At 41.2% G+C, this 60,948-nt stretch overlaps 2 protein-coding genes across 2 annotated transcripts; both read left to right on the top strand.

Annotated features, from left to right (window-relative positions):
• Positions 1–5,264: 5,264 nt before the first annotated feature.
• Positions 5,265–53,578, top strand: CSAD (cysteine sulfinic acid decarboxylase). Its single transcript, XM_089691470.1, has 14 exons — positions 5,265–5,395; positions 7,661–7,787; positions 7,872–7,962; positions 16,772–16,878; positions 17,566–17,681; positions 34,193–34,272; positions 35,434–35,488; positions 35,841–35,957; positions 38,049–38,113; positions 38,979–39,060; positions 42,583–42,782; positions 44,917–44,968; positions 47,506–47,595; positions 50,259–53,578. The coding sequence occupies exons 1-14, from the start codon at positions 5,282–5,284 to the stop codon at positions 50,430–50,432; spliced, it is 1,470 nt and encodes a 489-aa protein (XP_089547596.1). The 5' UTR covers positions 5,265–5,281; the 3' UTR covers positions 50,433–53,578.
• A 2,438-nt stretch (positions 53,579–56,016) lies between these two features.
• Positions 56,017–60,417, top strand: LOC149450828 (uncharacterized). Its single transcript, XM_089691345.1, is given in 4 exon segments — positions 56,017–56,286; positions 56,288–57,603; positions 58,698–58,702; positions 59,231–60,417. Coding segments are annotated over 4 exon segments (2,778 nt in total).
• The last annotated feature ends 531 nt before the right edge of the window (positions 60,418–60,948 follow it).

Here is a 60,948-nt window from a genome sequence, read left to right as displayed (position 1 = left end):
CAACATTTGGCTTTTTGTACTAGCAAAGGTCAGATCTTGGCACTATCGATTCTCATTAATATAAGTGGTCTCATATTAGACCACTTGCTCTCAGTCTTTGGTAAAGACTTTTTTTTATAGGGTATAGCTCTTATAGTTCCATCTGTGCACCCAACTGTGACTCCATGGGATCTCAGCCTGTTTCTGTCAGCTCACTAAAAACTGCCTTTTGAACTCATCAGAGATTTTTCTCTGACAAGGCTTGCCCACAAGGTTGTCTTCCATCACTCCTGTTAGTTTCTGAGTTGGTGACTCAGTCTTGTAGTTAATCTTTTCAAGAGTTTTCCTTTAGCCTAAGGCTTATTTTCTCCCTAAGGTGGTTTCCTATCCTTTTAACAGGACATTGTACTTCCAAATCTCTGTCTAGTTCATCTCAAGGAGATTTGTTTGGAAATAGTACTAGCTGTTCATACCTATCTCTTGGTTTTATATTCTTTCAGGCTGACAGACTTCCTTATTCCTGACGGTCCTTGTAAGAGACAGCTTGCCTCTTGTTCCACCATTTCTATGTGGCTTAGGCAATTAATCATCCAAGTCTATAAGCATAAGGGCAAGGTTCCACCTTTTTCTGTCAAAGTACACCCCATTAAAGTGATAAGTGTCTCTTGGGCTTTTTACAAGCAGGCATCTGTTTTCCAAATTTGCAAGGCTTTGCAAAGTTCACCAGGGTGATGTTCAGGCCTCTGCTGATATCCGCTTTGGACCAAGGTCCCCAACTAGTCCCGTTTTGCTTTGTTGTTTGTGGGCCTATAGTATTTTGTTTGCTGTGTTGCCCACCCCTCAGTTGCCCTGCTTTGGAAGGTACAAGTTGGCTGATAATTCTTTTTGATCCTGTGTCCCTTAAGAAAACAAGATTTTATAGTAAGTGAAAAAAATACTATTTTAAAATCATTAAGGGACATAGGCCTCACCCCTCCGTGTTATGATGACTCCTACTATTTATTTTACACAAACCAAAGCACGATGAGATTTGGAGGGGCTGTATTGGTTGGTTAACAGTTGTTTTGCCAGTATCCAATTCTTCTGAAGATGGCAGTAAAGCCAGGTGTTTGGCTAGAGACAGAAAGTGATTCAGGACCAGGGGCGGACTGACCATTCGATCACTCAGGCACTGCCCGAGGGCCCGGGGTCAGTAAGGGGCCCCCCGTGAAATGCCCCTGGTACCTTTTTTATAGGCTTTTTTTGAGTGTGGACGAGGACATAGGGGCCCCATGCTCCCCTATTGCCCGGGGGCCCTATGAGTTGTCAGTCCGCCCCTGTTCAGGACATGGTGCTGCAGTGCTCTCTGTGCTTCCAGTGGACTTCAACTGAACAGGTTAGCACTACCTCACCTCCATCTACCAGGGGGAGCTGACTAGCAGAAGGAGCTGAAGAAAATGGATAGTTGGCAGCATTGCAACACTGGAGATGAAGTTTGGTAAAGAAACTTCACTATGGCAGTTATTAGATGAACGGATTGCAATTCGTAATGCAAGCCAGGTATAAAGGAGAGAGAGCTGTACTTTTGCAGGCTTAATACCGAAGATTGTCTCATGGCTGCAAGAAGACCAAGGTGTACACGTTGTTGCTTCTGTGCGCACATCATCCTGCTACAAGCCTGCAGCCATGTGGCAGAGCCAAACGGGAGCTGATATCTGCTGTTGTATTGATGGGACTGGTGAGAGGACACTGCTGCTGTTAATATGTTGCTGTTAGCAGAGACTAATCACATAGGGACTGGTCATCTAACTAGCAGCATTATTTTCTGCATGCAGGCTTTAATAGGCCTATACTTATGTGCACCACTGTAAAGACTGGGCCCCGCTGCTAGCTGACTGAAGAACTAGGACTAAAGTCTGCTCACTCAGATAGCTGCTTCACAAGAACTTTGCCTATTATCCATAGTAAGATGTACCTCTGTAGGAAATCTTAAATTTCATTGCTGACCACCATATAGAGTGCACTCTAAAGTACTGTACATATAGCTTACTGTTTACAGAGGATTTATCAAAGTACTGATTATCATTGCTGTTACTGTTTTCTAATGCCATTACTTATTGCTGATTTTCTGGATTACCAGGTTTACTGTATTCTATGCTGCTATAGCCTAGTGAACATATCTAGTGAACTGTAATTGACCTAATCCTTTACTTACTCATTTATGTGCATACTGCTATTTACTGCAACTCATATTGGGTTCCTTTACCACTAACAAGTCTGATGTTTGCTTTTTGATTCTGAACCTTAGCTGTGTGCAGAGTATTTATATTTGTGCTCCCAGTATCAGTGCAGCATCCATTTACTTAACCTGGTGTGTCAGCAGAGGTTGGGTTGTTCTCAGAGTCGGGTCAGAAGAACAGAGAACCTGATCTACCAAATGGCAACTGCAAGGGTAGCGCTAAAGCAGTACAAACCTAGTGATTTCAGACTTCCTTTAATGAAATTCAAGAAAAGGATTTTATGGTAAGTAAAAAATTCCATTTTTTGGCAGTGTAGGGAAGGGTAAGACTTCTTTTGTTGTTTTTGCTGAATGTGTCCTGTCTGGAAGATTTTCCTTCACTTCCTGTCCAGGAGCTGCAACAGGAAGTTGGAGAAAACCATTTCAAAGTGGGGAGAATTCTACTCGTAGTTGTCACCAGAACACACCTTCCTATTTGAAGATTTACCCTTGCCTCTACTTGTCTTTTGTCATCAGGACAAACATGGAGGGTGAATTCACCTAGCAGGGAAACAGCAAGCATAGATATTCTGGAACATCATTATGATATTAGGGCACAGACTGCAGTGTCCACATCTAACAGATCTAACTCTAACAAAGCCCTGAAGAAGGGAGAGCCTCAAGCCCACAAGATGCATTGCCCATGTTTCAAGTCTATATTTACAAACATCGCTCCTCATCTACCTGCACAATCTTCACACACTTAAAGGCACCCAATCTAAGCACCTCAATATTCACAGTATTTGCTATTTCATTTCAATCATCTTTATATAAATAGTTACTATAACCTATATAGAAGGAAATAAATTGTCTTTGGCTATACTCTTGTAACGCTACGCTCGTGAGGGCTGCTGTGTTTCTAGCTCTCCCTAAGCTCTGCACAGCCAGGCAACATGTATTTTCCACACTTGCTTCCACAGTTGGTGAACAGTTCATGAGCTTGTTTTTTTTTTGTTATTTTATTAGGGGAAAAAACTTTGATAGGGTAATAGGGATTATGGGATGCCCAACTTGACTGAATCAATGCATTGGGACAACTTCCTTTCTATTTACAGAAACAGATCCTGGACTGTACTTTTCCTTGAAAGTCGTCAGTCTTTGCTGATCAGTAGCAACAGCCCCCTAGGGGCTAGGCATTCTCATCCCCTGTGAAAATCAGCTTAACTTCTTGCAAACTACATACAGAGATGTCTCCTCTCCTCTGTAGAACTGCTCCCAGCTCCACAGCTTGCAGATACTACCAGCCCTCCTGGCTACTCGGAAGATCTCCCAGGACAAGGATAAAGGATTAAGCACAGCGCTGTCCTTTGCAAGCTTGCTACATGTGGCAGTCTCTCCCCTTCCCTATGTGGTGATGTACTACTTGCTCCCACTGCCCCCAGGCCTTGATCCTGTTCATACCATGCTGCTGAATGGACCCTCCTGCGCCAGCCCCCCTAGACCTAGGGGACCCCTCTCAGGCCACCAACAGTCTCCTCAGTACTCCATCTTCCACCTGACTTCCCTTGCCGGTCTGACTATCCCATATTTTTGGGTTGATCTCACCACTCTACCAGGACCTCCAAACCTGGGATTGGTCACACTCCAATAAACATGCAGATTAGGTCTCCAGCTTTTCTGCTCACTGATATATGGAAGGCTCTATGGTCCTCCAGAGCCAGGTGGAGGCAATAGAGTCCCAACCTGTTAAGCCATCCAGCTTCACCTGCAGTAACCCAACTTTAATCACAGATTCACACAGTTTCCATGAGTCCTGCACAATAAATTTACCTATTCTACACTACACTAGTAGCACACTAGAGGGTGCTACACTGTATACTGGTACAGTTTCTTTTGTGTGCCTTCCACACACACTTAACATGGCATTTTTAAAGTTTAACTTCAGGTAACTTTTTGGATAGATTTGGGAAGATTAAATATTTATGCCAATATTGTATTGCTGTTTGTGATCCCACTCTGGAGATGTTATGTTACAGAAGAACAGGGAATCATAGGAGTCTTTATCCCTGGGACATGAATACACAGTGATAATATCCTGACAGATGCTGTAACCCTTCTGCATTTTACTGATTAAAGCACATATGATTAGTCATCCCCATCAGAATGCTCCCTTACATCTGGTGTCCCCATCAGCGTGCCTCCTTACATCCAGTGTCCCCATCAGATTGCCCCCTTACATCAGGATCCCCCATCAGAGTGCTCTGTTACATTAGGTGTCCCCACCAGAGTGTCCCTTTACATCAGGGTCCCTATCAGAGTGCCCCCTTACATCTGGTGTCCCCATCAGAGTGCCCCCTTACATCTGGTGTCCCCATCAGAGTGCCCCCTTATATCAGGTGTCCTCATCAGAGTGCTCCCTTACATTAACTGTATGCACCAGACTGGCTCATGGATCTGTGAATGCACTCTCAGAGACCTGGGGGGGGGGCACAAGTAAAATTTGGGAGGGTACAGCCCACCCCAGAACCCCCCTAGATCCAGGCCTGCTATGTATATCAAGTGGTTAATGAATTAGAGCAAAACTCCAGTACAACATCTTAATGTACAGTTAAAACATGGACAAGTGATCTGCTTTACCTAGCAAGATATTAGTAATTAGTGTTCTGATTCAATCTTTACCTTAACCCACTGGTTCTAAGTTCCCTTGCTACTTCTATGTACGAGGACATCCAGAACAGACCTTTATGTTGAATTAGTTTTGTTTAGGAGATCTCATTTTCAACTCAGATTTTTAAATGTATATTTTTTTCACTCCAGGGCCAAATTTGAATGGCAGAGGCTACTCCTCTTTGAATTCCTAAATCATGTCATCAAGTTATGTTCTGACTTTAAAAAAGACATTTCAAGCCCCATGTAGCATCTGTGAGGTGCTTGGCTTTGTTTGGAACAATATAGCTCTGACATCAACACTTTTCCTGCGTTCCCATTTTTCTTTTTGAAGGAAAATCTCTTTAACTACTTACTGTTTATCTTTCCTGGGCTGAGGGTTCCATCCCTTAATGTATATTTATGTCTACAATTACAGGTTTTTCTGTACGGGCGTTGATGGCAGGAGAAAGTTCCAGTAAACAAGATAACACTGTGGATGAATTTCTGCAGGAGGCTTTTAAGATCATAATTGAGGAAGGAGTGCAGAATGCCACAAATAGAGATCATAAGGTGAGTGCAGCATTTAACGTGAACCTGCATCTGCCTAAAAACTCTAACTATACTGTGCACCTCCACATCTGCATCTCATAACAGTGTGCAGCACAAATGAAAGTTTGTCTGACATTTCATAAATTTGCTAGATCCTATATCTGCTAAGCCTGGTCCTTTGCTCCTATATCATGGTGGCACTTCACTTAAAGGCTAAGTTCACCTTTTGTAAAAAAGAACAAACGCACAATGTAATGGTCGTGTGTACTGAGCACACGCATAGCTGTGTGTGTAGCAGCCATTTTGTTCACATCATGCATCTCCTATGCCATTTTGTCACAAGAAGACATAGCACGGTGACCTCCCCCCCCCCCCCCCCTTCCTTTAGTTATACAATACACACACTGTTAACTGTTGCCAGGACCTTGTTATCAACCCATTGATTGGACACCCAGATCTCTCCATTACCCAGTCCACAATTTCAGTCTGGAAACCCTAATAAAACTGTCACCCTCACAAGCTTTAGCGATCCGGTGAACTAACAGATATGCAGTCATAAATAACTCCTCCTCCTAAAAATGGGTGGAACATGTAAAACATTCCAAAGGTGAACTTATCCGTTAAGTATATGTGAACTATTTCTTTTAAAAACTCATTAATCAATGTGAAATTGTAATACAAAACACATTTTAGTAAAACAAAAAAAAGTTTGTAAATACCTATATTTTATGTCAGCTGCTGTCGCTCAGTCTGTACAGGGCTGGAGTGGAGCATGTCAGCAGAAGTCTGAGCAGGTAAACTGCACACAGGCACTACATCCTGCAGCTCCGAAGTACAAGGAATATAAACAGACTGACCACACTAGGATGAACTTGCTTCTGTCTTTGGTGTGGTCAGTTTAAAACAGAAAAGATGGGGAACTGGCAGGATCACCAAGTATTTACCAGCTAACAAAGAAATAAAAATGCAACAGGCTATATGTATCAAAAAGTGCATGTAAACACACATACACATCTGAAATACCATATTTTAGGGTAATGTACACTTTAAGACACAGATTAAAATTACGTGAACTTTTATTCCTCCCCACAGCAAGAAGGAGCAACACTTCAAACATGACTGTTTTCAACAAGGCTGACACCTGTGGGCCAGTGCATAGGATAGCAAATATAGAATGGGCAGCACCAAGCCCAAAAATGTACATGCTGTAATCCCTTGTTTTGTTTCCCTCCTCTCCTAAACGCACACTGTTTAATGTGGATGATGACACTGTAATATTTTAATTTAAAAAATCGAATTACCTTTTTCCTAATCAATATACAGCTTTCACATGACCCAGCTTTTTCCCAGCCTGTCTGCAGGGAAACATAAGCAGGAAGAGCTCCGAGTCCTCTGCTGCTGGCCACATGTTCAAAATAAAAAAACAGCCTTTGGAATACAGAGTGAATATAAATAATTAATATAAATTAACTGTTTTAAATTGGCATACAAATATATGTTTGAAATCAAATCTTTATTTTTTTGTGGAAATAACATGGTGTGGGTGGATTTCAGCCAGTCACAGGCTGTGTCACGCCCCTCTAGCATGTGTCTTAGAATAAAAGGGAGGTGATTCCTCCATTAATCAACATGTAATATCCCACCCCCCCATTTTGTTTAGCTGGTTAGTGGGCATGGAGGAGGAGAAAGGGAGTGGGCTGTCATTTACCACTGTGTATATGCCTACATGTGTGAATTTGTGTAGTCATATGGGCTGCTCGGATGTGATAGGGAGGAAATGCTCAGCATAGAAACTCTCTGGAAACAGAGAATGTGCAAAGTTACCACTACGGCTGCAAAATTCCTAGCTGAATTGGGGACATGGGCAGAAGGTGGAGAGAGAGTGCAGCAGGATCAACCAGGTTTTTTTTGCAGAACACAGAAAACGAATCCCATAGTGACTGAGTGAGCATAAGCAGCATGAAATAGAGCATTGGGTTTAGTTACATTTTAAGGGATATGAGGCTGGAGGGAATGTTGAGAGTCAAAAGATCCACCAAGTTCAAGAAACAGGAAACCATCTTGTTTGGTTGCCTGAACTAAGTATCTCCAATAGCACAATACAGCAGTAATCTATATGGAAATGGTCACATAACATAAGGGGAGGAGCTAGAACAAAAGTGTCTAATTATTTAGCTGTGTACAGGGCATCTTATGTTTGATGCACTTCTGTTTGTTGTTTAGTAATGAGCATTATGTTATTATAATCTCAATTTACCACTGTGGCACATTTTTTATGAACTCTAGGTATGTGAATGGATGCAACCAGAGGAGTTACGGAAAGTTTTGGATTTAAATCTGAAGAATAATGGAGAATCCAAGGAAGTGTTGCTAGGATACTGCAGAGACATCATTAAATTGAGTGTTAAAACAGGTCCTCCATTAATCTGTGTTTTAATGTTCTGTAATGTAAGTAAATGAAGCTTTCCACCTATAGTATATATGCTTATATTTTCAGCACATCCCCGCTTCTTCAACCAACTGTTTTCAGGGTTAGATCGCCATGCCTTGACTGGTAGAATCATAACTGAGACTTTGAACACAAGTCAGTAAGTTTAAACTATTGTTTTTTACCAAATATAAGGTGATTATATACAGTGTGTGTGTGTGTGTATAAATAAATATATATATATGCACAGTTGTGTTCAAAATAATAGCAGTGTGTTGAAAAAAGTGAATACAGCTCAAAATCCTTCTAATAGCTTTTATTTCCATACACACAAATGCATTGGGAACACGACACATTCTATTCCAAATCAAACCATGAAGAAAAATAGATCAAATTTGTGTTGTTCCTCTAAAAAAATTGAAGAAACGTGAGTATTAGACTGTTCATAAAATAGCAGTGTTTGTATTCTTCTTTACAAACTCAAACATTCACTATATAAACTGAAAAATGTTTGAAGATTTTGCTTTCCTTTGAATCACTTAATTAATATTTAGTTGTATAAGCACTGTTTCTGAGAACTGCTGTACATCTGTGTTGCATGGAGCCAACCAACTTCTGGCACCTGTGAACAGGTATTCCAGCCCAGGATGATTGGACTACATTCCACAGTTCTTCTCTATTTCTTGGTTTTGCCTCAGAAACTGCATTTTTGATGTCACCCCACAAGTTTTCTATTGGATTAAGATCCGGGGGATTGGGCTGGCCACTCCATAACGTCAATCTTGTTGGTCTGGAACCAAGATGTTGCACATTTACTGGTGTGTTTGGGGTCGTTGTCTTGTTGGAACACCCATTTCAAGGGCATTTCCTCTTCAGCATAAGGCAGTATGACCTCTTCAAGTATTCTGATGTATTCAAACTGATCCATGATCCTTGGTATGCGATAAATAGGCCCAACACGTAGTATGAGAAACATCCCCATATCATGATGCTTGCGCAACGATGCTTCACTGTCTTCACAGTGTACTGTGGCTTGAATTCAGTGTTTGGGGGTCGTCTGACAAACTGTCTCCGGCCACTAGACCCAAAAAGAACAATCTTACTTTCATCAGTCCACAAAATGTTGAGCCATTTCTCTTTAGGCCAGTCAATGTGCTCTTTGGCAAATTGTAACCTCTTCAGCACATGTCTTTTTTGCAACAGTGGGACTTTGCGGGGGGCTTCTTGCAGATAGCTTGGCTTCACATAGGCATCTTCTAATTGTAACAGTACTCACAGGTAACTTTAGACCGTTGATCTTCCTGGAGCTGATTGTTGGCTGAGTCCTTGCCATTTTGGCTATTATTCTATCCATTCGAATGGTAGTTTTTCGCTTTCCTCCATGTCTTTCAGGTTTTGGTTGCCATTTTAAAGCATTTGTGATCATTTTAGCTGAGCAGCCTATCATTTTCTGCACTTCTTTATATGTTTTCCCCTCTCCAATCAACTTTTTAATCAAGGTACGCTGTTCTTCTGAACAATGTCTGGAACGACCCATTTTCCTCAGAATTTCAGAGAGAAATGCACTGTAACCAGCATGTACAACATTTGCTGCCTTCCTTCCTTAAATAAGTTAAATAATTGCCACCTGTTTTTCAAAGAATGAATGACCTCACTAATAGAACTCCACACTATTATTTTGAACATGCCCCTTTCAATTAGTGATTCAATTACACAGAATCAGCAGCATGCATGTCATGACTGTTGGGTCTGTTGGATTTCTATTACTCTACTACACCTGCTAGTAAATTATTTGCCATGTAGAAATATAATTTCTACCAAAACCAGTGATTGATCAGGTTAGTGATGTCTGGCTGCTATTATTTTGAACACAACTGTGTGTGTGTGTGTGTGTGTGTGTGTGTATATATATATATATATGTGTGTGTGTGTGTGTGTGTGTGTGTGTGTGTGTGTGTGTGTGTATATATATATATTTGTGTGTGTGTGTGTGCATCTCAATAAATTAAAATATCATCAAAAAGTTAATTTATTTCAGTAATTCAATTCATAAAATAAAACTCTTATATTATATAGATGAATTACACACAGAGTGATATATTTCAAGCATTTCTTTCTTTTAATTTTGATGGTTATTTCTTACAGCTAGTGAAAACCCCAAATTCAGTATCTCAGAAAATGACAATATTACATAAGCCCAATTAAAAAAGAGGATTTTTAATACAGAAATGTTGGCTTACTGAAAAGTATGTCCATGTACATTACAGTATGCACTCAATACTTGGTCAGGGCTCCTTTTGCATGAATTACTGCATCGGTGCGGTGTGGCATGGATGCAATCAGCCTGTGGCACTGAGGTATTAGGGAAGCCCATGTTGCTTTGATAGCTGACTTCAGCTCATCTGTATTGTTGGGTCTGGTGTCTCCCATCTTCCTCTTGATAATACCCCACAGATTCAATATGGAGTTTAGGTCAGGCAAGTTTGCTGGCCAATCAAGCACAGTGATACCATGATCATTAAACCAGGTATTGGTACTTTTGGCAGTTGTGGGCAGGTGCCAAGTCCTGGAAAATGAAATCAGCATCTCCATAAAGCTGGTCAGCAGAGGGAAGCATGAAGTTCTGTAGAATTTCCTGGTAGAGGGCTGCCCTGCCCCTGACCTTGGACTTTATAAAACAGTGGACCAACACCAGCAGATGACATGGCTCCCCAAATCATCACTGACTGTGGAAACTTAACACTGGACCTCATGGAACTTTGGATTCAGTGCCTCTCTTCTCTTCCTTCAGACTCTGGAACCTTGATTTCCAAATGAAATGCAAAATTTACTTTCATCTGAAAAGAGGACTTTGAACCTGTCAAGTACCTTACCTGTGAGCCTGAAGGCAGAGGAAGGCCTCTCGTACGGCTCCGGCTCAAGCGCCACTGAAGGTGGGACAGCAACCACGAGAGTACGGCGGGGTATGAGTGCCTGGTCAGTCCTGTGCGGGAATTGCTGGCACTTTGCTGGCAGATGGGATGGCTGGACTAGCTGGCAGCAGAGCAGGCTGGTAGCAGGCAGACATCACATCTGGACTGGCTGGTGGCAGAGCAGACTGGTAGCAGAGCAGGCTGTTAGCAGACTGTATGGAGGGTCAGACAAGCTGGGTCAGTAACAGATAAGCAGATAGACATGAACAGCAGGCAGAATAATGTCAAACAGTCAATCACAGGTAATCATTCACAGGAACAGCCACAAGAATACAGGAGGGGGAGCTGCAGATCAGACATAAATTCACTAATGCAGCTGATGCACCTTTTTAGACCAGTGGGCACCAGAATTAGCCAATGCACACTTCTGTGCACGTACGCCCGCATATGCCCATAGCCACGCACAACAGTACAAGCATCTGCAGGCCCGCGCATTCGCGTGCGGCTACAAGCCTCAGCTATGCCATGGCCAACATGTCCCTGACAGAACCGCTGAGCAACAGTCCAGTCCTTTTTCTCCTTCCCAGGTAAGACAAGGAATGGGGCAGTTGTAGCCCATGTCCTGGATATGTCTGTGTGCTTGCTCTTGAAGCACTGACACCAGCCATAGTCCACTCCTTGTGAATCTTTTTCTACCACACTTTTTGGTCTTGTGACTTACCCTCCTTGCGGAGAGTGTCAATGACTGTCTTCTGGACAACTGTCAAGTGAGCAGTCTTCTCCATGATTGTGTAACCTACTGAACCAGACTGAGAGACCGTGTAAAGGTTCAGGAAACCTTTACCGGTGTTTTGAGTTAATTAGCTGAGTCTACAATATTGAACTTTTTCACAATATTCTTACTTTCTGAGATACTGAATTTTGGATTTTTACTAGATATAAGCCATAATCATCAAAATTAAAATAAATAAATGCTTGAAAAATATTACTCTGTGTGTACTAAATCTATATAATATATGAGTTTCACTTTTTTTGTACACAGAACATGGAAATGCAATTATTTTAATAAATATAAACTGCTACTGTAAATACCTTTTCTCATCAACAGTTAGAGCAGTCTGGTGGCTTCAGAAGAGCACTGGTTAAAGCTTGTAGGAGTTTTCGTTCTGCTCTTGGAGGATGTGAAACCTCTGACCTCTGTCTGGACAGTGCTGATTGGCCCTATGCTGATCACATGCACTCTCCTAAGAAAAAAAAAAACCTCTCTAGCAATACACACCAAACTGAGCATGTGCATGTAACCACGGATTCAGTCTGTATCAGGTGGTCATTTCAACAAGAGGAGGGGCAGAGAAGAAAGGATCAAACAGCCTTTTTACACAATGCAGAGGATTAACCCCTTAGGTTCCACAGTGAATATAACAAGCTAATGTTACTGCATATACAGATTGATTTTACTGTTGTGGGTTTAGAGACATTTTAACTTCTTGATGATATTCTAATTTATTGAGATGCACCTGTGTGTGCAGGGGTGGACTGACCATTGGGGTACTCGGGCACTGCCCGAGGGTCCAGGGTCAGTAGGGGGCCCCATGAGATGCCCCTAGTACCTTTTCATAAGCTTTTTTTGGGTGGGGTTTTCATTGTGGGTGAGGACACAGGGGCCCCATGATCCCCTATTGCCCAGGGGCCCCATGAGATGCCCTCAGTACCTTTCATAGGCTTTTTTTGGGTGTGGTTTTAAGTGTGGGTGAGGACACGGGGGCCCCATGATCCCTTATTGCCCAGGGGCCCCATGAGTTTTCAGTCCTCCCCTGTGTGTGTGTATACATTTTCTTTATTATTACTAAAAATAAAACTGTAATTCACTTTTCTATTATTAAATATTCATCTTACATATGAGTATTTGACTTGTATCAATTGCAGGTAGATAGCTCCACACAAAAGCAGCAGCTTTTTGAGGACTGGATCCATTTGTACAGAGTGCAGACTGGAGGGTTGCTTTACTAAAGGATTATAGACTGATCACTTAGCAAAATTAAAGTTCATTGAGCCTAATAAATAGGGTGACTCTGTAACTACTTAAATCAACTAATCAAGTTTTAACAGAAATGCTCTTCATTTTGACTTCCCTTGCAAATGATTGGATATTCAATATGACTGTAGGTGAACAATCATACAGGCAACACTATCCCTTTTATTGTCATGCTTTGTAAACTAAAGCTGGCCATAAATTGATCGAAATTCAGTCGGTTCAGCAGGGAACAGCCAAATTTTGATCTGTGTGTGGCCGTCCCTGCTTGACAGAAGTTGAATGCTGTCGAAAAGATGTGCGGGAAAACCTTTGTTGATCATCGACTGCAGCCAATTTTGCATTTAGCATGAAAAAAAAAACTACCCATCTATTGCCAGCTTAAAGTGATTGTGTCAATAAGAGCACTAAGTGTCATTTCTGTGTGCTACTTTGTTCCTCTGCTATCAGCAGGAATTACTTCTGACAAATTTTCCTGATAACAAGTAAAAATTGGTGACAGGGGAGGGACCTTAAGCAGATTGACAGCCTCAGCTCTTTTTATTTGAGCTGTGTAGAGGAGGGTGTGTCCCTTCCCTCCAATCACCTCTCAGAGCTCACTTAACTGAGCTCTGCAGTGTGTAATTTCAGCTCTCCACTCCTTTTTTCGGAACTCTCAGAAAAGCTTTATAAATTCAGCAGTTTGAACAGATGTAGAGAAGAGAGGGCTGCCGATAAATAGGTACAACTTATGTAGGAGGATTTGTTTTGTCTCTATGTATCCCCTGATACATAAATGCATTTGCCTGCTCTTAGGGTATATATAAGAGATTATGAGACTTGTGCAGGTAATATTAGTTGCCTGCATTCCATTTCTAATACCAGTTTACGCTGTGTAGGATAATGGGAGTTGTACTTTAAAGAAAAGCCAAAGAAACATCCTGCATGTATTGTATTCATGCCTGCACCCTTCCTCTTACTGCTATGTCCAAAAATGAAAATAATTTGCTTTGCTTTCCTTTTAAAAGCACTGGTCTCTTCTCAGTTTCTCTGTGATCGTTCCACCTCCTCCTCCACCACCTGTTTGTTTGTACGTTTATGCACATTCCATGTGTCTGCTCAAATGTGAGAGCTTTCCTATGGGGAGTGTTGTTCTTGTAATGAATATAAATGGTCATTAAATCACATAGGTAAACCTTGACTGCAATCTATGAATATTTTCATTCTGCAGATTTGTACATACTTAGATAAAGTGCCAGTTCAATGGGAGATCCACTTAGATATTTTGTGTGTGTGTAATCAATAAGATTTACTTTTAAAAAATATTCTGCTTTGCTGTGATGGATGGATATTATATAGCTGTGTCCATGAAAGGAAACAAAAGGACAAAATAAATGTAAGACTGATCTCTAGGCAGAAAAAAAGACAACAATTATTTCAGTTTTCTACGCAATAATATATCAATATTTTTTTTGCAAGTACTATATGTACCTAAATTTCACATGGTATCTGCCACTTGTAATGAACTGTACAGCAGAGCACATACTGGGAGTGAAAGGAGCAGCACCAGGACCCAGTCAGTGTGTTGCAATGCTCATAAGCTAACAAGGGACAGATAAACAAATCAGGTCTCCTGTCCTGCCAGATGAGGCTTTGTTAAACTCAGGACTGGATGGGAAAATTAGCATATCCTTAGGCAAATTAACTGCTTCCCCGCCGCCCTATAGCAGAACTATTGCTACAGGGTGGCAGAGCTGCACAAAATCACGTGTGTATATATAGGTGATTTTGCATTTCCAGGTAGAGGGCACGCGTGTGCCCCGTCCTATGGCAGCTACAGCTGTCGATCTTCGGGTCCCAGCCAGAGATTCCCCGCCAGCACCCGCCAATCATCGAGGAACACTGACAGGGGAGAGGTATGTAAACAATACAGATCTCTCCCCTGTCAGCACCAGCATGTTGCTTTGTATTTCTCTGCATATTATTATTATTATTATTATACAGTATTTATATAGTGCTAACAGTTTGCTCAGTGCTGCATAGCACAGCAATAGAAAGCAGCAAGCTTACACAGCAAAACATACACAGCACAGTTAGTAAAACACACACAACACACAGTTAACCCTTTGATATCCCAGATGTTAACCCCTTTTTGACCAGTGCCATTAGTATAGTGTCAGTGCTTTTTATTAGCACTGATCACTGTATTAGTGTCATTGGGGATGTCAGTGGCAGTTCGTTCCCCCCAGTGTCAAAATGCCCTCCGCAGTCTCGCCTCCATTACTAGTATAAAAAAGAAAATTCCAGTATATATACCGCCATTTGTAGGCGCTATAACTTTCACGTAAACCAATTAATTTACACTAATTGGAATTTTTTTTTTTTAGCAAAAACATATAGAAGAATACACTTTGGCCTAAATTTATGACGAAATGTTATTTATTTATATTTTTAAATTTTTACTGGATATGTTTTATAGCAAAAAAGTAAAAAATATTGTTTGTTTTTTCCAAAATTGTCGGTCTTTTTTTGTTTATAGCGCAAAAAATAAAAAACAAACAGACGATCAAATACCACTGAAAGAAAGCTCCATTTGTGGGGGAAAAAAAGGACATAAATTTAATTTGGGGGCATGTTGCATGACCACGCAATTGTCCGTTAAAATAGAGTAGCACCGTATCGCAAAAAATGGCCGGTTAGGAAGGGGAGTAAATTCTCTCGAGGGCAGGTGTTGTGTATGTATTTCATTTGTTTATTGAGCTGTTTGCCTGTAGTTCCTCATTATGTGTTTTGTTTATAGAAAGGTTTACAAAGTATTTCTTTACACAATAATGCTATTATGTATTGTTAATCTGTTTGAAGTTCTCCTGTTGGCACTAGATTCTAAGTCAAAGCAGAAATTGATTGTATGCTTTGTAATGTAAGCACCAGGATTTGCCTAATGAGAACTGATTTGTAGTGATGTCCTTGATGTTCAAGTCAAATGTAAGTGAACATCGGCCGTTTGTGTGTTCGGTGAACACACTAGTGGTAAGGGTGTTCAGTGGGCTGTTCGCTTGCCGCATCCCACAATGCACTGCGCTCTAACAGTACATTGTGATTGGCCAAAGCAGTGATTGACCACAGGTCAGGTTCAATGCTTTGGCCAATCACAGCACAATTGGGCGGAGCTAGCGGTGACATTACTACTAGCTTTGCCAAATTGTTTACATCTGACTGGCAACTGTCAGACCTGCCAGGTGCGACAAGTGCTTGGCTGGTGCGGACGGGTTGGCAGGTGCCATGGTTTTTGTTATGGCGTGTGTTCCGTCTCTGCCACTACGCATATGTAATCCTGCTGCAGCCATCTTGGATTTTGGAATATGAGTTGTTCATATGATATGAAGTGTCTGATTGTCATCTTTTTATTGCAACCGGAGTGCTTATTTGAATGTGGTGCGGGAAACACGCATGGAACAGGGGTTTTCTCACATCGCGTTCTGGTGTGAACTGACTCTAACTGCTAACCTCCTTCTGATTATACTAATAATCTGGTTGTTATTCAGACTTACTGGATTAAATATATGTTTGCTCCATACTGAAGTCCTGAAGTCAGAGACACAGAATGGCAGTTAGGCAACTGACATTTTCAGAGGTCAGCACATTTTAGCCTCCTTATTTTCTCTTGACAAATTTACTTTAAGTTGCTGAAGTATATATTGTTATACAAGTAACAGGCATAACAAGAAATGAAGAGGTCTCTTTCAGAAAATGTATTGTAGGCCCCGCCCCAGTACCTGAAAGAAATGCATTTTCTTACTAGGCAAAAATACTTGTTTAATGCCACTGCTGCCAGCATAAATCATTGTGCGGCCAAATGTCTGATGTACAATTGTTGTATTTATGCTCCCGTACGCTCCCGTACTGTGTATATTTAATTGTCACTATAAGACTTATTTAACAAAACCACACAAAGGGCAATGATGTGCCGTAAACAATAACAACCCATGAACATGTATCTTTTTGTCAGTCTGTGTCCTTTAAAGTCAGGTCCATATATTCTGCAGATACACCTATGAAGTTGCTCCAGTGTTTGTCTTGATGGAAGACGAAGTGCTTAGAACAATGCGAAGTTTCCTTGGCTGGAATTCAGGAGATGGCATATTTTGCCCAGGTAATGTGAACATAAATAGGATTTTTACCTTGTGCCTGACTAAATGTTCTGTCTGGACTCCAAACAAATGTTATGTCTGAGCAATAAACAAGGAATAAAATAATAGGAATTGCCTATTCTATCTTATGATGGTAAAAAAAAAAATACTTTTTAGTTTTGTTACTTCTAGAAAAAAAAATGAAAGAAAATTTCACCAAAAGAAAGCCTATGTATTTATGATATACTGTATATACACATATACAGTATATCATATATGTATCACTTCTTTATTATTATTATTATTATTATTATTATTATATAGGATTTATATAGCACCAAAAGTTTACACAGCACTTTACATTATAAGGGGGACAGTACAATTACAATACAGTTCAATACAGAAGTAAGGAGTAGGAGGGCCCTGCTCATGTAGCTTACAATCTAAATGTTAAGTAATAACAAAGTTATTGTCCAATCAATAGACCCATAGCTGAAATGTAAAAATTGCACTGGTCTACTGTAATACCCTACACACTCCATTCCGGCACATACATGCTAAGAAACGTCTTTAACGTTGCTGGTGATATCACCTGGAGCAGGCACTCTTTTGCTGGAATATAGAGACATGTATATGGTGGCTAAGGTGCATTGTTTGGTCTTAATCCAGTCCTGCTTTTAGGACTTCTGATCTCTTTTTATTGATTGTAGGAGGCTCCATATCCAATATGTATGCCATAAACGTTGCTCGGTTTCACCGTTTTCCACACTGCAAAGAGAAAGGCCTGCATTCCCTTCCCAGACTGGCACTGTTTACCTCACAAGAGGTGAGATAAAGACATTATTGTTGTTATTATTAATATTAAAACTGTATGAATGGCTGGCACATTCAATTCTGTACAAAATGCAAAGACACAAAACATATAAGAACTACAATTTAGACAATAACAAGCATGCTACAGCAACAGTATGATTCTGTTATAATTTCCCTGCAGCCCTTATCTCTCTCCCCTCCAGTAATGAAGATGGGAACTGTTGGGATCCGTTTTGCTATAATTCTAACTCATAAGCGGACCTTTACTACAAGTCAAAGAAAATCAGGACTATGCAGATTAGCATTATTTGACCTTTCCTGGTCTTTTCTTTTTTGAAGCAGAGCTAAACTTTCTCAATCAACATTAACTACTGTATTTTTAATCCTCATACTGTTAGCATTAGGACATAGATAACAAGGTATAATATGTTTACTTGTTTTAAAGTGATTGTAAAGGATTTTTTTCAAATAACAAACATCTCTTTAACTCATCTGCTCTGTGCAATGGAATTACATAGAGTGTCCCCGAACCTCCTCTTCTCGGGTCCCCTGCTGTCACTTCTGGCTCCTTCTCTGTCCAGGGCCACTGTGGGAAACCGCCCGCCATGAGGCACTTGTGCGTGCTCGCTCCTGAGCCCCTCTGCTGTGTCCATTGACCCTGCCCCGTCATAAGCTTTGATTGACAGCAGCAATAGCCAATGGCTCCCGGTGCCCCAACAAAATCAGTGAGACACGGAAGTGAGGGGAGAGAAGAGCTGCAGACATGCACAGCATTGGATCAAATCAGGGCTCAGGTAAGTATGTCAAGGAATGAATTAAGATTTAAAAATATTTAGGCTTTATAACCACTTTAAAAGGTTGTTTTTTTTTTTTACATTTCCTCATTTTCTTAACGGTTTCTGACTCAGGCCAAAATTATATCATACATCCCAAGAGTCTTCATGGACATTTTTTTTTCCTTTCACCTGGAGGAGGGGAGGAGGGACAGATGGATTAACCACTTCAAGTCTGGACACTTTTACCCCCTTCCTGTCCAGGCCAATTTTCAGCTTTCAGCGCTGTCACACTTTGAATGACAATTTGCGCGATCATGCAACACTATATATTTGAATTCTTTTTGTGATACACCTCTAAATTGCCCAAAAATATCTCTGAATATTATATAATAAATAAAACCACACCTCATCATACCAAATACATAAAATAAATATATATAAATAAAACTCCCAAACAAACAAAAAAACAAAAAACAATAAGTGTCCAAGTCCCAAAATTAATAATTTCCAAAAATTATTCTCTTATAAGTCCAGTGAAGCAAACCGATTCAAAATACTCCTTGGTAACCTCAAAGAAAAACAAAAAGAAAAAAATTCATAGTGTATTACCTTAAAAATATAAATTTATATACTTCACTCTGTGCACCACTCCAAACTCACACAAAATTGTGCAAATTCAATTAATTAAATATCAATCCACATAATAAATTTAAAAAATAAATCAAAAACGTGAAAACTCGTGATCACTCCAACCACAAGTGAATGGTGATACTAGGTACTAGTACCCTTTAAACTCCAGCCACAAGTGATACCAAATACCATTACCCTCTTTCAATATTTTTCAGGCATAGGCTAACATAAGGAAAAGGTCTCCATCCATCCTTCTTTTCAGGGGTATTCCTCATGCAGGTAAAAGGCTCTTTTAGACAGGATCCATAAAAAGGAACAGATTTTAATCACAACTTACATTAAAAACAGGGATATCCAGCTTCCAGCACTGATAAAACAAGTCCTGGGTTGAAAACCATATGTTTCCAACCAACAAAATAGCCGCGGCGACACTTCCGGTTGGCGTGCGTGTGTGATGACGTCACTCCCCTAACGCGTTTCGTCACTTCCGGACTTCATCTGAAGGGATCCAGACGTCTCATTGGCCTCTCCTTAAGTTTCACTGTCTCTCAATGGGATGAGGCTAACTCCGCCATCTTGAATAAGGGAAAATATCGCAAACACCCCATCTTACTTGCTACGGACCCGCACATACCGGATAGCTTCTCTAAATTCATATTTCAATGTCACACATGATTATTGTACACTCAAAACCTCTCCAAATATAAAATCATCTAACCTATGTACTGTACATATATTCGACATATCCTCTTATCCATATATTCCTAACATATTAATTATATCACAAGATAATCCACTCAATCCAAATATACCCCTAAATACAATACAATAAATTTCCAATCAAATACAATTAAACTGCTAAATCATTTGATTAAATATATATTAATATATTAACCATACTAAATACTTAAAATCTAAAAAAATGCCAAATACTCCCTCTAGTGGTCTTACTAGATAAAATCCTTGTAACAATATACTGATCCTTTTATTATGCATATTCAAATATATAATATATAAAAATCTATAATATAAAATAATTTAATAAATGCCCCTATTAATATAATCCCCACTTATTATATTTTGATAAAATTAATAGAATATAAAATATATTTAAAACCATATATATAAAATAGAGGAAAATATATATATATATATATATATATATATATATATACATATATATATATATATATATATACATATATATACATATACATACACATACATAAAAAAACGACTCCTTCAGATTCCAATCAAAAATATTTAGCCCCTTATTTTTATCTATCTGAAATAAAACAATTTAAGTCTAATTCTATATTTAATCCCTTAGGTTTTAATGTATTTAACCGAAAGATCCAAAAAGTTTCATTCTCTGACAATCTTTGGACTTTATTGCCCCCTCTCCAATGACCTTTCACAGTGTCAATTCCACAAAATTTCAGCAAACTCGGATCCGAATTGTGGAATTCCTTAAAATGTCTCGAGACACTATGATCTTTTTTACCTTTTATGATGTTCCTGACATGTTCTTCAAGTCTCACACATAAATTCCTTTTAGTTCTCCCTATATACTGGAATTGACACGGACATTCCAGCATATATGTAACATACCTTGTATTACATGTAATAAATTGCTTTATAACAACCTCCTCTCCAGTAGAGCAGGATCTAAAAGATGGGATCTTCCTATTCCTAATATTAGTAATTCTACATATCCTGCATTTTTTACAAGGATAGAATCCTTTAAGGTCAAACATATTACTGCCCGTTTTCTTTGGTGGGGAAATTACTCCTTTAACCAGGGTGCTCCTTAAATTATTAGTTTTCCTATATATAAAAGTTGGTTTCTTTGGTAAAACTGGACCCAGGACATTATCTTTCTGCAAAATTGGCCAATGTCTTATCAAGACCTTTTCAATTTCTTTAAACTGACAATTAAAACGTGAAATGAACGCATATTCTATTTTTGTTTATTCTCCTCTTTCATTTTTAATTTATTCTTGACTTTTCCTTCCCCTAGGTAATTCTGACTAATTTTAAATCTCACATCCTCTAATTTGTTTGGGTCATAGTCCTTAGATACAAACCTCTCTTTAATAACATTAGATTGTGCTATATAGTCCTCCAATCTAGAACAATTTCTCATGATTCTTGTGAACTGTCCTTTCGGTATACCTTGTATCCATTGCGGATGGTGACAACTAGTCATAGGAATGTATCCATTTCTATCAGTATCTTTAAAATAAGTTTTAAAACATAATTTATTATTAAATTTAAAAATAGTAAGATCTAGAAAATTGGCCGATTCATTACTGATATTATGCGTAAATCCCAACTCATACTCATTAGTCCCGATAAACCTCAAAAATTCTAATAAACTCTTCTCTGTTCCCTCCCAGATTACCAAAATGTCGTCAATATATCTTTTCCATATGCTTAACCCCTCCCAACTTTTACCATAGATTTCTTTTTCCTCCCATTTTGCTAAAAAAATATATTGGCCAAGCTCGGGGCGAATTTGGCGCCCATTGCAACACCCTTCTTTTGCTCATAGTAGTCTCCATTATACCAAAAATAATTCTTTCCCATTGTAAATTCCAATAATTGGATAATGAATTTTCTCTGTTTAATATGCAAATCGGTATAATTTAATAAGGCCCACTTAATAGCCTGTACTCCATCCTTATGCTTAATACTAGTATATAGGGAGTTTACGTCTATGGTAACTAGGTACATTTCTTGAGTACTTTCCATACCTTCCAATAGGCTAATCACATCCTGACTATCTTTTAAATATGACTGCATACTTTTAACCACTGGTTGCAAATAGAAATCTATATATTCTCCCACCCTTGAATGTATCGAGCCGATCCCATTAATAATGGGTCTACCCGGGGGTTCTACCAAGCTTTTATGAATTTTCGGTAATATATATATATATATATGGTATCTTACAAGATAAAGGAACCAAATGCAACACTATACCCATATGAATTTTTTTGTGTTTTTTTGAGACAGATAAAACTTTATTTTGATGGTATTTATTCACCCCTGGGATTTTTATTTTCTTTTGCTATTTAAATGAAAAAGTCTGTTTTTAATAAAAATGAAAAGTGTTTTTCTTATAAAATTTTGCAAATAAATAATCTTTCTTCATAAATCTTGGCCAAAATGTATTACGTTATCTTTTTAGTAAAAAAAAATAACCCAAATTAGTTTATAATGAAAAATTATAATTTTTTTATTTAAATTTTTTTTTTTTTTTAACATACTGTTACCCTAGTAGTACAGTGTCACCATAATGGCATTGTACTACTTGTGGGGGGTGATGAAGATTTTTTTTTTTTTTACACTGATTGCTTTTACAACCATAAAGGCTGTAAAAGCAATCATTGCTCTTTCTTTCTGGCTGCATTCTTGCAGCCATTGAGAAATACTGTGATAGCTGTGATTGGTCTATTGTGTATAGTCTTGTACCATGTGATCTCTGTGATCATTCATAGATTTCACAAGTAGTAAACAAATGATGTTAGAAGTGACATCTTGCTTACTACTATTCATGTGATCACTGATTGGCCAATCACTGATCACATGATCAGGACCTCACACTGAGGTCCCATACAGCGGTGCCCCGCGCTCCCAGGGAGCATGCACAGGCTAAAATGGCGGGCGCCATTTATGAATGGCAACTCGCTCCTGCACTGCTACCATCCGGCCGTTTATATACATGGGCTGGACGGGAAGTGGTTAAAGAAAGTTAATGCAACATAAACAATCTGCCCTTACTCAAGACGGCTGCATATAGAAATGCTAGGGGATATATTTCAAAGAGATTTCTCAACAGAATAAAGCATGGAGACATGGACGAATGAATGAGTTTGTTTTGAATATAAAAAATTAAATTTATAGAATTTTTTTTTGTGGTGCTCAGATGCAGTTAGGTCCCCGGTCACACTGGATTTGAATTGGCATGCGATTTGCATGCCATGCAACTTGCAAATCGCATGCCAAGTTGAACCCTATTGTCCACAATTACAGAGGTCATATCGGTGCGGTTCCAACTTGGTTGGAGCAGCACCGATTTCTAAAGTAGAACATGTACTACTTTTTGTGCAATTTGCATAGACATCTGTGTCAGATGTCTTTCAAATCACACCTGAAATCGGCATGTCATCCAACACTGAAGTGGCACAATTTCAAAGTCGGATTTGGTGTGACCAGGGTGTAAGTTTTGTTTTAACTGAGAAGTTGAGGTATCTTCTAATGGTCATCTGTTTTTTTTTTTGTTGTTTTTTTTTACGAAGGTTATAAAGTAGCAGTGGCATCCCGAGGCAGGTGCAGGGGGTGCGGTCTACACCGGGTGACACCGACCACACGGGGTGACACCACACCCACTCCACAAAAAGGTAAGTTGTAAAGCAAGCCGACGATCGGATCCATCCTGCGGGGATCATCGGCTTTCTTTACAACTTACCTTTTCTTGGAGCGGGTCCAGTGTCACCCCGTATAGGTTGCATGCGGACGATCCTGTGGGGTGACACCTGTGTATCGGCAAGATGTGTCTCCTATGTATATATGTCCCCCTGAAGCAACTGCGCATAACCCGGTTTCAGGCACGATCAATCGATGATAGAACTACTGCTATCATCGATTGATCGTGCCTGAAACCGGGACATGCGCAGTTGTCCCGTACCTGCTCCAAGAAAAGGTAAGTTGTAAAGAAAGCCGACGATCCCCGCAGGACGGATCAGATCTGCGGATTGAGCATAATGGATCGGAGTCCGACCCATTATGCTCAATCCGCAGATCCGATCCATTCTGCGGGGATCGTCGGAGGGGGTGTTACCAAGTGTTACCGCGCTGGGTGACACCAAACCTAGGGACGCCTCTGTAAAGTAGGATATAGGGTACAGAAAAGAAAAAGGATACCTTCGCAAGTCACTCGAAATCTGTGTTAAACTCTACATAATAATAATAGTACATATCAGGGATAAGACTGCCTGTCCTTTGTATCATAGCTCACCACCATCATGGGGAGGTTATCTATATGTCTCTGATGTATGTTAGGATTAAAACAAGAAACAAAAGTTCATGCAATGTATTAGAGTGGTCAGCAGGAGCAAGAGAATCATAATTGTATGGATGCCAAAATCCAATCCCCTATTGTCTACTAGGTGTCATTCAGGTGACTTCGGAAACTAAGGAGAAGAGAGAACTGAGAGTGAAGTAGGAAAAAATGCAAGGTTGATTGTCATCTGTTTAATATCTGTTGTAAATGTCCTTATAACACATAGTTTTGGTAAATCTAATGGAGATTATTCAGAGATTGTACATCAGACTGTATAGTCTATGGCCAACCATAAACGACAAAGGGTGGTTGGACATGCATCATGATGACATACATAAATAATTCAAACCAGTGACTTGTTTATGTATACCTGAATGCAATAAGTTGGAGGGGTGTCCCCATACCTTTGGTCAAATAATGTTTGTAAATAATATATATTGTATATAGAAACCATATATACAGCTGTAGTTGTAAAATGTATATAAACGTAAAAAATTACATAAAAAATTGTTTACAGTTCGGAAAGTTGTATTTCTGAATATCTTTTACATTTCCTGGCAGTAGAAAGGAAATCGGCATCTTCTGCTTCTAGCTATGTAAGCTGTTGATATTTATTCAAAGAAAGTACTCCGTGTTCTGATTATTTAACAATCATAATAATAATACTTGATAAAGATACTCATTTTTTGGCTGCAAGATAGACAAGCTGCAGCTGCTGTTTTATTTTTCTCTTTAAAAACGGAACACTTATGCCACCTAGAGGCAGTTTAAGTTTTGTTTCAGATAATATCACTGCTGTAACTACTAATAAAAAGCATTAGGGAAAACAGTGATCATGCAAGTATTTTCTAGGAAACCAGCAGACATTCCTGCATACTACATTCATCCTAAAGAGACATTTCACCCTACCTATCAAAAATGAAGTTTTATATCCCCAACACTTGTTCATGCAGAAATGTAAAAAAAACCCCAAAAACATACTAACTAGTCCATGAAGTTAGGTGTTGTATGCAAGCAAATGTTTCCTTACACTGCTCTTCTCTAGCACCCCATGGGTCTCTGACAGCACAATTGGATTACATGCCGCAAGCTGGCAGAGACCTCAGCTTTTTCCTGGGATACGTGACATAGGCTGTTCCCGGGATCTCAGCATGGGTTCCTGTGACACCCGTAGTATGTTTGCATATGCACAGGATCCAAATACATCAATCTACAATGCTCACTCACTGTATTGTGTCTATAGAGGAGCTGCACTGTCACATTAAGTTGCTGCCTTGATTTGGACTAAAAACACCTTCCCCATCCTCATCTCCACTACATAAGGGGTGCTGCTTTCTAGTTCACAGAAGACTTTGGAAAGTATTTTGGAAACCTGATAACATTGTTTGAGATTTTTGTCTGGTCTACAGGAAATTACAAGAGTGCAATACTTAGTGACAACACATTTTGTTGGACATGCAGAAATTGTTCTGAACCTGAAAATATCCCATAACATCTAAGGAGTGTAAGGGGCCTATGGAAATTCCAGTGTGGATACCTTTACCCAGACCTTTAAACAGCACATTTCTGCCAGCTATGACATCAAGTAGACCATGGACTGGCCTCATCATTTGTTTAGTTCTGCCTGGTCTCCTCCTTCTTATACTCCACCTCCAGGCTCCACTCTTGAGGAAGTCATAAAGTGATGAAATGCGTTGAGCGGAGTAACTTATGCCATCATCATGCCAGAAAGAGTTTTTTCTCACGCAGCTCACAAGAGTCTGGGGGAGTTCGGGCATTGTAGTTTAAGCATCGCTGAATGTGAGTTATTTTCCTGTGTGAAAATAAATGTTTATACTTTGCAGTTCATGCCCCTATTATTTTATGCATTACAACTGAGTTGGAGGAGTATTTAGTCCTTCCTTAAAGTGCAATACTGAGAATATTATCTGAAAAGCTATATGTTACTTCCTGTGGAGTTTGTCATGGAACAGCAGGAAGTTATGTCATAAATACTTACAAAATGGTGGAAATGTTTGCAAAATTGGAGATGTCCATGAAAAATTAAATGGCGTCAATTCGAAATGATTTGGGTCAAATGTTGACATGAGTGGAAGAAGTAGAGGGGAAAATGGAGACATATGCACAAGTAATCAATAAATTAGAAAATCAGGTAGAAGCGCTGCAAAGAACAGAGAAAGCTCTCCTTTAAACTGGAAGACCAAGAGAATGGAGAGATAAGAAATAATTTAAGAATCCACGCCCTACCGTTAGAGTCCCAAGGGAGGGCTTGCGGGATAAAATAGTGTGTTTAATCCATTGATGGGTAGATCAGAAACACAACACTTGAAAATGGAGAGAGTACATTGGATTCAGCGACCACAAGGAGTGGCAGCAGATTTTCCCAGAGATATGATTGTCAGATTCCACCACTATGAGGACAGAGAAAGAATATGAAAAAGAATTGCATAAGACCACTGAAATAAAATATGGAGAAACAAAACTGCAAATTTGTGCCGACATCGCATCGGAGACATTAGCCAGAAGATCTTTGAAACCGTTGTTGGAACAGATGAGGGAGAAAAAAGTTTGATATAACTGGGGCTTCTCGGCATGTTTGATTGGGTGGAAAGATGGGAAATCAGCAAGTTTGAGATTCCCAGAAGAAGTAAGTGACTTCTGTGAAAAATTAGACTTACAGGAAATGGACATTGTGAGGTGGACAGTGGGGCCTAAAGAGTGCTCAGAGTTTGGAAAAGAAAAGTGGCAGAGGGTAACTAAAAGGAGAATGTGAACCAGTGTGGGACGGGGAGAGGGGGAAGGAGGGGGATTTCCCCAGTTGCTCCTAAGCCTCAATTTTATTTTATTTTGTTGTTTTTTTTTCCCTCTTCCTCTCTCTTTACCTCTCCCCTATCTCTTTTCCCCACCGGTGTTACGATTCTCTCGTCTGATAAAGTAGGAAGGCTAGATAGGCAGTAGGAATTACGAGGAAGATTAGTAGGAAATGCTGGGATGTTTGGATGCCAAATTTGCTCTTAAACTCTAGATCCCCTATGCTGCGAGATAGGGGCAGAGTAGGTGTGTGTGTTCAGAGCCACACCCTAACATAGGAATCAATAGTGGGAATGACCCATGACAGATTCTAGGGCAATATCTAGTCCAGGGTTTTTTTAAAAGTAATAAAAGAAAGGACAAGGGAGGGTGAGAGATGGGGGGAGGTCAGATGGTTGGAGGGGGGGGGGGAGGGTGAGAGGGAGGGGAGAGAATGTCCAGGTTCTGTATTATCTTTGTCTATGTCCCTTTGAAGGGAAATTCAGAGAGGTGACACAGCTGTAGAAATGAGTTTGATCAGTTTTATAACATATAACGTGAAAGGTTTAAACTCTCCAACTAAAAGACACAAATTACTTGGGGAAATCCACCAATACTCTATGGATGTAGTGGTTTTACAAGAGACACATATGTCCTATGATACAAATGTTAAGTTATACTCGAGGCATTATCCAACCTGGTATTATGCCGATTCACCAATAAAAAGAGCCAAAGGAGTAGCAATTGGGTTCTCAAAAGATGTAAGTTTCATTCTGGAAGAGAGACTGGTAGATCTAAAAGGTTAGTTTCTACTACTGAGAGGAAAATTACAAGCAGTTGATTGAATATTAGTTAACATCTATTGTCCAAATAACAACCCATTAGTATTTCTGGAGACTATGTTAGAAAACTCAATGATTTCAAAAGGGGATGCCTGATTGTTGCAGGAAATTTTAATTTTTGGTTGGATCCATGGATAGATAAATCATTAAGTGCGCATTGAGAATGTGGTGGAAAATTTAAACTGTTGAAAAAGAAGTTACATCAATATAATTTGATAGATATGTGGAGGTTGAAACATGCAAGAGAAAGGGATTATACCTTTTTCTCTCCAGCACACAGATCGTGTTCAGGACTGAACTATATAATGATCGAACACGGACAATTGGAGTCATTGGTTAAGTCTAACATAGAGATTATGTCTCTGTCGGATCATGCACCAGTCACAATGAGACTACGTGTAGGAGAGGAGCGGAATAGAATAACTATGTGGAGATTAAACAAGATGCTTATACAAGATCCGGAATTAGAGAAAAGGTTAAGAAAGGAAATAGAGCAATTCTTTGCACAGAATGAGTCTGAGGAGGTATCTGTTGCTACAATCTGGGAGGTTCAGAAGGCATTAATCAGGGGAATTCTGATTTCGATGGGGGCAGAAAAAAAGAAAGATGAGGAAAAAAATAGGGCTGATGACAGAGAAGTTGTATAATTTAGAACAATTACATAAAAAGAAATTGAATTCAGAAATACACCAAAAGATAACCCTTTAAAGAGACAAGAACTGAAAGTTCTAATGAAATTTGAAACAAGAACAATTTTTTTAATAGGCTCTCAAAAGATTTATATCATTGGGGGAATCGATCAGGGAAATACCTAATGAAAGATTAAAGGAAAAGAAATCAAGGAATTATATAGAAAAAAATGAAAGATGAAAAAGGAGAAATGGTACCACTGATATCACTAATAAGTTTCAAAAATATTATAGTAGGTTGTACTATGTAAAGTTTGGGGACCAGAAAGAAACAGAGGATGAAAGAAAGGGAAAAAGGCAGAAATATTTAAAGAAGATTGGCCTACCAAGAATCCCAGAAGAAAAGATAGAGGCACTAGAGAGAGCTATCTCCCAGGAGGAAATTATTTTGGCATTTAAGGGTATGGCAGCAGGAAAGAGCCCAGGCCCTGATGGATATAGGGTGGGCTATTACAAGAACTTTAAAGATATACTGGTTCCTAGAATATACATATATATGAATGCGTTAGGAGAGGGGCTGGGAATGAGGGAAGAATCATTGCAAGCATATATAACAATCATACTTAAGAAGGGAAAGATGGGGCTGAATTTGCCAGCTACAGACCTAAATCACTACTGAATATAGACACAAAATTATATGCAAAAGTTTTGGCAACTAGGATGAAAGAACTGATGACAGAATGGATACACTTGGACCAAGTGGGATTCATTCCTGGCAGAGAAGGGAGGGAAAATGACCGGACATCACAGTTCCTCTTACAGAAAACAAAAAGAAAAAAACAAATAAGGGGTCAGCATCAGCTGGTGAGTGTGCGCACAACAGGGGATGCACGAATATGGAGCATGGAGGTGAAGTGTGGGAAGGATTGGCCCTTATTTCAATTCATCAGGGTTGTTTTATTGAGAATCTGGGATTTGTGGTACACAGGTGAAAATATTGAGTGGAATGTATCAGAGTTTTTTTCTTTTAACATAATTGGCACTTGAAAGATTTTCTTTTGTTTCTGTATCCAATGTGTGGTATTTATTTCTAGACTGAGCACATGGTAGCAATTTGTGAGCAGAGGAGTTATTAGGTAAGTGCTGGGTATTTAGTGGTAGTACGATATTAGATACAAAAGGTTTCAATGCTCAGATATTTGTTGAAATGTCTATCCATGTACAATGTCCTGGTTTCATAGTGAATTATCAAGATTTTACAAATGGTCTGATCAACCAATCATCCCAGTTTATTGCTCTTGTTCAATCTTATTACACACATGCACACTCCTTTTCCTGAAATGGTCAGCACTGTCTATAGCAAACATTTTTCCTTGCCCATATGTAAAAGCTCCTCCTTAAAAACAAGCACACATAATACATTAAAGTGGTATTATACCCAATGTCAAACATGTATTATATTGCAGCTTACCAATTCTTAGATGTGACGGCTGAAAAAGAACAAGCTCTCTTGTAGATGTATCAGTTACTGGGATGAGACCAAGCATGTACCACTAATAGGGGCGCATACAATGATCAGCTTTTATTTACATTATTTATGTACAACCTTTATCCCAAAAGGAAAAACAAACTGTTGCTGTGACTGCTTATAAATTGTGAGCTGGAGTTTGGCTTCAATTTGTTAGTGTATCTAAATCTGCTAGTCCATATAACACTTTCCTCAACCAGACTGACAATGCAGGTGTCCAAAGAGGCTCCCTGTGCTCATTTATTCAGAGTGGAGGCATGCTAATAAAAGAGGTGTGTTACTGGCCAGATCACCAGGTGCAAACAGAGGGGAAAACAAATTCTTACGCACATGGCAGCCGTGGTTGGACCAGTTTCCATTGATAAGCCTGCCTGCGTGTTTTTTGTGGACTCGTAAAACGTATATTGTGCTCAGCTGCATTGGCCACGGACCCCCCCCCCCCCCATCCCCTCCCTCCAACTCCCTCACCCTCCCCTCCTTCCTTTTGCTTCTATCTCCTCTTTCCTTTTTTTCTTCTATTGCCACACTTTGCTCAAAATCATCAGTTGCCCTCATGTTGGGCTAACCTATTGAGCACTTTCCATTATACAGGAAGGCTTTCATGATAGCCAAATGGAATCTTGGCTTGGCCTTTAGGCCTCTCTTGTATACATGTCAACTCCAGGTGTTGTCTTGATCACCATTTGCCGTGTTTCACATCTTTGTGGTGTTTTTTGCAATATCTATTTTTGCGACATTGGTTTAAAACTGTATCTCTATTCACCTCCTTTAGTGGAGTGTATTGTTAAACCGGCACCTAACTTTTGTTACTGTTAACTCATTATGGTCTACAATAGGCCCATTTGTCAGTGCTGTGGATGGTCTAATCTCATGACAACTGTTACTTATGATCCTGATGTATGTTACTTGCTTTTTCTGTATGCACTTTTTTCTTAAGAAAAAATATTGTGAAAGAAAACAGAGGGAAAAAAGCCTAAAAAAAGAAAACACATGCAGCCACCACACCTAACGACAGTAAGGCTGCAATATTTTACATTCTTGGTTTTGGTTTAATGCCACTTTAGGTATATGTTGCTGAAATTGACAATAAATTACGTTCTTAATGCCAAACTGACTGTTTTCCATAAACATGTGAAAATTGAAGATGGCCAGCCCTGTTTACTGGCAGTAAAAGCACCATTCTAGAGTACAACAGCTTGCTGTGAACTGGAATTCCTCCACCCTCTCAAGTACAATGGCCTGGATTGTAGAAGTCAACATAGCCTTTTTACAAAGGAGCATTAAACCGCATCACATACAGTATGCACTGCAAGAATGTACTCAACAATGAACTTATTTCTCTACATAGAAAGATGGTGCTTTTACAGTCACAGGATTTCATGTATTCTTCTGACTGAAACAAAATCATATCAATGTAAAATGTTATCCATAAAAGGAACCAATGTGCTGAGAATACTATTAATTATTACAAAATAAATGGAACTGCATCAGCAGTAGTTTGAATACATTATTAAGCAACGTTGCTGTTAGAAGCAAGTTGTGTCCATTAAAGTACTAGTTAAGGCTCGTTCACACAGATTCAATGAAAATAAATATTATCGTGTGATTTCACATGTGCTGCCATTTGATTAGGATGTGTTGCATGTTTTTAAGCTTTGTTCGATGGATTTGAAATACAATACAACATGAACTGCAGAATGCAAGATATCTTCAAAGCACTGGATGGACTTTTGTCTTTTTTCAGCCAGGCTAACTATGTAACACTGCAATACATTGTTGGGCCACATTGATATGAGTGCATTTGTAATGTAGCATACAGTTGTCAGTATTACAAAATTGCATCTGTGTGCAATTTCATCTCCTTTTCTCTGTGAGATACTGTGTATATATTCACTATATTGCCAAAAGTATTGGGACACCCCTCCAGATCACTGGATTCAGGTGTTCCAAACACCTCCATGGACACAGGTGTATAAAATCAAGCACCTAGGCATGCAGACTGCTTCTACAAACATTTGTGAAAGAATGGGTCGCTCTCAGGAGCTCCGTGAAATCAAGCATGGTTACTGTGATAGGCTGCCACCTGTGTAATAAGTTCATCCCTGAATCTTCCTTGCTACTAAATATTCCACCGTCAAATGTTATTTTAACAAAGTGGAAGCAGCTGGGAACAACAGCAACTCATCAATGAAGTGGTAAGCCATGTAAAATGACAGAGCGGGGTCACACAGGCGCACAGTGTGCAGAAGTCGCCAACTGTCTGCAGAGCACATAGCTAAAGACCTTCAAACTCTGTGTGGCCTTCAGATTAGCACAACAGTGTGTAGAAAGCTTAATGGAATGGGTTTCCATGGCCGAGCAGCTGCATCCAAGCCTTCGTCACCAAGTGCAATACAAAGCGTCAGATGTCACATGCCGCCACTGGACTCTAGAGCAGTGGAGATGTGTTTTCTGGAGTGACGAATCGCTTCCCTGTCTGTCAATCTGATGGATGTGTCTGGGTTTGGCAGTTGCCAGGAGAGCGGTACTTGCATGACTATATTGTTCCAACTGTAATTATGGTGTGGAGCTGTTTTTCAGGACTTGGGCTTGACCCCTTAGTTCCAATGAAGGGAACTCTTAAGGCATCAGCATACACAAAGACATTTTGGACAATTTCATGCTCCCAACTTTGTGGGAACAGTTTGGGGGTGGCCCCTTCCTGTTCCAACATGACTGCGGACCAGTGCACAAAGCAAGGTCCAGAAAGACATGGATGAGCAAGTCTGGGTGGAGGAACTTGACTGACCTGCACAGAGTCCTAACCTCAACCTGATAGAACACCTTTGGGATGAATTAGAGCAGAGACTGCGAGCTAGGCCTTCTTGTCCATCATCAGTGCTTGACCTCACAAATGTGCTTCTGGAAGAATGGTCAAACATTCCCATAGACACACTCCTAAACCTTGTGGACAGCCTTCCCAGAAGAGTTGAAGCTGTTATAGCTACAAAGGGTGAGCCAACTCAATATTGAACCCTATGGACAAAGACTGGGATACCATTAAAGTTCATATGCATGTAAAGGCAGGTGGCCCAATACTTTTGGCAATATAGTGTGTGTGTGTGTGTATGTATGTATGTATGTATGTATGTGTATATATATATATATATATATATATATATATTATGGGAAGCTTGGGATCACCAACCAGCTGTTTGTAAAAGTAAAAGCGTATAGTTCCTTCAAAAGCAAGGCAATAATAACACCTTTCTTCAGCAAAGCATATACAAACAGTCCATACTTCTGGTATATTGAAACAATATTATGGCTTACCACTAGTATAACTGTTCCACACCTGGGTTAAGGTTCCTTTCTGCTTCAGGGTACAGGAAATGCTGCAGGAGCTCAGCAAAGTCTCAGTTGCCAGACAGTCCACACTTTCTCACAGCTGTGAACTACTCCACCTCACCTCAGACACATGCTGATTCATTCCTGTTCATTTTCAGGCCTCCCTTGCAGGTGGGTTAACCTTTTTAGAACAAGAGTCCCTGTCAGGGTTGGAGGCTCATTCCCACTCAAAGTCTCTCTGAGCCTCCAGATTCTGGGTCCCAAATGAGGACTTACTGATCCTGACAGATCTGTAAACAGACCTCTGCTTTCCAACCAGACTACCCCAGAATCATCCCTGATTACATAAAAATATCCTATTGTCCCCCTTAAGGGGACCACAACCCAGTTAATTGAAAAACAAACCTGTCTTCCAGGGTCAAGTTTGCAAGGATATATGGCTGAAAAAAATCATGGTAAAACCATGGGTGTCCAAGGCAAAAAACGGATGACCCTTCCCACTGCAGCTTTCCTCCACTCCAAATTAAAAGTTCAGAAAAACTTCTGCTTTTAGTAGTGAAGCCTCATTTTTTGTGTCTGATCTTGTAGAATGTTTGATGTCAGAGTTTTTAAAAACTGAGCTACAGAAGAATTTATCAGTTTTAAAATGATTTCTAGTTTAGATAAAGAGTTTTATTTTACTTTGTTAGACATACATACACTGATAAACGATAAGAGATATGAAACATGAGATCAAGTTGCGTTGTGACTATCACTGAAATGGTTGAGCAGTAATAAAATGTAAAGTTTGGAAAGTTGTTTTTTTTTTTTTATTCAGAATACTATTTATAATACATTGTAAAAACCTGACTCCAAATGTTTCCTAATTTGTACCTTTGTAGTTCTAAAACTTTAAAATGAACCATCAATGCATAGTCTGATCTAATTTCTATAGAGTCACTACTCAATCCAGAAGGGTGCAGCATTCCTCGGGATTGGGACTGAAAATGTTATTCTTGTGAAGACAAACAGCAGGTAACAATGAATACTAATGAAAGTGCATAGAAGGAACTGGTTCTTAAGTTTGTTTGCTGTTTCAGCCATTCATGGCTTTAATAATGATCACTCATTTGTAAATATAAGTTTTTATATTTCTATTTTTATTATAACTCAAGGCCATAACTATGTGTGACAGTCCCATAGCAAAATGATCATGGAACCCCTATTTCTTTATCATCATCTCAAAGATAATTACTTTAATTATCTAGAAAAGTAATTGTTTTCTTAGGAATTTCATAGAAGTCCAAATGTACTATACTGTATTTATGAAAATTGTATTACCACCTGTAAAAATCACTATGTATTCAAACAGCTCCGGGCCCCATAGCAGTCGCATAGCCTGTTATGGCTATGGTTAGGCCCATGCTCCTGCCCTATAATATCCAGTGGCTCTTCACTGTTAGAGGAGTAAAGGTTAGTCTAGGTTGTCATTGATACTGCCAGTCACCTGGTCTATTCCAGTCCTTGAGGAACAGGGAAAGTCCAGCCTAGGAAAGGAGGAGGGGTTACTAGAAAAACAGAGGGGGGTCTAAGCGGTCAGTAGTAGAAAATGACTCCTCAATTCTAATCACCTGGGCTTTTATCTAGACCTAGGTATAATGGAGAATTCAAAGACTTTTGATGACCTTTAACATAGACTCTGCATTTGAAAACACATATTGTATTGCACCTAAGAATTGCTGCCAAGAAATGAAATACAGTAAGAACTCAAAAGTTGAAGGCTGTACAGCAGAAAGAAAGGACATAAAGGTATAAAGGATGTAAAGAAAAAAATGGTGTGCAAAGTAAGGGGAAAGAAAAGTAGGTTCACAGAAAACACGTTCACATGGCACTTATAAAACAACTCCTCTAGCCTAAATTAGGCAAATCATAGAAATTATACTGAACAATTCCTTACAGAAATTAATGATAAAAAGGGACAATAATTTCAACCCACATTATACCTAGATCTTCCCAAATTCTCTCTAGATCAATCACCTAACAGATACAGTATCTATCCAGGATATTCACTGACAGAAAGAATGACAGACAGACACACTCATCAGTTATTGTAATGACTGATATGCCCTTCATTTGAAAAGTGTATGCCATGTGTTTTCGATGGTCTGCTTTACATTTGTCTTTTTTTTAATACAGGGGGAAAATGGAGCCAGAAGACCTTGAGCATAAAATACGACAGGCAAAATCAATGGTAATGTGTCAATCAGGAGATATGAAATGCCATGTTGAAGCATTACTACATTCTATTGACTGAACTACCTTCACCAGATTAACACCTACATTATCTTCTTCCCTTGATGCCACCAGATTTCAGGCTTATCCTACATACATATACTGTAGATCAGTACATATGAAATGTCATGTGGAAGCATTATAACATTCTATTGAGTGAACCCTCTCCCAGGCCAACTCCTACATTATCGTCTTCACCTGATGCTCACCATAGTCATGTCTATCCTCTATACATCTACTGTAGCTACCTGTATCTCTCCCTATCCTGTAAAATTATGTAATCACCGAGATCACATCTTTTTTTATTGTAGGGTTCTGTCCCTTTCCTTGTTAGTACAACTTGTGGGACAACTGTTTTAGGTGCTTTTGATCCCCTCCCAGACATCGCTGAAGTGTGTGAGCAACATGGTATTTGGTTACACGTTGATGTAAGTATAACTTCATGTGCATTGTAAAATGTGATTGGACAGTTTTGTTCATCTGTAGATTAAAGTAAACATGTCACAAACCTGTGCAATTCTACATATGATGAAAAAAATGCACAAACAAAGGTTACTCCGTGTTGAAACAACCTGCAGATCCAGAGACATAGGCAGCTAATGTTATATGCAAATCTCAACTTATCCTGTAAAAGGTGAACTTGCCACTGTCCCACCCTCCCGAGCCTCCGTATTTTGTCTTTTACATGAGTTGTCTCATTAACATGCAGAAGGCTTCAAAGGTAGAAGAAGGTGAGGCCAGAAGCAAGCTGCAAAAGACTCCTCCTTTAACAGTAGATATCTCCCCTGACAACATATGACCCCCAGTAACAATAGATCCCCCACCAGTAACAATAGACCTCCCCAGTAACAATACTACCCCCCGTAATAATAGACAATATAAGACCCCCCAGTGATAATCCCCCAGCAACAATAGATAGATCCTCCAGCATATCCCAGCACCCCTTGCCATTCATACATCCAGTGCTGGAGTGCTGCTTTTCCCCCCATTCCTGCTGAAAAAAAAAGCCCTGGTAATAACACTTCAGTCACAGTTTTGTGAGAAGCCAACAGGTAACTGACCCACTGGTGGAAAAATGTGTAGTATTACCTCAAGTGCTACTTCCTTTTTAAATATACTGAATTTCTGTTTTTTTGTTTTTGAATGTATAAAAGGAAGCATGGAAAATGGGTAGTAGTAGAGATAGGGATCCCAAATAAAATAATTATATATGAGATCTAGATATAAGGGGGTCAATTTATTAAAGGATTTTGCATGTGAGATTTTTTTCAGAAATATCCCATTGGACAGTAAAGGAGTAAATTCATCAAAGTAAAATATCAAATGTGAGGAAAATATAGCCCTTTGTTAAAAATGTGAGGTAAACACCACTAAAAAAAAAAGAGAGAAATCATTCAAGTCAACTCACTAAAGAACACACACATTCATTATTTATCACCTACCAGTAGGCAGTCAATATTTTATTAATATTATTATTATACAGGATTTATATAGCGTCAACAGTGGGCCCTGCTCATCATAGCTTGCAATCTAGGAGTATTTTAGCAATGTACAAAATAGCAATGAGGAAAACTCTGCACTGGCCAGTAAATTAACCCTGGGTTCACACATATGCATGTTGAAATTGCACTGGGATTCAAGGATGCAATTGTATGTGAATACCCTTGCGTTTTTACTGCAAATTTAGTGCTGCTGCGATTTTCATTCTGCCTACGTATGCTAAAAATGCTGTTCATCCTCTACAAAGCTGCCTTCCAACCACTTCTACTAATATGCAATTTCTGTGCGGTGCAATTTGATCCATACATTTTTTATGGCTCAAATCGCACTGCATCCACACCAAAACAGTGCAGGACCCTTTTTTAGTCCACACCAGAATTGGGTCGCATGGGTGTTCACATCACACCGTGTTTTGCGAACTGATTTCGGGGTGTCTTTAACTTAAAATACTCACCCACAGTAGTTTGTATGAACAGGATGCAATGATGATGCGGTGTGAAAATCGCACAGAAACTGAATTCCACACCGCATCAGTGTGAACCCGGGCTCAGGGACTTTTTTAAACGCAAAACGTTGCGTTTTTTGGTTCTATAGACTTTAATATAGACGCTGCAAAAAAGCATGTAGTTGATGCGTTTTTGATGTATTTTTGATGCGCTTTAATCTGCCTAGCAACAAGGAAAAAAAATGCAAAATGCATCAAAAATGTGGCAACAACGCATATGCAAAAACGCAAAACACACAGCGAAAAAGCACTGCAGAAACAGATCAAACGCAAACTGCATAGGTGTGATCCTAGCCTTAGGAAGGAAACCTCTCTATCTGAACATGGAACACAATCTCCATGTACTCCATTTTGTGGAATGTAGTGGAACTTACAACTTACTTTTAAATGACTATTATGGAAGTGGCAGCTCAGCAGTTATGCAGATTGTAGTTGTATTCAACATACAACAAATTGTGAAGTAAATCAACTATTCTGTTATTAACATTCTAATAAATGTATTACAATCCAACAGGCTGCTTGGGGAGGCAGTGCTCTTTTATCCAACCGCCATAGGCACCTCCTGAATGGAATTGAAAGGTAAGTAGTGACATTGATGTTACAAACTTCATGGAGACTATTATTAAAATTTTTTTATTAAACAAACAGATGGGCTGTGCAAAAACTGCTTATGAAGAGTCTACAAAGGAGCTTTAATAAAGAAGTCTATGTAAATTGACAACAACATGAGGTTTGAGGTTTGAGGTTTGCGAAAAGTCTGGCAGACTAGGACCGCAGGCATTTGGAGGCCTGTAAGGTTGACCAGGTTGAAAAGGGTAACGCAGACCCTTTACAAAGTAAAATAACAGGTTGCTGATAGCATTGGTTACTAATGGATGTGCTTTATCTGTGCAGAGTGCATCATCTTTTTCTACTACTACCATACAGATTATCTATTTCATAGGGAAAAGAACTGTAGCTCATGGCTACAGAGTTGGAGATGGTCTTTCATTATTTTAATTCGTCTTACCTAATGATGGAATGGAATTTGTCAATCATGGCTTACTATGCCTATCACCCAGGGGTGGACTGACAACTCATGGGGCCCCTGGGCAATAGGGGATCATGGGGCCCCTGTGTCCTTGCCCAAACTCAAAAAAGCCTATGCAAAAGGTACCAGGTGCATCTCATGGGGCCCCCTACTGACCCTGGGCCCTCGGGCAGTGCCTGAGTTTCCAAATGGTCAGTCCGCCCCTGCTATCACCACATAGTCCCAGTGACTACAGCAAGTGACATTACATCAAGCCTATGGTACTTGAACTCTATGGAGGATTATTGAAGATAATACAATCATGAAGAATATCTTATGTGAAATGTTTGCTTGAATCCAGATAACTTTAAATGTATTAATGGTGGTGATTTTACTTTAAATGCATTCTGTTCAAGAGTGTTGACTTCTTTACAGAGCAAATTCAGTAACCTGGAATCCCCATAAACTGCTGGGTGCTGGTTTGCAGTGTTCTGCTTTTCTCCTCCAAGACACAACGGTAAGTTGTCAGAAAAGAAACATCTCTTTTTTTGTCCCCTTTCTATACTATTATATCAAAGTTTACAATCCTTCTGTCATAACTGTTATAGAAAATTTAAAGCAGAATTCCAGGCAAAAATGTTTTTGTACCACACATTGGGGTTGTGCCCGCACTGCTTGTTTGTGTCTAGGGGTGATGAAAGCAAATATATACTTATCTAATCCGCCGATCCTCCGAGCGCAAAACTGTTCCCAGCTGCACGTTAGCAGTCTTGTGAATAGACTGTTTCCGACATCATCATTCACCGGCTCCGGGTTTGAGGACGGAAGGAACAGTCCACCGCTAGACGTGGGGGAACGCCATTTTTAGGAGGTTCAAAGGACAGGGTAAGTATAGCCTTCCAGGGCCCCCCTGGACAAAACGAGCAGTTAACCCATGCAGTGTGGGCACAGACCCACTGCATGGAGCAAAAAAAAAAGTACATGGAGTTCTGCGTTAACAATGAAAAACACAATGCTAAAAAAACCCCAAAGTTTTAGAGAATTCACTTATTTATACCCCACTCACCAGACCAGATCATTAGTTCATCCCTTTGCAACAAAGATGTTTTTATTTGTGTTGGTCTACAAATACCCCTAGTCATATACACATACGGTATATGTTACATATGCTCCCTATTCTCCCACAGGGTCCTTGCACACAGGGCGGACCCGTTTAGCGGATCTGCTTGCTCAGCGGGTGATCTCTCAGCGGATCTGCTTGCTCAGCGGGTGATCTCTCCACTGATCCCCGCTGAGCAGGAGGATGACAGCTCTGTGTCCCCTCCGCTGCTGCAGAGCAGACATAGAGCTGCTCACTCTCCTCATTGGGCAGTTGGATGAAAACGGACCGCCTGTCCGTTTTCATCCAATCCGATGGACGGAAGGGGAATTGGATCCCCATCCGTCCCTTTTTGGCGGATCTGATGTCGGCTGGTGTAAACAGACATATGTTCGTTTACACCCACCGCTCCATAGAGGAGAATGGAGACTTCGATCAGGTCCACCTGAAAAACTGGCAGGCAGACCTGATCAGAACGTCCAACACCCTGGTCACATCAAGTCTGACTTTGAAATCGTGCGACTTACAGTGAAGTCGCACAATTTCAAAAGTCGGGGGACATGCCAATTTCAGGTGCGATTTGCAAGACATCTGACACAAATCACATGAAAGGTAGTGCATGTACTACTTTAGAAATCGGTGTGGCTCCGACCAAGTCGGAACCTCGCCGATTTGTTGTAGATGTGGACAATAGGGTGCGACTTGGCATACGATTTGCGAGTCGCATGGCATGCAAATCACATGCCAGGTCACACCCAGTGCGACCGGGTTGTTAGTGTTAATGTGCAGCTGCAAGGCTTATGCAGGCCATAAATAATGCAATTTTCTTTCCCTCCACCACAGGTAGATGAACTTTTTTACAACCAGGGTGCCTTACATGGATCGATTTTTGGCTGGTCCCTGCTGAACCAGTCGAATTTTGATCCATGTATCGCAGGCTTTATAAGCTTTTATCCCTCTGTCTCTTGTTCCCCCTTACCTATGGATTAAATGAAAACTATACTGGTTTTAGATCAATTTTATTTGAATTCTTGTTTACAGTGAATCCTGCATGAAATCTGTATAAATCCCTGTACTACATGTTTGTGAAAAAAATTTATGTGGATAGTAAAAATATATAGTATCTTTAAAGCTCAACTGAATCTTCTGTATTTACTGTAATTAGGTCAAATATAATACAGTAAAAAAAATTTAGTTTTTTTATTTACTATGTTCTGCTGCAAGGGTTAAAATACTCTGCACTGGCAGCAGGTTGGAGAGTGGAGCATGGTGGTCTGTGTCCTCAGTATTCTAACATACTGCACCAATTACCAGTGCTGGTCAGGGAGTGAGCGTGTTCTTGTCTGGAGAAGCGTGCGGTACTGCTGGAGACCTCGGTTGCTGTGTTGTGTGTGAGAGCAGGAGTCCAACTCTCACATGTGATGCCAGCAAATTCTATTTTAACCATTAAAGCAATACATAGCAACAACAAAACAAAATCTAAAAGAGTAGCATATTTATTACTCTTTAAAGCAGTAGTTAACCGCAGCAAGTAAAAAAAAGGGACCTGGGTAGTTTAAGTCATAATGTGCTAGTGTGCACCACATACTAGAACATTATAACAGACTTGCCTAAAAACAAAACAGTGTAAGTACTTCCATCTTCACCCGGTCTTCCTTCCAAGTTTGGGGGCTTGCGTGGTATGAATGGCTGAGCTGCGACAACGTCACTCCTGCGCATGTGTGTGGGAGTCACTGTTTGTGGCACAGGGCTCTGAAGGAATGGAATGGGTATGTCATTCCCTCAGAGCGCATGCACTGGTGACGTCACCAGCTGCAATGATGTCACTCCTGCGCATGTGTGTGGGAGTCACTGTTTGTGACACAGGGCTCTGAAGGAATAGAATGGGTATGTTGTTCCCTCAGATTGCATGCACTGGTGACGTCACCAGCTGCGACGACGTCACTCCTGTGTATGTGTGCTGGAGTCACTGTTTGTGGCACAGGGCTCTGAAGGAACAGCATGGGTATGCCATTCATTCAGAGCGTATGCTCCGGTGACATCACCAGCTGCGACAACGTCACTCCTGCGCATGCATGTGGGAGTCACTGTTTGTGGCACAGGGCTCTGAAGGAATGGCATGGGTATGCCGTTCCTTCAGAGCACATGCATCAGTGACGTCACCAGCTGCGATGACGTCACTCCTGCACATGTGTGCGGGAGTCACTGTTTGAGGCACAGGACTCTGAAGGTACGGCATGGGTATGCCGTTCCTTCAGATTGCATGCACTGGTGACGTCACCAGCTGCGACGACGTCACTCCTGCACATGTGTGCGGGAGTCACTGTTTGTGGCACAGGGCTCTGAAGATACGGCACGGGTTTGCCGTTCCTTTAGAATGCATGCATCGGTGATGTCACCAGCTGCTTCTAAAGTAAATATCTCCAAAACGGTGCATGTTTAGGATTGATTTACTGTACCTTTAGGTAAGCCTTATTATAGGCTTATCTATAGGTAAAAATCAACCAAGGGAGTTTACTTCCACTTTAATAAATACCGTAGCTTTACTGAATTACAGTAATAAATATAAAAGGGTTACATTTGACTTTAAAGTGGATTTTTTAAATTAAATGGCAGTCCATATAATATTTGGGTGAAAGTAAATAACTTGGAAGCATGAATAGTATATTAGTGATTGTGTAGAGAGGGCATAAATAATATAATAAAATTTGGATACCTAGTAGTTTATATACTGTATGTTACCACTTTATTGTAACGACTTCATGTTTATCTATTATTGTATGAAAAAGCAGAATATGTACAGGCACCCATATGCTCAATAAGCCATGCAAAATAATTTGATAACTATACTTTCACTTTGCCTCACTACACTTTGTACACAATTCCTTTAACATAATACGCCAACCTTACTATAGACAGAAAGTTTTTTTTTTTTTGCAGGGCTTGCTGGAGAGATGCCATGCAGCCAATGCAGTTTATTTGTTCCAAACTGACAAGTTTTACAGCCAGAAATTTGACACTGGAGATAAGTCAATTCAATGTGGCCGCAGAGTGGACTGCCTGAAGCTTTGGCTTATGTGGAAGGCACTTGGAACCAAAGGACTGGAGAAACGAGTGGATACGATCTTCGAGAATGCCAGGTAAAAATGGCCATAGAGAAAAGTATTTTTGTCCAAAAGAAGTCTACTATAGTTAAAAGTGGGTTTTACAGGTACAGTATGTCAGAGGCAGGGCTGCTGTTAGAAATCACAAGGCCCCGTACAGCCTACCTGCCCGCCCCCCCCAAAAAAATAGGATATTTTTACTAAACTGTTAAAAGTAAAATAACTTATCTTAGTAAATAAAGCTCTGTGTTTGATAAAGTCTTATTCACATGGGCACTGTGGCCTGTACATTGCAAATCATAGGTTGTTTTTTTTTCCATGTGGCTGGAGCTGTGTGTAGGCTGGCTATTTAATTCTATGGGGATGCATTGGTTATATGAACACAGCTGTAGATCCTAATTTTACTGGTGTGTGGGTGCAGACAGTGTGAATTCGTGGCCACTCACCCACACCTGAACACTTGTCAAATTAGGGCCAGCAGCTGTGTTCGTGTAGCCGCAGGAACAAACTTCTCATTCACACTGTATAGGTCAGAGAAACCTGTGTGAATGAGCCCTTCAGATTTATTATATATTTTTTCAATTATACTTTTTTAAATTCTTTTTCCTTTCTTTGTTTTTTACATTGTTTGGGGGGTCGGGGGGGGGGCTTTGGTGAAATATCAGGGGTCTGATCAGACCCCTGATGTATCACTATTGAGACAGCGAGAGGAACTGACAACATAGATTTCTACATCCCTTTCTATTCAGTCTCAGCTGCACTGGACAGTGAATGAACAGAAAGTGCCCAGTACAGAGGCACCTGTTCATTCACAAACTGAAGCATAGCAAACACAGCGATCAGTACTGATCCCTTGCTGTGTTTATCCACAAAAGGAAGGGGTCGGTAAATATGACATATAGCTCCTTCCCCACTCTTCATCCTGCAATCAGTAGCCAGTGAGTAGAGAAGGGAAGCCGGAAGTCCTGTGGGGCAGGGGGCACGCAAGAGAGTGGTTTGTGTCTGGTGCACAGAGAGGATGAACGGCGGGGGGACGGGACGAATACAGGAACCAGTCCTCTGTGTGTCCCTCCCTGCAGCAGCTGAAAGCCGGCAAAAAGGAAAGGAGGAGAAGCCGGTTTTAGTTGTTGCAGGGAGAGACACACAGGTGATCAGTTCCTGCATTTGTCCTCCCGCTGCATCAACCACCCCATTTTCCACCCACATCTGATTCTCCTACTGCTCGGGAAGCCCCCCTTCTCTAGCCTGGGCCCAGTACAAGAGGACTGGTGCTAGTCCCTTATCAGCAGCCCTGGTCAGAGGTGTTACTGTAAAAGGCAGGCAGAAAAGCAATATGGATAATGAGACTTTTACTTTATAAGAGAAGTATGGCCAAAGCTTTTTTGGGCATATTTCTCTTGGGGGTCACAGGAATGCATTTATTTGTGCTCCCATTTGTCCCAGAATCAGCTTTAACCAGCTGTCGGCTGACATCACAGAGCTGATCCAAGCTCTGGAATGATCCTGACCATATTATCGGGATCCATCCAAATGTCTGATCAGCAGCTGTCAGCTTTTCATTGCACAACTGAGAGATGGAACCAACTGCTCCTGTCCCCTCCTCAGCTAGGCTCTGCAGTGAGCGCTGGAGGGGCAGAACAGGGAGCCTATTGGCTGCAGAGCTGATCGAAGCAAAATTTTCCAACAAGCCTGTTCGAGAGCAGTTGGTCCTTACATCTACAAACCTTGAATGGCAATAGATGGATCTTTGCCAGATGCCTTTGCTGTAAATAGCTAATTGAGTTCTGGCAGGATGTCTGATAATTTCAGTTAATTTTCAATTTTCCGGTGGCAGTTTGGAGTTTAAAGGGTTAATTACTTAGTTAATGTAACCCAATTACAATCACTCCGTCGGTTGGCACTTAGATTGTGGTTCTGCAAGCTGGAAAATCTTTGTGCAGGGTGCTGCTGAGAGTGTCATTGTTGTGGAAGTGACAGCATAGTGTGAGGTGGACCAGTCTTTTGTCACGAGTTGGTGACAGTGGTCTGACACCCACGTTCCTCACACACACAGCTTTCTCCCACACCCAAAAGGTAAATGTTTAATTTTTTTGAAATAGATATGACTGCTAAGATATAACTATATCCAGAACATTAGCCTATACTTGACATGGTCTCTCTTGGGTTTCAGATACTTGGCAGAGGAAATAAAACGGAGGGAGGGATACCTGCTACTGATGGAGGTATGTTGGGTACAGTTTTCATTTCACATGTTACATATTGTAAAGTCTGATCATTGCATAGAAAATACTGTGTGTCATGTACCTGGTCAGAGGCTGAAGTGACAAGGGGGCTCCCCTTGTGGCTGAGTGCAGAGCACCCCTGAAGGTGGGAACAGGGAGTGCTGTGCCCAAAGAAGCACAGGTTGCCTGCTATGGAGTAGCCTGATGAACTTGAGGCTCTTGGAATGGACTTGACCTTGCAACGGTGTCAGCAGGGCGGAAGACACTCCACATGAGCGGGTGCAGTCTTGCTTGTGCTGTAGTACCAGCAGGACAGGTGGAACTCAAGATGCTTAGGCAGATCGTGAGAGGTGAGCAGAACAAGAGACGGAGTCAGGAACCAGAACCAGGAATCATACACAGAAGGTCAGTCAGGAGTAGGAGTAGAAGTGTGGTCACAGATCTAGACGGGGTAATACACAGGAGACAGGCAGTAAGCAAAGTCCGTATAGCAAGCCGGGGTAATACACAGGAGACGGGCAGTAAGCAAAGTCCATATAGAAAGCCGGGGTAATACACAGGAGGCAGGCATTAAGCACAGTCCGTATAGCAAGCCGGGATAATACACAGGAGACAGGCAGTAAGCAAAGTTCTTATAGCAAGCCGGGGTAATACACATGAGGCAGACAGTAAGCACAGTCCGTATAGCAAGCCGGGGTAATACACATGAGGCAGACAGTAAGCAAGTTCATATAGCAGGCCAGGGTAATACACAGGAGACAGGCAGTAAGCAAAGTTCTTATAGCAAGCCGGGGTAATACACATGAGGCAGACAGTAAGCACAGTCCGTATAGCAAGCCGGGATAATACACAGGAGGCAGACAGTAAGCAAGTTCATATAGCAGGCCAGGGTAATACACAGGAGACAGGCAGTAAGCAAAGTCCGTATAGAAAGACAGGGTAATACACAGGAGACAGGCAGTAAGCAAAGTCTGTATAGAAAGCCGGGGTAATGCACAGGAGACAGGCAGTAAGCAAAGTCTGTATAGAAAGCCGGGGTGACATGCAAAGCAGAATCCATGTAACAAGCCAGGAGATGAGCCAAGACAAGTCCAGGGACAAGCTAAGTCAGCATTGGGAATCCAGAAATGTAGCAACACAGAAGCACCAGGTAACTGGGCTGATGATCATTCAGCAGCTTGTACACCAGAGTGCTGACTTTAAATAGGCCACTGGGCGCCAGAAACTGTCACGCTTCACATGCGCCATGGCGCATCTGCGTGTGCGCGCCCATTTGCACGGGCGTGTGCCTGAGCACCCACATACAATGTCTGCGTGCATTTCTGTGCAATTTAGTGTGGCCATACTGAGTGTTGGCAGATGTGCCCTTTTCCTTGCGGTTTATCCCCTGACACTGTGCTAGCTGAACCCAGACAGAGTATACTAGAATGTTTCTAAGATGCATACCTGTCCCTTCCATGCAGAGAAATCATACACTTTGAGAGGGCAGACAAGTGTTTATTCCATTTATTCAAAAAGAAAAGGTCTCATCGCTAACCCTAAGTTTTCACTAGTGCTGCTGCATAATCATGCATCTTTCAGTGCATTTTTTAGTGTGCCCATGTGTGTTTTTGATATGTTTTTATGCTCTCCTATTGAAATCTATGGGGCTAAAAAACACAACATGTAGAACCAAGAGAAGCACATGCAGTGCACCATGTTGCATTGATGTGAAAAGTTATAATCAAGAATAATGTTATTTCTGTTGTTATGTGTGGCTGCATGACAGCAGGCGCACAACAAATCGCACTAGTGGGAACAGGAGCTTAGACACAAGCATTCATTTTCAACTAGCAATCTGAATTCTCATTGGCATTGTGAAATTCTTTAAACATGGGCATATTTATTGTCTAGGTAGCTGGTGTGATGAGTCTATTGACTGGTCCATAATCTTTGCAATATACTTTTATACTGTATAGCAGGCAGGGTAAGATTTCCAGCACAGGAGCCTTTGGGCACACAACCTTTAAACCCCTCTGCTAGGGACATCTCTTTTACAAAGAACATTTTCTTGCTTTCCCAGTCCTAAACTTGCCTAGAATATTTTGATAATATAATAATAATATGTAAAAATAATGTGTAAAACCATTTATGTGAGATGACTGTTTTCAGCTATGATGGGAGAAAAAAAAAATTCTGTTCACTACCTTTTCACCGGCAAGCTGCCTCTGCTTCTGCCACCTAAAGGTGCATACCTACTGTGTCTAATGGTAAATCTGGTCCTGATAATTAGCCTTTTATTTAAAAAGTATGGTTTCGTTATTGGGGGCTAACAAGGAATTTACCTTTATGATTCACAGAGAATTGGAAAATAGCACTGACCAATGTATTCAGTCCAGTAGCCTACAACCGAAGGCTGACCAGTAAACTTGTATACTATACTAATATGTTGTCTATTATGAAAAAAAAGGAATAAAATTGCAATTTTTGTTTTCTTTCACTGGCCTCCTGAAAATGCATTTTGGATTACTTTGTTTATTTTTATTTTTTTTATTTAGCCAGAGTTTGTAAATGTATGTTTTTGGTATGTGCCACCAAGCCTCCGACATCAAGAAGAGTCCCCAAACTTCTGGGATAAACTAGGAAAGGTATCAACATGCTGAAACATATTTTTGCTAAATTTACATTTTCTTATGTAATAAATGTAATTAAAAACATAAATATTGATGAATATGTCTGTTTGTAGGTATGGCTGTTTCAAGAAAGATATGAAAAATATCCTAAAGTATTTTTAAAGAAAACATTTTTTTTTTCAGTTTTGTTCATAGTAGAGGGAGGATTAATACTGCTGTCATTTGTTTTGTTTCTCATTAGTGAGATTTTCCTTTACTTCCTGTTCTGTAGACTCAACAGAAAGTTGGGGATATCCGAGGGAAATCCCCTCTTAAACAGTTTAATAGGAACAGATATCCCCACTAGAATACATTAGTGACATTAGGGATCAGGATAATTAGACAGAATTAATCTCATTAATGGGGACAGGGACAGCAATAAAAAATCCTTGAATTTCTATCTGGTTCCAGCAAAAATATTTATTTTTTAAGTGGAGAAGGGTCAAAACCTGTGTTAGATTTTTAATTCTGTTTGTGCCGTGTCAGGTAAATTTCTTTTCACTTTCTATACCTGTGACACCAATGAGTGGAACAGGGGTCATAGAGAAAGAATGATTGCCATAAAAAAAACTTAAGTATCACTAAAGGCAATACATTTTTTTTAGTTTTTGACTAAAGTGGAGAGGGATTAGAACATCTGTCAATTTCTATTGCTGTCAGTGACCCTCTCTATTTGTCCTGTTTACCATTATCATTGAGAGTGAAAGTAAAAGAAAATACCACATTTTGGGTTGCCCCCAGAAAAGTAATAGAGGGGAAATTTTCAAACGAGGACACTAGTTCTGGGGACCTGAGGATCCCTAAGGAATTACCTTGATTTCCATTAATTTCCTGTTTGGCTATGAGGCAGGAAGTGAAGGGAAATCTCCACAATGGGACACAGATGGCAAAAAAAATGGCAGGGGTTATATCCCTCCCTTGCTCTATCCAAAATGAAAGAAAAAAGTTTTGCCCATAGTTCTACTTTAAGAAATGTGTTTTTGTTGAGTGTCTTTGTCTTCATTGAGAGTGATTTCCAATTAGACATGTGCAAAACAAAAAAATTTGTTTCATTTTGTTTTGAAAGCTAACAAATTTAGTTGGATTCGGTAAATTCGTTCAATTCCTTTTTGGGATTCGTTTTGATAATTTGTATTCAAATTCAATTTGAAATATTTTGACCAAATTTGAAAAGTCATTCACATTTGAAATTGGTTCAACTAAATTTGAAAAGTCATTCGAAATCAAAAAAATTTTTTTTGCCGAATTTGAAAACATTTGATCAAATTAGAAAAGTTAAAGCGGAGAAGGGGAGCAGGGTAGTGAGAACGCCTAGGTGATCGGAAGCGGGAGTTGTCCTCCTACCCTCCCTCCCTGTAGTCTTCTGGGACATGTGACAGGTCCCAGAAGACTATGGGACCTTTCACAAAGCCCAGTGCTACTCATGCATGCGCAGTGAGCAGTGAAGCCACAGGTTGTCATAGCTGGGTGCCCACACTGAAGATGCTGGGCACCAGAAACACAGGGCGGCTGGTAAAACAGGGTGCGAGGGGGGGGAGACGTCAGCAGCTAGTTTTTGTAGCTGCTAACTTATTTATTTTTAATTTTCAAATCTACACGTGTATGGCCAGCTTAAACCGGAGTTCCAGTCGCACTGTGTCCCCATAAACCCCCCCCCCCACAGTCCGTTTCACCAGTTGCTCCGCTTTAAATTGGTTTTCAAATGTTTGTTTGATTTTGTTTTCAAATTTGTTTTCGATTTTGCTTTCGAATTCAAATTTGTTTTCAGATTTCTTTTCTAATTGAATTTTGGCCAAATTTCATTGTGTTATTTTGGATTCGTTTAAATTCGTTATTTTTGTAATTTGAAATTCTGATACATCTGAGTCTCCGAATAACAAAAAAAAAATGCGTCCGACATTCGATTTGGAACAAAAAGGAACTGCACATGTCTATTTCCAATCCCTTACTGTCCTTCTGGACCTCATTTCTCTAGTCAAAGAAGTAGGAGGAAATACCCTCAGTGGAAGTTATAACACTTTTCCACTCTATATAACTGTTAAGAAAAAAACTATGGCTGAAGTTAGACATTAAAAAGAAATGTTAAGAAAGACTTAACATTAATCATGGACAGCTAAGTCTAACCACGCAACTCTGGTTTATGCAACTTAAGCTTGATTCTAGAAAGTGTCCACATGTGTTTTTGGGCACGTCTGCAGGCTTAAGTCACATGATTCTGTACAAATTTGCATAACTTCATCCACCTAAACTGCTTGTAAATTTGTTTGCAAAATTGAAAGTTCTTAGGCTTTATTCTCTGCAGATTGAATGTGTGAATGCAGAAAATGCATCACAATGGCCACTACATGGAGCTAAGGGGCATACTTATTTCCTATGATGGTCGCCTCCATCTAGTGGTTATAATGCAGTATTTATCCTATTCAGGCAATCTCAATCAGTCAGAATATTGTCCGAGAACATTTGATTTTGCTCCATACAGAACACAATTTACATGCAGTTTTGGTGTATGAAAAGCTATCCTTTTATTTTTTTGTAAATACGCTCCTAAATTATTGGTTAGCTTTTGTGAGGTTTCTCCTTGTTAAGTATCACAATATATAAAGACATTATTACAATTCCAACATATCATTTCCCTTTAGATTTCCCCAATAGTAAAGGAGAGGATGATGAAGAAAGGATCAATGATGGTTGGATACCAGCCCCATGGAAACAGGGTTAATTTCTTCAGACAGATTGTGGTCAATCCTGAAGTGACAAAAGAAGATCTAGACTTTTTCCTGGATGAAATAGAACGATTGGCAGAAGACCTGTAAATTATTTTATCAGATGCGATGTGGACATGGCAAAAGGACATGCAGAGATAACTACACTAACTCCTGACCACTGAAATGTGCAAACTGTTCTTTGCATTACATAGTTCTGACTCCTGCACTGCATTGTGTCTTAAAGTTGAGAACCCAAAGTAAGCTAGAAAATTTTTAGGGGCATTTTAGGACCTCAAGAAATGTTATCATTTTTTTTTCAAAAGAGTTGGTCTTTTTTCCTATATTAAAAAAAAAAAAAAATCCAGAGGTTATTTAATGCCTCCAAATTAAGCTGCCTGTCCTTAAAAAAACAAATGAATTTGGGTACAGCGTTGCAAGGCCAAGTAATTGTCAGTCAAACGGTCACATCACTTAAAACTGAAAAATGGCCTGGTAATGAACAGGTATATGCAGGCTGATGGTTAATGGAAGTGGTTAATTTTGGATAGAGTAGAGAATGTTAAAACTTCTGAAAGCCTCTCTTAAGTGTCACCAGAGCCAGTGGCATCACTAGGGTTGGTGTCACCTGGTGAGATAAAACATGGTGTCACTACCTCCCAGCCCAACTTTGGAGCTCGTTAACGTGCGTTACCACCATAAATAAGGCCTGCAGACAGTATTAGGACTATAGGATAGAAGATTAGGCAGTTCCTAATGGCTCGGTCCCTAGGAGCCGTAATAGATAAGAGCAGACGGGCCCACTCACCAGACCCAGCAAAACTGCAGCTGGATGGATGTTCGCTCGCTCTGGGTTGCCCAGGGCGACTGGTTCTGGGCATCTTGGCTCTCTCTCTGGTGGTGCTGGGCAGCTTGGTTTTCTCTCTGGTGGTGCTGGGCAGCATGGTTCTCTCTCTCTGGTGGTGCTGGGCAGCGTGGTTCTCTCTCTCTGGTGGTGCTGGGCAGCGTGGTTCTCTCTCTCTGGTGGTGCTGGGCAGCGTGGTTCTCTCTCTCTGGTGGTGCTGGGCAGCGTGGTTCTCTCTCTGGTGGTGCTGGGCAGCGTGGTTCTCTCTCTGGTGGTGCTGGGCAGCGTGGTTCTCTCTCTGGTGGTGCTGCGCAGCGTGGTTCTCTCTCTCTGGTGGTGCTGGGCAGCGTGGTTCTCTCTCTCTGGTGGTGCTGGGTGTAGCTGGCCAGCTAAGACCGGTCCTAGGTTGCTGATATGGTTTACATATATGTGTATACCAAACCTGCCAATAACCTCAGTACAGTGTATATGTGCATATGTTAAAGCCAAAAGCAGAATCATTGCTGTAATTTATGTCTCTGAATGTTATATAACATTTATATATTCATTGTGTTAGCAGAAGCCGAAAAGAAAAATATACCTTTTAAGAGTCAGCACATAGGGAAGCCAGTCACAGCCAGCCTCACACTGCACAGAGCCTTAAGCAATCCCAGCCAGTTTCACATTTATGCCTGTGTAAAACCCCCTGCTAGATCTTTCTAGAGCCACTTGCTCACCAGACAGAAGAGGAAACACAGAGTTCCAGTCAGAGATAAGTTCTATGGAAGCAGAGAAGGCCAAATAGGTATTTAATGCACTTATATGTTCCTCTATTGCTTAACAGTGCAAGTAGATCTGTATGTAAAATCTGTTATATGTGTTTACTTATAGTTCCACCGAAATAAGCCATTGTAAGGTAAACCGAAACAAGTCATTGTAGAGTAATCATAAACAAAATATACAGAACGAAACGAAATAAGCCACTGTAATATGAAACGAAATACGTAAAGAATCACAATATGCAACCGTAATCCATAATCCACAATACGTCTACCATCTTATATTATCTGACAAGATTGAACTGTTGAATCTCCTTGTTTCTTGGTGATTTTCATTCACCACGTGTTTGTACATGAACTGTCTGCTGCACAAGCAGCAGTGTTGTATGAGGAAGATTGAAGTTATTAAAAAAGTTAACTAAAGTATTCGGTGTGCTCTTTAAACCTACTGCATCCATAGAATGGCATTAGAGGAATTACAGAGTAAAATCAGTCTAATCAAACAAAAGAAACAGCAATTGCAGAATTTTTCTAATGCCACAGCATACAAGGCACTACATAGTGCTGCGCCTGCCACACTGGGCAGCATGGCTCTCTCTCTATGGTGATGCAGGGCAGCGTGGTTCTCTCTGGTGGTTTTTGGTTCTCTCTCTGGTGGTGCTAGGCAGCATGGTTCTATCTCTCTCTGGTTGTGCTGGGCAGCATGGTTCTCTCTTTCTATGGTAGTGCTGGGAAGCTTGGCTCTCTTTGGTGGTGCTGGGAAGCCTGGCTCTCTCTCCGGTAGTGCTGAGCAGTGTGGCTTTCTCTTTCTGGATTCCCCCAGCACAGTCCTCTTTCTTTTTTTCCTGTCTCCTATAGCACTCACTCCCTCAGCTTTTTCCCAGGCTCCAGGCTTTATCTCTCCCCCCCAACAGAGTGCATGGCGGGGCTGTAGTCTGCTCGCTGTGGCCAACAATGAGGCCACCAATTTTCTGGAACTACATGTCCCATGATGCTCAACTAGTCTTTTCTGATTGGCCCTCAGCTGTCACCAATAGGGAGGGAAACAGCGGGCAGTAAGCTGAGCGGTGAACCGGATGAGAGCCACTCTCATTTCTCGTACACTGCTGACAGGAGTGGGGGGCGAGTGGGGGCAAAACTCTGATAGCTCGCCTTCCCCATCACAGTTCTCTGGCGGAACTAGCAGGTGGGAGGAAAAAGCCTGCTGTCAACACTTCACTGGCTTGCTTGACAACACCCTACTTGATGATGGTGTCACCCCTCTAGCGGACCGCACCCCCATAGCAACACTACTGAGCAGAACATTTGTCCAATTTCCAATACTCCCCCCCCCCCCCCCCCTCATCTGGTGACAAGCATTGATATTTTGAATTATTCATGATTTTCAGTGTGCTGCCACGCAGTTTTACTGTTTAGCAGTTGTTATTTACATGTTATGTTATAATGTTATTTGGTATCATCCACACACTCCTGCTGTTTCTGACTAGTTGGTTGCTTCCACCCTTCATTTCTGGTTGTAACACAATTTTTGTTTAGCGGTTATCAAGATGCTGTAGAGTGAGGAAGCTATGTAACATCACTGGAAATTTACCTATGAAAACACCTTTATGTTCATACCTTTGTTACCTTGAAGCATAAAGAAGCGTTGGAAAACACCTCTGAAGTTGTTATTCATTGAGTAAACTATCTGTTAAGGCAATCATTCAACTTGCTGCACACATTCTGACAGACTGGGTCTAAACGAATCTCGCCACAAGTACAACCGATGCCAAGACAGAACAGTAAATTTCCAGTAAATCTCCATGAGAATCCATCACACAGCCATCTCTGCAGCTTCAGAACTGTGAGTAACCATTCTCCTATATCAGCGGTTCTCAACCTGGGGGTCGCGACCCCTTTGGGGGTCGAACGACGCTTCCACAGGGGTCGCCTAAGACCATCGGAAAACACATATTTCCGATGGTCTTAGGAACCGAGACGCCGCTCCTCGCCGCCGCCGCCACCGCCATCTCCAGGTGTGGGCGGGATGACATGCCGCCCCTGTCATCTGGACACACCTCGAGATCAATCCTCGCCTGTGATTGGCCGACGGCACTGTAGCTCAGGAGAGGCACACAGGCGGCCAATCACCGGCAAAGAGGTGGAGCTTGGAGAGGAGGAGCCGAGCGGCACCGCGAAGATCGAGCGAGTGAAGAGGAGGAGAGCGGCCGGAGAAGGAAGACATCTGACAGGTAAGTGTTGGTGCCATGGGAGAGGGAGGGAGCGAGCGAGCCCAGGCTGGAGCAGGGGTCTGCAAGGTAAGTATCATTGGTGTCAGTGGGAATAGTGCCCCATCATTGGTGTCACTAATACCAATGATGGGGCACTATTCCTCCCACTGACACCAATGATGGGACACTATTCCTCCCACTGACACCAACGATGGGACACTATTCCCCCCCACTGACACCAACGATGAGGCACGATTCCTCCCCCAAATGACACCAATGATGGGGCACGATTCCTCCCCCCACTGACACCAACGATGAGGCACGATTCCTCCCCCAAATGACACCAACGATGGGGCACAATTCCTCCCCCCACTGACACCAAGGATGGGGCACAATTCCTCCCCCCACTGACACCAAGGATGGGGCAGTATTCCTCCCCCCACTGACACCAAGGATGGGGCACTATTCCTCCCCCCACTGACACCAAGGATGGGGCACTATTCCTCCCCCCACTGACACCAAGGATGGGGCACTATTCCTCCCCCCACTGACACCAAGGATGGGGCAGTATTCCTCCCCCCACTGACACCAAGGATGGGGCAGTATTCCTCCCCCCACTGACACCAAGGATGGGGCACTATTCCTCCCCCCACTGACACCAAGGATGGGGCACTATTCCTCCTACTTATACCAATGATGGGGCACTATTCCTCCCACTGACACCAATGATGGGGCACTATTCCTCCCACTGATACCAATGATGGGACACTATTCCCCCCCACTGATACCAATGATGGGGCACTATTCCTCCCACTGATACCAATGATGGGGCACTATTCCTCCCACTGATACCAATGATGGGGCACTATTCCTCCCACTGATACCAATGATGGGACACTATTCCCCCCCACTGATACCAATGATGGGACACTATTCCCCCCCACTGATACCAATGATGGGGCACTATTCCTCCCACTGACACCAATGATGGGGCACTATTCCTCCCACTGACACCAATGATGGGGCACTATTCCTCCCACTGACACCAATGATGGGACACTATTCCTCCCACTGATACCAATGATGGGACACTATTCCTCCCACTGACACCAATGATGGGACACTATTCCTCACACTGACACCAATGACGGGGCACTATTCCTCCCACTGATACCAATGACGGGGCACTATTCCTCCCACTGACACCAATGACGAGGCACTATTCCTCCCACTGACACCAATGACGGGGCACTATTCCTCCCACTGACACCAATGACGGGGCACTATTCCTCCCACTGACACCAATGACGGGGCACTATTCCTCCCACTGACACCAATGACGGGGCACTATTCCTCCCACTGACACCAATGACGGGGCACTATTCCTCCCACTGACACCAATGACGGGGCACTATTCCTCCCACTGACACCAATGACGGGGCACTATTCCTCCCACTGACACCAATGAAGGGGGCACTATTCCTCCCACTGACACCAATGACGGGGCACTATTCCTCCCACTGACACCAATGACGGGGCACTATTCCTCCCACTGACACCAATGACGTGGCACTATTCTTCCTACTGCAAAATTACAGTTATGAAGTAGCAACGAAAATAATTTTATGGTTGGGGGTCACCACAACATGAGAAACTGTATTAAGGGGTCGCGGCGTTAGAAAGGTTGAGAACCACTGTCCTATATGAAGAACAGTAATCTTGTCTGTGCACTGAGTGGAGCATCCAGTGTGAGCCAGGCTGCTGCTCTAGCTGCCTCATTGCAATAGACATTCAGCTCCCCAGCTCAGCCTGCTTGCAAATAAAAGTAACTACAGATTTCTGCAGATTTCCAACAAGACACTAAAACTACAGCACTTGTCATTATGTCTGACAGAGATCCCACCTATGAGTCACCTGTATGTAATCAAGATAAAACAGACACCATGCTGCATTCTGCTCGTCCTGTTAGAGCCCCTCATCCATCTTTGAAGGCAAGGGAGGCTTATGATGCAAGTAAGGAAGAGACATACAGTAACCTGACTGCATTATGGGAGAAAACTTTAAGTTGTATAACAGCCAGTAATGAAACTAGCAACAATTCTGAGCAATTGAACACTGCCCTCTCAAGGGTTAAGAAGGCATTTGAGAATTATAAAAAGACTTTCTGAAAAGTACTCTTCCCTTTTGTCACATTCCAATGTAGAGGAAGCTTCACTAGAATTAAAGAACTTTATTGCTACTGACCAACAGAGACATATCACTTATCTTGAAGCAAAGACACAGATAGAGGGTAGATTAGCACAACTACATGAAACTACATCCTGTATATCTGCTTCTTCCAGACAATCAGGAAAATCAAATAGATCTGCCCGCTCATATCATAAATCATTTTCTAAGTCATTGCGGTCCTGCTCTGTAAGGTCAACACTGAGCGACCAAATACTCAAGGTTCGCCAAAAGGTTGCAGTAGCCCAGGTTCAAGCCACCTGTTCTGAAAGAGAAGCAGCCTTCAAGGCCCAGCTAGAAATCCTACAGAAAAATAGAGAAAAGGAAGTAGCCTTAGCAGAATTATCCGTCTTGGAACAAGCCCTTTTAGAAGAAGAAGGAGCATATTGTCCCAGCTTGGCTGCTTGTCAAGACCCTGTTGAAAGGACCCTACAGTTTGTCTTAACCCAGAACGATGACGATACAGTTCCACCTACAGTTGGAGATTCTTCCCATAATCATCCAGCAAGTCAATCGGAAGGCAACATGTCGTCAAAGCAAGCTGACCAACCAGACGCACCTTCCAACAGAGACACTCCACAACTACCGCGTGCCACAAAATTAAGTGTACCAACTTATCCAGCTCATGTGCCACCACAACCATATGTGAATAGAGATTACAAGGGCACAACAGAAGAATACAGAGTGAACTCTATACCTCTTGTAATACAGTTAACTTCAACTTCAAACGCACAGAGATCTTCAGACACCAGACCCTTACCTGGATTGAACCCATCTGCAATACCTTTCTCTCCACCTATCAGCCAGCATCAGATACCAACCATGATCCAAGATGGTGCACCATCAGTATCACCTGTGGATGTAAAAACTGAAAGGGTTGATATTGCAGAGTTCAGCAAGTACATGATTCGGCAAGAGTTAATTACTACTGGACTGTATAGATTCGATGACCACCCAGAGAACTATAGGAGTTGGAGATCTACATTTAAGGCGGTAACCAAGAACTTGGATATTGAACCTCAAGCAGAACTTGACTTACTAATAAGGTGGTTGGGGCGTCAATCTTCAGAACAAGTAAAGAGACTTAAATCCGTCTACATTTACAACTTTGAAGCAGGCCTCAATGCTGCCTGGGAACGTCTGGAACAAGACTATGGGAGCCCCGAAGTCATTGAATCTGCCTTATTCCAGAGACTAAAAGACTTTCCTAAGATTTCTGTTAAGGACAATCATAGGCTTAGAGAGTTACAGTTGCAAGAAAAAGTATGTGAACCCCTTGGGATTACGTGGAGTTTTGCATGAATTGGGCATAAAATGTGCTCTGAACATCATCTAAGTCACAACAATAGAGGAACACAGTCTGCTGAACATAATACTACACAAACATTAGATGTTGCCATGGTTTATTGCACATAACATGTAAACATTCACAGTGCAGGGAGTAAAAAGTATGTGATGCCCTAGCTTAATGACTTCTCCCAGAGCTAATTGGAGCCAGGAGTGAGCCAACCTTGACTCCAATCAGTGTGATGATATTGGATGTGTTGCTGACAGCTGTCCTGCCCTTAAAAAACACACACCTGTTTTGGGTTTACTGGTTTCAAGAAGCACTGTCTGATGTGAACCATGCCTCGCAGAAAAGAGCTCTCAGAAGACCTACGATCAAGGATTGTTGACTTGCATGAAGCTGGAAAGGGTTACAAAAGTATCTCCAAAAGCCTTGATGTTCATGTGTCCACGGTAAGACAGACTGTCTACAAATGGAGAAAGTTTAGCACTGTTGCTACTCTCCCTAGGCGCGGTCGTCCTGTAAAAATGACTGCAAGAGCACAGCGCAGAATGCTGCATGAGGTAAAGAAGAATCCCAGAGTGTCAGCTAAAGACCTACAGAAATCTCTGGTACATGCTAACATTTTTGTTGACACATCTGCAATAAGGAAAACATTAAACAAGAATGGAGTACATGGGAGGACACCATGGAGGAAGCCATTGCTGTCCAAAAAGAAGATTGCAGCACGTTTGAAGTTTGCAAAAGAGCACCTGGATGTTCCACAGCACTACTGGCAAAATATACTGTGGACAGATGAAACCAAGATTGAGTTGTTTGGGAAGAACACACAACACTATGTGTGGAGAAAAAAAGGCACAGCACACCAACATCAAAACCTCATCCCCACTGTGAAACATGGCGGAGGGAGCATCATGGTTTGGGGCTGCTTTGCTGCCTCAGGGCCTGGATGGATTGTTGTCATTGATGGGAAAATGAATTCCAGAGTTTATCAAGACATTTTGCAGGAAAACGTACGGCCATCTGTCCGCCAACTGAAGCTCCGCAGAGGATGGGTGATGCAACAGGACAATGACCCAAAGCATACAAGTCATTCAACAAAACAATGGCTGCAACAGCACAGAATACGCCTTCTGGAGTGGCCCAGTCAGAGTCCTGACCTCAACCCGATTGAAATGCTGTGGCATGACCTTAAGAGAGCGATTCACACCAGACATCCCAAGAATATTGCTACACTGAAACAGTTTTGTGAAGAGGAGTGGTCCAAAATGACTCCAGATCGTTGTGCAGGTCTGATCTGCAACTACAGGAAACGTTTGGTTGAGGTTATTGCAGCCAAAGGAGGGTCAACCAGTTATTAAGTCCAAAGGTTCACATACTTTTTCCTCCCTGCACTGTGAATGATTACATGTTATGTGCAATTAAACCATGGCAACATCTAATATTTGTGTAGTATTATGTTCAGCAGACTGTGTTCTTCTATTGTTGTGACTTAGATGACGTTCAGAGCACATTTTATGCCCAATTCATGCAAAACTCCATGTAATCTCAAGGGGTTCACATACTTTTTCTTGCAACTGTAGGTGATCTCCTTCATGAACTTGAAATTGCTAAGTCAGATCCTAGTTTGCCAGGTCTTAGCTATTTAGACACTGCTCAAGGCGTAAATCCTATTGTAGCAAAGTTGCCTAGTCATCTCCAGGGAAAGTGGACTAGCGTAGGATCAAAGTATAAATATGAACACCATGTTTCTTTTCCCCCCTTTTCCTATTTTGCAGAGTTCGTCAGGAAGATCGCAAGACCCAAGAATGACCCAAGCTTCCTGTATCCAGATACAACCATCTTTCCTTCAACTACTTCAAAGGGTATTGCCACCAACAGTAAATTCAGGGACTTAAGGCATCCTATTGCCGTGAGGAAGACCGCTATCACGTCCAACGTCTTGGCTACAGACACTAAATTACAAGATACCAAGGCAAGCAAGCTTGATCAACAGTGTCCCATTCATAATGCGCCACATTCTCTCTCCAAATGTCGTGCATTTAAGGACAAGCCTATGGAAGAACGCAAGACATTTCTCAAAGAACATAATATCTGTTTCAAGTGTTGTGCATCCTCCGATCATTTCGCAAGAGACTATAAGATCGCCATCAGATGTTCCCTGTGCAACAATGCCAAGCATGTGGACGCTCTTCATTCAGACCTGTTCAAAAGGAAACCTTCACCCGGCAGCAACCCCAAGACCACCTCAGATGACGGCGGGGAGAGAACTGAGCAACATGCCAACCCCGTAACCACGAGATGTACAGAGGTGTGTGGAGAAGGGCTTCATAGCAAGTCTTGCAGCAAGATATGTCTTGTAAGGGTTTTTCCTGAAGGATGTCCACAAAATGCCATAAAAATGTATGCCATACTCGACGATCAGAGCAATCGCTCGTTGGCAAGTACAGAATTCTTTGACTTATTCAACATTCATGGAGAGGCCTGGTCCTATACCTTGCAGACATGCGCAGGAAGGGTCAATACTTCTGGAAGAAGAGCCCATGGCTTCATAGTGGCATCAGAATATGAGAACATAGAGTTTCCTCTTCCTACTCTAATTGAATGTGATCAACTACCGAACAACAGAGAAGAGATCCCCACACCTGAGGTTGCACATCATCACCCTCATTTGAGCCACATTGCTAAATGCATTCCTACACTTAACAAGGATGAGAAGATCTTGATTCTTCTAGGGAGAGACATTCCTAGAGTTCATAAAATAAGATAGTTATGTAACGGTCCAGATGATGCTCCTTATGCCCAGAAACTTGATCTTGGATGGGTGATAATAGGAGAAGTTTGTTTAGTTTTGTAGGAAGCTACATCCGAGAGCTTGTGAGATTGATCTAATGTGGAGGGATCATACACCTGTGAAGGAAAGACTTGATTTCAATCCTGAAGTTCCATATCAAGCACTCACAAGGATCTTTGTGATGCAGTGTACCAGACTACTTGTGATGACAACAAGATTGCTCCTTCGGTCGAAGACAAGGAGTTCATCAAGATTATGAATGAAGAGTTCTTCAAGGACAACTCCAACAGTTGGGTAGCTCCATTACCCTTTCGTGTACCAAGGCTTACTCTCCCTAACAATCGAGAACAAGCTTTAGCCAGATTTGCTGCACTTAAGAGAACTCTACGCAACAAACCTGAGATGCAAGATCACTTTCTAGCATTCATGCAGAAGATTCTAGAAAACCATCATGCTGAGCCAGCACCAGACCTTGAAGAAGGTGAAGAATGCTGGTACCTCCCATCC

This window comes from Staurois parvus, unplaced genomic scaffold (genome assembly GCF_062004578.1).
Source record: "Staurois parvus isolate SC_StPar_1 unplaced genomic scaffold, SC_StPar_1.0 ptg000562l, whole genome shotgun sequence".
In the NCBI taxonomy this organism is placed as follows: Eukaryota; Metazoa; Chordata; class Amphibia; order Anura; family Ranidae; genus Staurois; species Staurois parvus.
This window is presented reverse-complemented; position numbering and strand designations above follow the sequence as displayed.

Bases quoted from the DNA above. Each gene is read 5' to 3' on its own strand.
- CSAD (XM_089691470.1), top strand. From the start codon at position 5,282: ATGGCAGGAGAAAGTTCCAGTAAACAAGATAACACTGTGGATGAATTT. The intron at 5,396-7,660 runs GTGAGTGCAGCA...TATGAACTCTAG, and splicing joins CCACAAATAGAGATCATAAG to GTATGTGAATGGATGCAACC. The intron at 47,596-50,258 runs GTATCAACATGC...ATTTCCCTTTAG, and splicing joins TCTGGGATAAACTAGGAAAG to ATTTCCCCAATAGTAAAGGA.